We start from the raw sequence: 72,089 nt of genomic DNA on the forward strand, positions 1-72,089 counted from the left end.
AGGGGATGGGGAGATATTTTATGTAATTAGGGGTAAGTAAAAAAAGGGGGTGATTAACTGGTTTGATGGGATGATTGATATTTGTGAATTACTGTTTTTAGAAAATTGTATTGGTACTGTTTCCTGTATATTGATATATTGAATGTGAGTATTCCTACCTCTATTTTTGTATAAAAGTATGCTTATAACTTTGTCTATATTGTATTGATACATCTACCATATTACAATGTACATTTCTACCTCTGATACTATTTATATAATAACATTGTTTACATTTGATATGTAATGACATTGTTTACAGTTGAAGATCGTTGTCTTCATATATTGCACAGTTGTTTATTCTTTTGGTCTTCAAGATAGATAGTATAATCTTCAGCCTCTTCGAAGAGCTGTAGAAAATGGCCTTTAATATAACCTTGAATTCTGTGCCAACAAGACACTATTACTCCTGGCAATGCCACTCTACTCCCGAGAGAACGTTGAGCACCAAAGACACTCCACTGGAGCTTGTCTCCTTGGCAGAACTGGCCTTTGAGTTAAGAAAAGCCCATACCTCAACTTCTGACAATGAAACAGGATTGTCTTATCCTGCCAAGACAGGGTAGGAAAGTTCTAAGAAAGTTTCTTGCCTTTAATAATGGTATATCAGTTATGTTAGGCCTTAGCCAGAGTTGGTTGACTCAACATTGCAAGTGAGTCTTTGGGTGATTGTCCAGGTAGTCAGTTGTCTCTATCAATTGTTGCACATTTTGGATATATCTCATTTGTTAAGTAATATTTATTCCCTTCTCGGATCTTTGACGGAGTTGAAGATTATATAATTGTAGTTACTCTCTGCATTATTTAGACTCCTTGAGATAGAATGTTTAGCAAAACTTTTGTTCTCAATATTGTTTGTTATATAGTTGTATTTGGTTTAGTTCTGTCTTTTTTAGACAAAAAGGGGAGATGTAGGGATAAGTCCCACCCCTTAGGGGGCGTGTCCGCCTCGGGCTAATGTTTACCTATAAATCTGGTGAGCATGCTCGCAGTGCTCGCTTCTGCTTTCCTGGTCTCTGCAGGAATGGTGGTTCTGTAAGTCTATTTCTCCATTAATGCTGTATATATTTTTACAATCTGTCGGCATTCATTTACGCCATTACATTACACTGATGAATAATATCTCAAATAACACCATAGAACCTTATTCCAGTAATGGATAGAGATAGAGACAGTGATCCACATTGGAGCACTGGACAGAGCTCCCAAGGTCCAGTTGAAGAGCAGAAGGAGGGAGATGATGAGCAAGGAAGTCAGAATCATGAGGGGTTGGTCCACCTACTGAGACAATGTGCCTGATCTAATGGGAGCTCTCCAAAGACAGCTGGACTGGGTCTGAATGAGCATGTGATCAAACTGGACCCTCTGAATATGGTTGACAATGGGTCTAACTGAGAAGGCATTGATAATGGCACTGGGATTTGTTTCTACTGCATGTACTGGTTTTTTGGGATCCTAGTCTGTTCGGATGCATACCTTTCTAGGCCTGGATGGGTTGGGGGGGCTGTGACTTTCCACAGGGCAGGGTACCTTGCCCTCTTGTAGGACTGGAGGGAGTGGGGAGGAGGGTGAGTGGTGGAAGGGGAGGGAAAGGGAGGAGGGGAGAAAGTGAGAATTTTGAATGGTAATATTTATAAAACAATAAAAAAAGGAATAAAAAATAGCAATCTTGAAAAAAATGAGTTCTTTTTCTTTTCAATATGAAGCTCCAGCTTCCCTTATAATCATTTAGTTTTCATTCTAGAAATTGTTAACTCCATTCTTCAAGTATGAAGTTAATGAAAAATCTTTTTGTTTTTTCCTCATTGGATGGCTTTTTGGTTTTATCTTCACAGTTAAAGAGTATTTACCAGTTGGTATGTTGTCATAGCCATGAGAGACCTTGTCTCAAGGCAATGATAAGGAGAGTGACAGTTGAATACCCTCAACATTTGCTTGGATCTTAGCATGGACTGGCATGCATGCATACATGCAACACACACACACACAGTCTTTCTTTTGTTCTCTTATATACTCACATTCTCTCTCTCTCTTTCTCTCTCTCTCTCTCTATCGCTCTCTCTCTCTCTCTCTCTCTCTCTCTCTCTCTCTCTCTCTCTCTCTCTCACACACACACACACACACACACACACACATACACTTACTAACTCACAAAGATATGGTTTGATAACAGGGCTAAGAATGAGGCATTTTTAGAAATGGTACAGTATTTACAGACTGATTCCATGCTTCTCAAGAAAGAATGTGGAAATCTGAAGAAGGATATGACCACTTTAACTAACAAAACTCAGTCAATTGAGGTACTTTTAGAAATGGTACAGACTGGTACCAAGCTTCTCAAAGAAGAAGTAAGAAATCTGAAGGATGATACAATCAATTTAACTAACAAAACTCAGTCAACAGACTGATAGTAATTTATTTAAAGGAAGATTCAGCACTCTGGAGAAGGAAACAGCCACTTTGGCACATAAAACCCAATCAATGACAGTGGGTGCTGAAACATTATTTGAGAGAATTTGCTCTGTTGAATGTGTTAATTGCACTCTGTCAAATGTATATGATAGAATGTCTCTCCAGGAAGGTAATATGTGTACTATAAAGATTATGTCCAAGGATGAAACATTATCTCTACTGGACAGACTACATATCTTGGAATTCTTAATGAGGGCAGATCATTGGACAGGAGATCCAGATATAACAAAAGGCAGTGATAAACAGATTTGGAAAGACTGAGGAAATTATCAAATTTGATGACCAGGAACAAAAGATAAAAGGGAAAAATTTAACCTCCATATAAAAAATCTATAAAATAGCTTCCCCAGAGTTCTGCCTGCCTTTCCAGTAATAACATTGGAAAAAATATCTGGCCCCAAGTAACCTAAGGCTGCCAAAGAATATACATGGGAGCCCATACATATGATTGATTTAAAGGAAATTAAACAAGCAATTGTAGCTTACGGAATACATTCATCCTTTGTTTTGGAAATAGTCAAAATGTGGGTTTCAGTAGCAAAGCAATGCCTCAAGATTGGACTCAGTTATTATCAGCAATCCTAGAAAGTGGACAGCAATTACTTTATAGGTGCTTTTTTAAAGAAGAGGCAAAAATTTTAGAGCAACAAGAAAAAGCAAAAGGACTTGAGATTTCTCTAGATCAAATTTTAGGTGAAGGACTTTGCTCTGATCCTCAGGGTCAAGCTCTTTATGATGAACACACTTTATCCCTATGTATCACAGCAGTTTTAAAAGCTTGGGACAGGATTCAGGAATTAGAAAAGAGAGTTGAATCATACCTTAGGGTTAAAGAGGGTCAGAGAGAAACATTCAGTGACTTTTTGCAAAGACTAACTAGGGCTGCACAAATAGGGGTAACTGACCCAGAAGCTAGACATATAATAATTGAATCTTTGGCTTATGAAAATGCCAACATAGAATGCAAATGGATTCTTGGGCCTTTAAAGATCAGGTCAGCACCCATGGATAAAATGGGTCTTGGTATTATGAATGTTGAGACACTTGACTATGGTACTGAAAATTGGATATGAGAACCAATTTCCAATGGTAAGAGAAGAATCAAAATACCAAATGTTTTAATTGTGGTAGAATGGGACATCTAAGAAGGGACTGCAGACAATGGATTTCTGAGAATAATGCTTCCTCATGGACTGGCAAAAATAGGAGGACTCAGCCTTCAGGAATGTGTAGGAGGTCTGGCAAAGGCTGTAATTGGACCAATGAATGTAGGTAAATGAAAGATAGACAAGGCAACCAGACACCATTGGAAAACACCATGGGGGGCCTCTTGCAGGCCCTCAAGATGAATGTGTTCCAGTCATTTATAGTTACTGTAGAGAACATATCTCACCAGGAAAATTTAAATAATCCAATGCCTGCTGTTAACAATACTGGTCTGAATGATGTGTTAAATGTGGAGGATGAGTAAAAAACTTCAGTAGGACAGAGAAAAATGTATATTCTGGCATACTTCCATAAACGAGGTAATCACATATTTATTGGAAGTTATAACCATTATGGGTATACCTGCACAAATAAAGACAGACAATGGTCTGGCATATGTACCTAAGAAAATAAAACATTTTTTTTTTGCTTAATATAATATAAAGCACATGGCATGTATACCAAATAATCCTACAGGTCAGACAATTATAGAAAGGTCAAATAGTACTATAAAGGAAATGCTGCACAAACAGAAAATAATGGAAATACCCCCAGAAATACATTGCATAATGCTTTATGAACCTTAAATTTTCTTAACCCTAATAAGAAAGGAAAAACAGCAGCAAAGAGGCATTGGATAATGGAGTAAACTTTTGAATTGAATCAACCAGTATATTTCAAGGATGTGCTGACCTCACAATGGAAACCAGGAGATATGCTAGGTTGGGGAAAGGGTTTTGCTCTTGTTTCCACAGGAGAAGCAAAATTATGGATACCATCAAAATTAATAAAGATTAGCTTTGAAATGGAGAAAGCTCTTGAAAAAGAGGAATGACAGCTCATCCACAATGGTGACAATCATACAGGTGGTAAGAAAAGCTCATAAGAGTAAGGGCAGGGTTCTGTTCTTATCTTTACAGGAAAATACACATCACTAAAAATTCAAAGACCCTGAGATATTTGAATGTTGACAGTAGAAAAAATACCTAGCCACTAAGGAGCATCTGGAAAATGGAATGTGGTCTATGAATGCAAGTATGGGTCACACTTATATTTACACACAAGTACACACATACATGCTAATATATTCAGATGGTTTTGGAGTTGGACAATTGGTCTGTACTTCTCTAAATACAATCTTGTTAAAAGGAACATTCAGAGTTTCTGTCTCATGGGAGCCATCTGGTATGGTGCAGAAGGAAGACCTTAGGAAAATTTTTACTTTCTCCATGCCTATTTTGTCTGTATCGTATTCTTCATTGAATGTGTGTTTATATAAATTATTTTGATGTTTTCCACAATGAACAATAGAGTTTCCTACAGATCCTTTTCCTGCAGTAATCTTTGAAGTTTCCAGGAAGAAGATGGGGCCCCAGAGCAACAACTCCACCTAATTGAGATGACATTGTGATGTGGACAGCACTATTTTAAGACCATTTTTTTTGTGGGGGGCAGGTACCAGGTGCTTAAATTGTATACCTTCTTATGATGTTCTGGCAGAACTCCAAATAAGAACAACAACAAAACAAAAACAAACAAAACAAAACCCTATTGACTGCTCAAAAATTGTTTGCAAGTATACTAGACAGTAGTTTTGGAATTTAACCACTACTTAATTGTTGCAGGATCCTATTAAGAGAACATTGCCCCATGACAGCAGGAAGCAATTCTAGAGGACAATACACCCTATCCTCTAAAATTTGTCCTTAGGGTTGGGAACACTGTTTAGGGATTGTTGATTATTACATGTACTAGATAGAGGGTTGGAGTGAAAACTATGTTTAAAAAAGAGGGATAATAATAATAGGTAAAAGAGTGAATACTTGTGAGCTATTATTTATCTATAATTTACATCACATTGGTATAGTTATTGTATATAACAAAATTATATTTGTTATTTTGTTTACATTATTTGTACACTTATGAAAGTTATTCTGTCAGATTGTATATATGTATGTTCTTATCTCTGTTTAGGACATTTTGTATATAGTACAACGTTTAGGATATATTTTCATATTGCATTATATATTACTCCTACCTCTGATCAAGATACTTATAGATTGTTAACATTTTGAGGTCACTGTCCTCAGTTGTTGCACATTATTTACAGATTATTTAATATTCTGACATGAAATTTTAGTCTTTAAGTTATAAAGGTATTAATTATTATAGGACAATAGTTGTTCATGTTTGTTGTATATCCATACAGATCAATTAGGTTTCTTAGAAACATAGAGACTGTATTCTGTCTATAGACGTAATCTTCAACCACTTTAAGGATCTGTGGAACATGGCATTTAAATAACTTAGGGTTCTTTTGACATGAGACATGATTACTTCTGACAGCACCAATCTATTCCCAAAAGAATGTTGAGCACCAAGGACATTCCACTTGGAGCTTGTTTTCTTCTTGGCAAAACTGGCCTCTGGGCAAGAAACTGACACTATCTCAACCACTGACAGGGTACATGTTATCCAGAAATGGATAAGAAGGACTGACAAATCTTGTCAAGACAGGGTAAGATGGTTATGAAAATTTTCCTGCCTCTGAAAATGGTCTGTCAGTTATGCTAGGTTTTAGCCAAAGTTGGTTGCTTCAGTATTGCAAAATGAGACTTTGGGTGATTGCTCAGGTAGCTAATTGTCTCTGTCATATATTGCTCATTTTGGAAGCTACTTGATTGTACTTCCTGCCTGTTCAAGTAATATTATCTCCCTTCTCAGGCCTTCGATAGGGTTGAAGACTAGATAGTTGTAGTTACTGTATTCTTTTTTTAAAAATTTTATTAAAAATTTCCACCTCCTCCCCTCCTCCCATTTACCTCCCCCTCTCCCCACCTTCTTCCTCCCCCCCTCCAGTCCAAAGAGCAGTCAGGGTTCCCTGCTCTGTGGGAAGTCCAAGGTCCTCCTCCCTCCATCCAGGTCTAGGAAGGTGAGCATCCAAACAGACTAGGCTCCCACAAAGCCAGTATATGCAGTAGGATCAAAACCCAGTACCATTATCCTTGACTTCTCAGTCAGCACTCATGGACCACCATGTTCAGAGAGTCCAGTTTCATCACATGCTCCATCAGTCCCAGTCCAGCTGGGCTTGGTGAGCTCCCATTAGATCAGCCCCACCATCTCAGTGGGTAGGTGCACCCCTCGCGGTCCTGATTTTACTGCTCATGTTCTCCCTCCTTCTGCTCCTCATTTGGACCTTGGGAGCTCATTCCAGTGCTCCAATGTGGGTCACTGTCTCTATCTCCATCCATCACCAGATGAAGGTTCTATGGTGATATGTAAGATATTCATCAGTTTGGCTATAGGATAGAGCCATTTCATGCTCCCTCTCCTCAGCTGTCCAAGGAACTAACTGGGGACATCACCTTGGACACCTGGGAACCTCTCTAGAGTCAAGTCTCTTGCCAACCCTAAAATTGCTCCCTTAATTAAGATATATACTTCCCTGCTCCCATATCCACCCTTCTTCCATCCCAACCATCCCGTTCCCCCAAGCTCTCCCCATCCTCCCCTTCTCACCTTTCTCTCATCATCTCCCCTTATCCACCCCCCCACTCCTAAGCTCCCAATATTTGCCTGGCAATCTTGTCTACTTCCATTATCCAGGAGGAAAACTATATGTTTTTCTTTGGGTTCACCTTCTTCTTTAGCTTCTCTAGGATCATGAATTATAGGCTCAGATACCATATTCATCTTTTTGTGTCTGGGTTACCTCACTCAGGAGAGTGTTTTCTATTTCTATCTATTTGTATGCAAAATTCAAAATGTCATTGTATACTGCTGAGTAGTACTCTAATGTGTATATATTCCACACCACTTTCTTTATCCATTCTTCCATTGAGGGGCATCTAGGTTGTTTCCATGTTCTGGCTATTATAAATAATGCTGCTATGAACATGGTTGAACAAATGCTTTTGTAGCACGATAGGGCATGTCTTGGGTATATTCCCAAGAGTGGTATTACTGGGTCCTAGTATAGGGTAATCCCAAATTTCTTGAGAAACCGCCACACCAATTTCCAAAGTGGTTGCACAAGTTTGCATTCCCACCAGCAATGAATGAGTGTTCCCCTTACTCCACATCCTCTCCAGCAAAGGCTATCATTGATGTTTTTGATTTTAGCCATTCTGTCAGATGTAAGATGGTATCTCAAAGTTGTTTTGATTTGCATTTCCCTGATCTCTAAGGAGGTTTGAGCACGACCTTAAGTGTCTTTTGGCCATTTGAACTTCTTTTGTTGAGAATTCTCTGTTCAGATCAGTGCCCCATTTTTAATTGGGTTAATTAGCATTTTAAAGTCTAGTTTCTTGAGTTCTTTATATATTTTGGAGATCAGACCTTTCTTTGTTGTGGAGTTGGTGAAGATCTTCTCCCAGTCAGTCAACGCAATCACCATTAAAATTCCAACAAAATTCTTTACAGACCTTGAGAGAACAATGATCAACTTTATATGAAAAAACAAAAACCCAGGATATCCCAAACAATCTTATACAATAAAGGATGTTTTGTGATGAGAATTTGTTGGATTTGCTGTTTTCTTTGATCAGTGCATTTATTTTCTCTATGGTGTCTTCAGAATCTGAGATACTTTTTTCTATCTTGTATTCTGTTGGTTATGCTTGTCTCTGTCATCTTTATTCATTTACCTAGATTTTCCATATCCAGCAGGTTCTTAGTTTGTGTTTTTTTCATTGCCTCCATTTCAGTTTTCAAGTCTTGAACTGTTTCCACTATCTGTTTGATTGTTTTTTCTTGGTTTCCTAGGGTATCTTTTACTGATTTACTCATATCTTCAAACTTTCTATCATTCTTCTCATCCATTTCTTTAAGGGAGTTTTTCATATCCTGTTTAAGGGACTCTATCACTTTCATAATGTCAATGTTTTCTACTTCTTCTGGATTAGGGTGTTCAAGTCTTCATATCATATGTTCGCTGGGTTCTGGTGTTACCATGTTGATTTTCAGATTGTTGGAGGAATTCTTGTATTGGCGCCTGCCCATCTCTTCCTTCAAATGCTCTCGGATGGATCATCTGATAAAGGATCAGGACCACTTGTTGTCCAGGGACCTCACAGACAAAAGGCCTAGCTTGGTGCCTGCAAGCTTAGTGAAACAAAGGAACACCAGCCCGATTGCACTCACCACCCGGTCCCGGCCCAAATACAGACTGAGCTGGGGGGGGGTTCTTATGTCCCCGAAGAAGGGACAGGGTGCCTGGGCAGAAGCTGGGATGGGATAGGAAGAGAGGCAGTAGCCGGGGAGAGAAGCCCCTACAGACTGACCAAAAAGATTCAGTTACTGTATTCTTATTATCTGACCAAGCCATTTCCTATACAAGACTCCATAGGTTAGAATATTTATTAAAACATTTAGCATATGTTCCTTGCTTAATATTTGTTTATGCTGATTGTAATTCTAATTATACTTGGTATCTCTTCCTAGTGTGTATAGTTTTGAATTGGGTTTGGAAGTCTCTTATTTAAACATAAGGGGAGGTGCTATGGGAGCATATTCTGCTCCTTCTGCCAATAGCCTTTAAGATACCAGTCCACTTGGGCATGGTCTCTTATATGGTAAAAGCAGTGGTACATTTGTCCCTGCTTTCTTGCTTCTGGCTCCTGCTTCTGGCTGCTAGACTCTATTCCTGTTCTGCAGAAGACTGCTATCTAGGACAGTAATCTCTAAGTTTTCCCCTTAAATAAATAACCCTTTTATTATTCATAATTCTGAACTGGTGTGGGATTGTTTTGTACATCATCACGCTGTATGTTTAGTGTTTTGATTATTATGTGGTGAGGGGACTTTTTTTTTGATCCAGTCTATTTGGTGTTCTGTAAGCTTCTTGTATCTTCATAGGCATATCTTTCTTTAGGTTGGAAAAGTTTTCTTCTATGATTTTATTAAATATATTTTCTGTGCTTTTGAATTGAACTTAACTTTCTTCTTAGGTTTGGCCTTTTTATGGTGTCCCAAATTTCCTGGATATTTTGGGTTAAGCTTGTGTTAAATTTAATGTTTTGAGTGATGAGTTTACTTCCTCTATTGTACCTTCAGTGCTTAAGATTCTTTCTTCCTTCTTTTGGAGGTTCTATCATGCCACAAGGACATGTGCTCAACTATGTTCATAGCATTGTTTGTCATAGCAAGAACCTGGAAACAATCTAAATGCCCCTCAACCAAAAATGGATAATGAAAATGTGGTACATTTATACAATGGAATACTACACAGCAGAAAAAATAATGACATATTGAATTTTGCAGGAAAATGGATGGAGCTAGAAAACATTGTTTTGATTGAGGTAACCCAGACCCAGAAAGACAATCATCACATATACTTACTCATAAGTGTTTTTTAAAGATAAAGCAAAAAAAAAAAAACCAGCCTACAAATCACAATCCCAGAGATCTTAGACAACAATGAGGACCCTAAGAGAAAAATACATAGATCTAATCTACATGGGAAATAGAAAAAGACAAGATCTCCTGTGTAAAATGGGAAAATGGAGACCTTAGGGGAGGTTTGAAGGGGAGGGGAGAGGCAGGGAGGGGAGCAGGGAAAAGTGTAGAGCTCAATAAAAATTAATAAAATAATGATAACAGCAAGGAAAACAAGAATCTCAAAGTTGTTTTTATTTTACTAATTGCTATTTAGAATTAACATAAATTGAGAAATTTCTTATCCATTTTTATTTCTTCTTATGAGAACTCTCTTTAGAACCCAAGCCCAGTTTTTACATTGTTTTGTTTTTGTTTTGGCCATTTTAAAATTATTTATATATTGTATATATTGATGTGTTCCCCTGTGTATGCTGTGAATATTTTTTAATACCATTGGTTAATAAATAAGCTGATTTTGGCAGGGCATAAGAGACATAGGTGGGAAAATTAAACTGCGTGCAGGGAGAAAGAATGCAGAGTCTGAGACACCATGTTGCTGATAATTCAGAAAGATGCTGGAACCTTACCAGTTGGCCACAGTCTTATGGTGATACATAGATTAATAGAAATGAGTTAATTTAAGATATGAGATCTAGCTAGAAAGATGCCTGAGCCATAGGCCAGTGTTATAATTAATGTAGTTTCTGTGTGATTATTTGGGTCTGGGCGGCCAGGAAACCAGTGTACTGTCTCTTTTAACAACATATTAATCCTCTATAAGATGGGCAGCTAGCAAACGTTCTTTTTCATTCTTTGTGCTTCTTCATGCAGTGATTGTTTCTTTAGCTATATAGAATCTTCTTGGTTTCATGAAGTCTCACTTAGCGATTGCTGGTCTCAATTCCTGGGTACCTGGGGTACTATTCAGAAACTCCATTCTTATACCCATATTATATAGAGTACGGCCTATATTTTCTTCTAATACTGTCAGGTTTCACATTTAGGTCTTTGAGACACTTGAAATTTGTGCCAGGTAATAGAAGCAGGTCTAACTTCGTTCTACATGTGGGCATCCGGTTTCCCAGAACTGTTTGTTGAAGAGGCTATCTTGTCTTTAGTGTATGTTTTTGGCAGCTTGGTTGAATCGGATGGCTATAGAATATATATGTGTAGTCATGTTTGGGTCTTTGATTCTGTCCTATTGACCTTCATGTCTATTTTTGGATCTGCATCATATTTGCTTTTCTGACTCTGCCTCTAATATGTCTGGAAGCCTATCATGTTAGTATCTCTAACATTGTTCTTTTTGTTAAGGGCTCTTTTAGGTATTTGGAGTCCACTGTTCCTTGTGAATTTTAGGATAATTTTTGTATTACTGTAAAGAATGTCAGATTTTCACTGGAATTGCAGTGAATCTGTAAAGGGATTTTGATAGAATAGTCGTTTCTGTAGATTTAGTTCTACCAACCAACAAGCATGGAATGTATTTTCATTTTCTAGTGTTTCCTCAAAATTCCTTCAAAAATTAAAAATTTTTATTGTGGAAATATTTCATATATTTGGTTAGGTTAATTACTAAACATTTCTTTTTTGAGAGTATTTTTAATTAGAGGTATCCATAATCTCTTTCTATGTATGTTTGTGGTATGTACATAGAAAATCTACCTGTGTATAGGTATAAAAACTCCAGGAAGAAAACATAGGCAATACCATATAGAATATGTGTGATGGAAAACACTTTCTGAACAGGACCCCATTTGACCAGGAATTGAGGTCAAATCCACAAATAGGACTTCATAAGCCTAAAACTTTTCTGCACAGCTAAAGAACACAATCAAATGAGTGAAGAGAAAGGCCATGTTGATTGCAAACTGGTCTAGCTGCTGCAGAAATCAGTTTGAGTAACTCCTGAAACTACAAATAATTCTTCTACCTGAACTAATTTTACGATTTCTCAGCATATGCCCAAAGGACTCTACAGAGCACTCCACTGTTATTGCTTAGTCATGTTCATTACTACACTATTCTCAACAGCCAGAAATGAAAACAGCCTAAATGACTTTCAACTGATATACAGATAATGAAAACTTATTTGTGTTTATTATTAAAACTATATATCTTCATAAAAGTTAAAATTACATAATTTGTAGATAAATAGGTGAAATTAGAAAGGATCATATTGAGTGAGATAACCCAGGCCCAGAAAGTCAAATATCATCTGTTGTTCCTACCTTCAAATTTTCATATACAAGTGTGGACCTCACCCTTGCCAAAGAAATATCTTTGCAACAGAGACTCTTGCAGAAAATTACAATCTATCAAAATGCAGGAATTAGTGATTATATGGTACACAGTCCCAACTGATACATCTACAAAACATTTCCTGATATGAGACTTTGAGATCATTACAGAAGATGAATAGAAATACTGTAAGTCCCAGAGGATCAAGAAGTTTGCTGTGTTATTGTGTCTTTTAGAGATGTCAGAAGATGCTTACATGAAGTCCTGTCAACATGGCTGTCCAAAAATATCTGAAAGGAAGGACACTAGTGGACATGCAAACATGAAAGGGAAAAATATCATGAGGGCACAGCCCTAGAAAAAGACTGTAGGCAACAAATTAATGTTGATTATGGTAGAAATAGGCTTCTCTGGGAAGTGCTTCCCAGCTGGCCATCCAATGCCAAAAGGTTGGACTTCATCTCATATATCTGCAAGTAACATTGTATAGACTGAGTAGATTGTATTATGTATTTTGGACACACACAAAACAACAACAATTAAAGAAAAAGAGGCCATGAGTTGAGAGACAGCCTGGTGACTAAATGTGCCATGGTACATGTGCCCAACTACCCTTCCTCCAAAATTAAAGAAAGAACTTTTTAGAAGTATTTTAGATATTTTACTGGAGTGGCTTTAGCACAATCAAGGTAAACACAGAGACACACACGAACCCTTGCTTTTCTATCCAATATCTGTACAACTAATTAATCCAGTAGTATTACATAATATTACCTATTACCTCTTGGGTACATTTTACATTTGGGTCTTTTCATTTAAAGGCAGTTTTAGGGCTTTACCTCAGCTTTACTGGGTTTGTTCAAGAGTCCAGGCAGTTTCCCTGAGAGTGGGCACATGCTGAGCACGGTAACAAACTTCAATTTTATAGGTTTCAGACTGATACTAAAGACAGTCATGAGCAGACTTTCCTGTGGTAGGAACTGGTTCACGACTAAAAGAAATCTACTCCAATGCAATGTTTTTCTTATTCCACCACATGCAATTTAATTAATTACCATTTGAGGGAGGGGTGCAAATCCAGGATTACATATTTTCAACAGTAGTTTATTTCTCAGAATAATTTTAAAGATACAAGAGAAATATGATTCTGTGGTTATGTTTCAGTGTCAATAACAGCACAGGTTCAAAAGTCTGTATCTGAGGTGACTGTAAAGAGAATTATAAGACATGTGAGTCCTTCCATTCTTTACTTATTTTAGTAGTCTTCCACATCACCAGCACATATAGCAAGCAGTGCTTTCTCATAGTGCCCTGAAGCAAAATTCTGAAAAGAAAAAAAAATACAGGCACTTGAAATCAAATCTCTAAATCCCTAAAAATATCAGCTGCAATTCTTCTAATTGCCATATGTTAAATTTGTGGATTGTTATTTTTCACAAAATGATTTATATTTTTGTCTAAAGATTTTCTGAGCCTTATTAAAGATAATATTCATTAAAATAATGCTGTGTTTATATTCAGTACAATATGATTTATGTAAAACTGATGGAATATTAATGTTTATTTGTGAGCACAATAACATGGTAAAATGAATCTTCTCTTCTGCTTTAGGAATTGGTACCCTAATATTAATATACTAATTGATGGTTTCTGGACATTGACAATGTGTTTCAAAAGATATGAAAATATTTATACTCTTTAATTCAGGAATCCCATATAAAGAAGTGCATTTTAAATATTTTTTCAATTATGGATGAGCACAGAGATCTATAAACACATATGCACCATAATATTACATATCAATGAAACATTATATGTATCAATGAGAACTTGAAAAGCAATGGGTAATCATGCAAGATAATTTTTCTACTTCATAGTATGTTTTATACAAGTGGATTTCCTGGTTTAATAAAATCATTTGTTTGACAACAAAATGTTATTCTTTATGCACTTTTGAGAAAGATCAACCACGGCTATCTTAGTCCCCTAGGGCTTCCATAAATGAGGTGGCTTAAGATGTTGTAAATCTATGTTCAATAGAAAATCTATGTGACAACACATTTTTTTTGTCACTTAGAGCATACTTCTTCATAGACTCCAGCTTGACATGGCGAAAGGGACAAAGTAATATTCTGGAGCTTTCTTCTTCCAGTAAGGAAAATAACTGCTCATGGGTTCCACCTTCATGACTTAACTCTCAAAGGTCACACTCTTAACACCTTCTCTGTAGGATTAGAGTTTCAATGTAGAGATCTGGGGAAGCACATGTTTTCCAGTCATAGCAGGGCTTACAAAAAATTTCATTACTGGAAATCTACCATAGAAAATTAGGGCAATTTTGTTCTCTTTTTATGTTCTTTCACCATTTCTAAATATTCTCGTACAGATGGTTGAGTGACTGTCATTATAGAAGTCAGCTTCATAAAAATCACTTAGCATATTACTGATCTTTTACACAGTGTTGTGCAATTTTACACGGTTCTGTGTAACTAAGGTTCACAAGTACATAGTAGCATTGTATTATTCCAACTTGTCATTGAGACAGCTGGGAATAATGACAAGTATGTATGTGCATTTGCTTATTCACTAATCTAGTTCTAACTATTTCTCAATGGTACGTGTGCATTGTCACTTGTAGCTCTGGATTTCCAAGGTAGCCAAAGGAACATTTTATCAAAGATTAAAAAAGAATAAGCTTAATTTTTACTGATTTGTCCATTTCTTAGAATCACTTTGGCTCCTACAAAGTCCTAGAAAACCTTCTGGCTTATGTGGCTGTAATATTTGAGATGCTGAATCATATCTTGAATAATTCATGGAGCTAAAATGTTCTTTCTTGTGACTTTCAAATTACATTAGAAAGCAACGTGAATGTACAAAGTATAAATTTAGACATAGTCAGGTACTGTGTGCATTCTTATGCTCCATTCTCTCCTTCCTGGAAATCTTTCTGATTTTTTTGGAGGAGAAACTAAGCATTTTTATTTTCATACTGAGCACTCAGATTACCTAGATAACTCATATCTTTCCATTTTTGCCAAGTTTTACAAAACAGTTAATGAAAGTTTTGAAATATCAGAATAAGACATTGATTTGGTTAGTTTTGAACTTTTATTTTCCTGCCCTCTGATTGGTGAAGTGGTTGGTCATGTACAGCTTAACACATTCACTAATAAAGTTCTTTATTATAGCAGCTGATGATATTTACTGACTCTCTGGCCTTTTATGATGCTATGAGGGGTGTGGAGTAGTAATTCTATTGTGAAGGTTGCAGCTATAAATACAGGGGAAGGGCCATACCCAGGTGGTCCTGTGTATTCATGTGAGAACTGAACCCTTGAAGGACAGTCATAGGGAGTGACTATTAAAAGCAAAGAAGGAAAGGTTTTACTTTCAAGGTGCAATGACTTCACAGGTTAAGATTTATTTGTTAAAGCATTTAACACTGTGACTTGACTCTTAGAGTCCACCATCCTTGACAGATATGTAATTTTCTAGATCCCAACATCAAGCTGATTAAATTAAAGCTTTTATTTATAATTCAGAAAGAACAAAATGCGAGTTTAAGTCAAACATGGAGAGAAGGCTTACTTTGATATCATGAAACAAGGATTTCCCAAATCTCTCTTTGTAACGTTTCCGTATGGTCATTAGGTCTATTTCACTTCTGGCGATTAGAATCCTGATGACAGTTTTATTATGGAAGCCAAAGTCCTAAAAGGTGAAGAAAGGTCGGTAGAGAAAACAGTACTTTAAAGGCCTGTTTAACATCTAAGACTTTCTTTTCTGTAGCAGTATGCTTGCAGATCTATATGCCTCCCAAACCACAGCGTGGGGATGTCTGAGGCCTAGCTGCATGGATGGTTCAAATATCTTGAAATGGAATAATGCTGACATCTGGTGGTCAGTCAGCATAATCTAGCTTTTTTCATTTTTAAAATTGATTTTTTATTGAGCTCTACATTATTCTCTGCTCTCCTCCCTGCCTCTCCCCTCCCTTCATTGAATCCTCCCACAAGGTACCCATGTTCCCAAATTACTCCGGAGATCTTGTCTTTCTGGGATTGTAGTTTGTCGGCTGGTTTTCTTTAATAATCTAGCTTTTATTCAAGAATGCTTTGAGTGTTGATGAAAAGAAACAAAAAAGAATTTATGATTTGAAGTGATTAAAACAAATTATCTGACCAAGTTTTTGTTTTTAAAATGTCAGTCATTTAGAGTTTTTTTTTTGTGACGAAGTTTCAGGGAAATAAAAACAGATTGCTAATACTTGATATTCCAGCTCTTTATATAAGAATTTTGTCCAAAATTGTGACCCTTTTAGAGGTTGTTTATGTCCTATTGTGAATCTGTAATTCTTTACTGCCCAGGAACACTTCTTATCATACTTAATGCTTCTTACAACTTAAGCTGCATCATTGGTAGGGGTAATATGGCATTGTCTGCTTGCCTTGCCCAGTCCAGCATGTCAGAGCTGATTGCAGCTCTGAGCCATGTGTACTGTCCTACTTCTGGGCATACAGCCAGTCCATGCCACCATCAAGCTAGCTGTAGCAGTCTGCTCACAAACTCCACTCAAATGCTCCATCTCACAAATTAAAGGGGGATATGATATAGATATGAATAATTTGCATTGGTATGAATCTTGTTTTATTGATACAAATTTAAGGTCAATTTCATTATATGTATATGTATTTCTGATTTTGGTTAAGGTGTTGTGTTTGTGTAGCTCCTTTAAAAATGTAATGTATAATTAAGAAATATAGGTTAATAGATAATCATCTATAATAGTCAAGCTTGAAGTCATGTTAGTTAGATTTTCTAGATGTTATAGAGATATGTTTCAGTTTCAGATAGGTATTCTTCAAATATTTCAGAGACCTTCAGAATATGGCATTTAAAAATGTTTAAGAACTTAGGACTTTTCATGACAGTGATACACGTCTGCTCTTGGCAGCACCAATCTACTTCAAGAGGAAAATGGGTATCAAAGAGGATCCTTGTGGAGTTGGTTAGCCATTTGGGCAAGAAACTGGACATTCAGGACCCACAGAAAAATGACTGTTGAAGTTATGTAAAGGTGAGATAATACTTAAGGGTTCCTGCTTCACGAAAGAGTCTGCAAGATATTTTGTAGCATACATAAGAAAGTGACTGAACTCTCTTTGAAATTTCCTTCTGCATGAGGAAGTTTGTTGAATACCATGGGCCTGATAGGCATGAAGATGAATACCCCAATTATACAGAAAAACTTTGGGTGACTATCCAGGCAGCGAGATATCTCTGTCAATTCTAGAGTTTTGAAAGTTGCTTACAATGCACCTCCTGTTAACTTAGATAATATTATATCCTTCTGGAGTCTTTGATAGAGTTGAAGAATTTATAGTTATAGTAATAGTTTTCCTTAGTTATGATAAAGATAAAGTAGATATAAATATTGTAACAGTAGTTCTTGTTTGATACCTGTTTTGTTATATATATATAGTTTTGCTATGTTAATATTAAAGCCTTGATTTTTGTTTAAACAGAAAAGGGGAAATCATATAGGAGATCCTCTGTCTATGTGTTGCTTTCATTGGTTAATAAAGAAGTTGCTATGGCCTGTTGATAGAGCAGAACTTAGGTAGGTGGGGATGATGGAACTGAATTCTGGAAAGAAGTGGTGTCAGTGAGATGCCATAGATCTTCCATTCGAGTAAGACATGCAGAAATTTTACCTAGTAAGCCACAGCCTTGTGGTGATACACAGATGAATAGAAATGGGTTAAATTAAGATGTAAGAGTTAGCAAATAAGAAGCTAGACCTAATGGGCCAAGCAGTGATTTAATTTTTTTTAAAAAATTATTTTGGATTATTTATATGTAATTGACTTTAACAGCAAACTATTTATCAATATAAGATTTTTTTCTACCTAGAACATATAGGCTTATGATTTAATTTATAAGTCATTAGAATGAATTTCACCTAATCAGGGTATAGCTGGAATAAAAAAAACCTGATTATTTGCCCAGGGTAAATCACAGGGGAAGCTTTATTCTGGCGGCACAGTCATGGCTCATTGGGGAGGAATTATTGAATTATTTTACAGCATCGCTCAAGATGCTATTTTGCACAATGCAAAGAAGCTACAAGGATTTTTCTCTTGCATTCTGAGGCTAAATACATTCTTATGCATAATGTATAAGTTAACTCCTATGTACAAGACACATAATAAAAATGTTGTTAACTATTAGCATAATTCCCCAGCATGCTGGGAAATATCAAGAAGTTGGCATGTGAAGTGTTTTTGGTAATACTTTACGTACATGCATGAAGATATCATAATGAATCCTGTTCTTTTGTACAAATAATATGTACTACTGAGAAATAAATTGCTTTACGAGTAACACATTCTGATCATAAAAATTTTATACACTGTTCAAATCACTATACTATTACATTTACTAAAAGTTTCTTTATTTCAAGGGTATGTGATATATGTATGTATTATATATTCTTTAGACTTTTATTATATTATTTGTGTGTTCATGTGCATCTGTGTGTGCTATATATGTTGCATGTGCATGTTTGTACATGTGTACATGTGTGTGTTTATATATATTGTGTGTGCATGTGTTCTTATATGTTTATGTATATGTATGTGCTTCTATGTGTGTATATATGTATTGGTTTGTGTGTGTATGTGTTTTTATGAGTATGTATGTGTAGGTGTGTTGGTTTGTGTGTGTACATATGTTGTGTGTTTGGGTGTGTGTACATGTGTGCATTGGTGTATGTGTGTGTGCGCGCACGCATGTGTGTGTATACCATAGTATACCTTTAGAGGTCAGAGGTCAACTAGTTGGAGTTGTTCCTTGAACCATGTGGGTGTCAGGGATTAAACTCAGGTTGTCAGGCTTGGAGGGAAGAGCCATCTCAGATGGAGGTACGGACCCATCTCAGTAGTCCATCCTTTTTCCTCTTTAAGACAATGTCAGAACATGATGAAGAACAGGTCCCTTATCTGATGAGCTTAAGTGTTTGTGTCTTTAAATTGGACTGGTACAGGGTGTGTAACTGAATCCCACACCAGAACATGAACAACCAGTGTGTGCTATTGAACATCACACCAAGACATGGATAACACTATTAGTTATTTACAAAAAATAGCTTTAGGCTTTATTGGTATTTAATGATTTTTATAGTACTTTTGACATAAAGTACTTGTACATTAAAATAAAGTACCAATATTTTGTTTTCAAGCTTCAAAAATTATAACTGGTCTTTTTTTGGCTGCGAGTTTACAATATTTGGAATTTTCTGTGTTTACTTATATGTGATGTAGGGTCTTTGAATATGTCTGAATGCATATGAATTATTGGTTTATATAAATGTTCAGACTCTAAACTACTTGAAGGATATGTACCCTGAAGTCTCTATGTTTTATGTGCCTATGCTGAATGACTCATTTCACATATGTCTTATGTGACTTATCTGTATTTGATAAATTTTGCTTTGTTATTTAACTCACTTCTTTTTACTTAAACACAATTTCGTTGAAATAAAAACAATATATATTAATTTTAGATGAATTTTAAGAAGTGTTATACTTACATTGATTGCTCTGTATAATTTATATGCAAAATAGCTTGCTTTGTCCTGGACACAGTGAACTAGAGAGGTAGAGAGCAAGGAAGATATTTCAATAAGCTGTAATTCTTCAGAAGTTGAGAAAAAGAATAAATAGAACACTTTTATAATCTTCCAGATTTATGGTACTGTATTGCAGTTTTAATACTTAGAATAATGTTAGCATGAGCCATACTTTACTAAAAAAAATAAACACTGTCAACACTGTATTTTAAAATGACAAATGATCTTAACTAAACATATGAACATTATTACTATTTTTTTTAAAATATGGTGCTAAACCGGTTGGTGGTGGCACATGCCTCTAAGGCCAGCACTTGGGAGGCAGAGGCAGGCAGATCTCTGCAAGTTCGAAGCCAGCCTGCTCTACAAGAGCTAGTTTCATTACAGTCTCCAAATCTGCAGAAAAATGCTGTCTCAAAAAAACAAACAAACAAAAAATGTTGTGTTAAATATTAAAACACTCACACATACAATCTATTTATGTTCCCAAATGTTGCCTATTCATATAGTCTTTAAAATTGATATAAACTAGGAGCTCGTTGAGTGGCATCAGATTCCTTAAAGATTTGTAACCAGATGAGAGGTCCTTTAAGGAGAAGCTGTAACAAATGTAAAGTGTTCTTCTCCAGTTTTAGATATTATTTGACTAAGCTTGCCATGGCTTTAAACAGCCTGGAGCCTTCCCAACAGTTGTTCCTGTGGTATCCGTTGAGACTGTAAACCATCAAATAGTCATGTTTGAAAAAGTACATAGATTCATCGCATACATAAGTAATAAATGAGGAGCTATATTGTTTCTTCAAAATAAAATCTTATTAACTTTTCTTTAGTTTAAGTAATTGTTTTGATAATGAGATCTTCATTTTTATCTAACTTTCATTACAGAAAGAAGTAGACCTAATAACTAATCTTAAGTCACTTCTAGAAGGCAAGTTCCCAGAGGGCTTGGGCATCTGTTGTTATTTTTATTTTGTTGCTTTGATATTCTACCTCAAGTATCCAATTAGAGACACAGTAAGCAATCATTCAATATTAATTGATGGAATGAACCAGCTAAGTCTTTCCTGGTGTTCCTGATGTCCACTCTGTTCCCGTCAGACTCACTGTTTGGACTGCTTTGAGATTTCAACAATTTGAGTTCTATTCTAACTTTGTTGCTAATTAGCTGGCATGTGATGAATGCCTATTAAATCTATTGGGAATATGATGGAATGTAAATGTATTTCTTTCTCAGACACATTCATACTAATAACCAACTCCATCACTCATCTTTAGGGGTTTCACAAAACCCACCAAATCATTTTCATACAATATTTGCTTACTGGTTAATTCATAAAAATGTTGTGACCTCTCTGCTCTGTGGCAAGACATTCTTGGTATGGAAAACTCACAGCAATGGTTTATTCAACACCAATCAAAGTGTTCATCTTTTGAACCTATTACAGAGCATTTCACAATGACTCTTTATATACCTTTCCTGAAGTGTGGGCGGCAAAGCCACAGACTACATGGTAAAAGATGAACACTGGAATAGTCATTATGAATAAGAGCAATGGACTTTTCTACAGTGCGCATATCATTTTAGATAACATTCAGGAAGAATGCCTGTGGAACTCACTGCTAATTAACTATTTAGGGTTTTTGATAATATGATTTGTTCCTAAAAGAAAAATTTATTAAAGATAATAAAATAATAAAATCAAAAGTAAAATTTGAAAATATCCTTTCTTCTGGGAGACAAGAACATAGTCACACTGTTAGCATTCATCTGTTCCTGACAAGGGGGTGGATGTCAATGATCCTATCATAGATTTAAACCTGTGACATGTTGCTTCCTGAGACAGGGCATTTGAAGATTCTCTCTGTCATACAAAAGTTGAGCCTATTTTAGGGAAATATGGTAGTTCATTAATGTCTCCAGCTTATTATCTCAATGCATCAAAGCCCTAGCTCATGAACTTTCCTGGAGCTTATAGAACTTTCCGAATAATTTCATGGAGAAAAATGCTTCATAAATCCTACTTATGCACAGTTAATCCAGTCAGAACCAGTCAGTATTGACTGTGGAATGAAAGGTCAGTTGTTCATTATAAAAAAATACAGCTTACCAATTGCAACCAGCAGCTCCTGGAAGTAGCCATCGTAACAGTCATTGATGGCATCCACCAGGCTTTGTCCAGAAATATTTTGAAATTCCTGGAAAACTACAAGAAATTTATGCAATTCAAAAGAGATTTTTATAAATATCATAAACTTAAACCTTAAACCATGGCTATTTTACTATACATATAATGGTTTAGAACTAAAGCATTTCCTAGTGCTGCTACCACTGTGGCAAAGAATCTACTCTTTTCAATAAGTATAGACCTTATGAGATGCAAAAACTTCCATGAACCCTGGACTCTAAGGACCTGCTATTGCTGAGCTGGGAAACAATGGTTACCCCCACTGGGACTCAATGACTCAAAATCTGATTTAGATGGAGGGAAGGCACAGAGTGAGCTATTGTTTATGATGCATTTCCATAAGACATATATAACAACAGTCTAAATTCATTTGCCAACAGGAAACTTTCTTTTAGATCTTAAATACAAAAGCTAAACACAAAAGTCCTCTGAGTGATGTTTAGGAATAGAGTTTGGAAGAGTGATTTTGAGGAACAGAAGATTACCATTCGCAGCTTCATTAACTAACATAAAATAACGTTCAATAAATTCCCTTTTTAAAGAGTTTACTCAGTTGGCCCTATCTTTGTCAATGTTCAGTCTTCAGTCATTTCAACTTAGATGTGAAGAAGTATTGTTATTGTTAGTATTAATTTTAACTCACATAAAGTAAAAGAGGCATATTTTAATTAGAGTAGGCCATTGCTAAAATTAATAGGACTTTACTTTTCATTTAAATGTATTTAATCTGTCTTATAATAATGGAAAAGAAAGGGGCAGAGTTTGGAGAAAGTCAAGTGTAGCTTAATGTGACCACTTCTCAAAGACCAGTAGGCAGTATAGATATTTCATAAAACAACAACTTTGACTGAGGGGCTGGCCACAGTAAGCTCACTGGAGATTATTCAAGACACAATATAAAGTCCCTGGTATAGGCAATTTTTAAGAGTCTGTATGTGAAAGCTGTGAGATTTATTTATTGGAACAAAATTTAGTGGTAAAGTTTTATTCTTTAACAATTCCATTAAATGAGGCATACTGTATAGACATAATTCTCTATTGCTGAGTGACAGTCCTTCTTTCATGCTAGTTACTTGTATGTCACTCAGTTGGTTAAAGAGCTGTAAAAAGCCTGTTTCTAGTTACCCAGCCAGAGCTGTGGGTAGCTCTTGTTGCATAGGATCATCTGCATCATGGTTTTATGCTCCCCAGTCTTCTGCTGGCAAGCTTCCCACAGGACCTGCAACATCACACAGATAGGAAGGAGTCAGAACCAGCTCCATTCACTCTATCAAAAGCTCTATTAGTCAGGGGGACGGCCACACTTAGTTACCATTGCATCCTGAGCAGCCATGGCAGGATCTGCATATCCTTCCTCTCTGTTTCCCTGGGAAATAAGCGAGATTGTCTTTTAGATGGTCTCAATATACAGAACATATAGTGAAGCATTTATCTAATTATTCTTTATTAATAAAAAATCGGGAGTCAGATATTGTGGTAAGAAGTGAGAGAGAAATCATCAGGAATCTATTATCACTTCAGCTCCTCAATCCAAAAGGTCCAAGACCCTCTCTAAGCCCCACCAAACTACTTCCTCTCTCTCTATCTGTCCCCTGTTTGTTTTTTTTCAAACCTCTATAATCAATTTTGGACAGTTAGCTCTTTCCTCTTACTCAAAACAAACTTTATTGTCAGTCTTCAGAGAATCAGAATACAATCAAAATGGCAAACAACAATATAGAACTCTTGGGGCAAAAATCCCAGAACTTGCAATCAATGGTGACTCCTTTGCAATCTCTGTTATTGATTTGGATACTTCAACACGTGAGGAATTAGTGTGTAGTTTTGTAAGGAGTTCCTTTTTGAGCTTTTCTTTGTAACAGAAGAACTTGGAACTTGGTGAAAAACGTTGAAGTGATTTTTGCCTTTCCTATCTCCATGAGGTACTTTGCTTCATCATGATGAGCATCTATGCCTTTGGCAGAGGAGGTAGTGATGGAGTTTAAGACTATTAATGCAATGGTGTAGATATAGTAGTATCTGGCTTGTAAACAGGATTGCAAATGAGAATTTTTTGTAAAATCTTTTAACCCCCATTCTATCATATAAACAACAGAAGGAAGGAGGACTAAACAATGTAAGACCCAGTCGTCTCCAGTGTCAAGCAAGACAGCAGAGAGAGGGGAGAAGTTTGTGATCAGAGTTAATTTCGTTTTTTTGAGTTAAAGTATGGAGAGGGAAATGACTAAGTATGAGAGAAAACTAAGGATACAATGCCTTTCCCTGCCATGTAAGTGCTCATGGCAGTGAAGTCAGTGAGATTGGAAGGTGTTTGTGTGTGTGTGTGTGTGCGTGTGCACATGCGCGTGTGTCTCTCTGAAGTGGATAACATTGGAATTAGTTCTGAATTAGTCTCAACTTCTAAATAACATGAATAGTACCTCAATTTTCTTATATGCTTCTTGTTAGATGAACTTACACTTTGGTTAAGGAACTGGTGGCGAAGCCTGAATAATGGTGTTGGTTATGATCATTACAAGGACAGTAATTCAAAGGTTGTACTGAGAAAACATTGATTAGAATTGCATAGAAGACAAGGCTGGACATTAGTCAGGACTCCTCAGATGCTAAGAAGATAAAGATGAGGCTAAATTAACTTTGACCTAACAAACAGAGAAAGCATCCTTAGCTAACTATCTGTATGTTTGTAGAGTTAGTACTAAGAAACCTCCACATATTTCATGGACAGTAAAACCTTACATCATCTATGCAGGGTTTTTCAGACCTGTAATTTCACAATCAAGATCATAAAGGATGCAGAAAATATCAGTGCTATTTGAGAAACCGTCCTTTGCCAAGTCATTTTATCCTATAAATCACATATACACACCTTTCTACCTAGTAGCTTCTTGGAAAGAAGAAGTGATGGAGAGAGAACATGGAATTGAGTAGCCAACTCAATAGAATTATCAAAGAGATTGAATATGTATCCATACAGTTTGACTGCTCAAAGTATTAGATGAATTAAATTTGCCATATTAAATTAAATATTAAGCATTCTTCTATTTTTTGCTAACACATATCTAGACACATCTAGAAAAGCATAATTATTCATAAATAAATAAATCTCACATTTTTTAATGACTAAATTTGTAGTTCTGAAAATTTATGAACAGGAGACAGCATCTAAAGAATGAAAGTGATTTTACTAGCCAGTGGGATTATGGGTATCATTTTATCTGTAAGTTATGAATATATGGCAGTGAAAGATCCCTTGCGGTCTTACATTTCTACCTTAATTTGGAGATAAAAATAAATAAATTTAGAATTATTAAATCAATTGTCTCTGGCCTAAGAGTTAGAGGACAATCATTAAATATCAATGGCTTTGTTTGCTCTGGTTTCTGGCTTATCATATGGATGTTCATTCCAAACAACCAGTATCCTTGGGCTCTATTTCAAATTTCCTCTAAAAATTTTAATTTACAAAAAAGTGGAAACAATTAAAACATTATATCTTCTGTAAATGTATACTATTTATTTGACAATGTTATCACAGTAACTGTTAGTTTTTATCTTATTTGAGTTTTGACAGGCTTTTGTGCAATTTTGTTTTTTTTTCCCTCAGTGCTTTCATTACTGGGTGTCATGCAATCTTTGTTTCTTTGCTTTGGCTTCATTAAAAATTATTCAGTTTAGCCTATACAACAATTCAACTTACCCACTCTGCCGAGCCCTACAATTTCTGTCTTCTACTTCCTGATTGGATACATTTTTCATCGCTTTCAAAGTCCTTTATAAAGTCCTTATTCATTATTGTCTAATAGTGTAATTTGCTTTGATAAATGTGAATTTCACAAGACCTAGAGACTTTGTCTCCTTTGTTTTCTGATGATTATGAATTGTCAGAAATCATATTTTGTCACATTGTAAGTAACAAGGAAATCCTCCTAGGTAAGTCAAAGAATGCTTTTGGATGGCAGACTTTTATATTTGCTTTCTGGATCTTTGAAGTGTAATCTTTAACTATGCAGCTAAACTCCTTCACTTACAAATAATGGGAGAACTAGCTAGAGATTTTCTGCAGTTCTGTTTATATGAGCTTTTGCTTAGAAAGGTGATCATCTTGAATATCTAACTTGCAGTGGTAACCATCTGTATATGAGAATAGTGTTTGAGTAAAGGAAAAGATAAAAAGGGAGAGACATTAGAAGCGGAAACCCGACTACACTGGAGAACAGAAGGAGAATGGTAGTAGTGCCATGGACGCATCAATGTACAGATTCCAGAAAGGGCACTCCAGAGAATCCTGTGAGTCAAGATGAGGAGTAAGCCTGGAGTATTTAATCAGCTTGCTTCCTATCTCTTTGAGAAAATACTTCTCACAATGTAATTTGCACATGTTGATTAATTAATCTCCAAGAGACTAATCCTTCTTTATTTGACAGATAATTAGACCTTCCATAAATAAAGAGTACTAAAAGCTTGCAGGAAGTGTGTGGGACAGCTTAATCACTGGCTTCAGTTTTTTCAAGATGAGTGTGTTTCCCTTCAGTTGTTTCTTGGAAGAAAACTCTGTGTAGACAAAGTACAAGATTTTCCTCCCAGAAACCATAGCAGTGTTGTTCACCCTTTGCAGCTCACAAATACCTTCAAGTTCTTATGTCCTAAGTCTATGTCTCCATTCATATGCTGAAAACGGGTATCTGAGTTTTAATGTTTGAAGAAGTAAATCTGCGAACAACCTTTCCATTAATGCTGAAAATGAGGGTGCACACAGGATGTGATGTTGTGATTGCCACCACTGAAGAAAGATAAAAATATTTGTACTCTGCAAGAACTGAAAGAAGAATTAAGTCATATACACGAATTTGGTGAACAGCAGTCTAAGTCTCAAAATTTAAGTTAATTATAATAGAGAAAGAAGAAAAGATAACCTCTCTGTCTGTCTGTCTATCTATCTATCTATCTATCTATCTATCTATCTATCTATCTATCTATCTATCTATCTATCTAATCTCTCTATCCATCTCATTTGGTGTGTGTGTGTGTGTGTGTGTGTGTGTGTGCATGCATAATAGAGAGAAAGAAAAACAGAGGCAGAGAAAAATGAATATCTACTTGACTGTGTTAGAGAAAAGGGTAAGGGAGATCAATCTGAATTGCAGTGTTCTGCAGCTGTGAGGTTAGAGGCTATTAGCTCACAATGTAGTCTCTCAGCAGAAATATGCTCCACATACATTGGTCCAAATAGCTAACTGACTCTCAACTTCCCAAATCACTTTAAAGAATCATAAATTCTACATCAGGAACTCCAAGTAAAATCTTCACTAAGTGTAATCAAAGTCAGTAAAAATTTTTAAAATATCTAAAATCCTATTGAAAGTAATCCAGTAAGCATTCTGAATCTTCATAGAACTTCTGTGCTTCAAAAGCACTATAAATAAATGAGATAAATTAATTATATATTAGTGAAATTTGTTTTCTCTATTGTCTGAGTTTACTAATCCCCATGAAATATGCACTGCTTTTATTCTTTGTGTTTAGCATTTTAAGAATAGTACTATGAAACCATGGAAACATATAATATTAAATAAACATTGTTTTTACATGCAGACTGCTTAGGAAAAGAAACAAGTAAAATTAAAAAAAATAAAAAAGGGTAAGAACATTTTGATAAAGGAGTAAATTAAGTAAACTGTTTCTTGCTGCCTGAAAAGTCTAAGGCTCAATTCACCGTCATTTTCTTATGTTGAAAATTTTACTATAATTCATGCTACTTCTAGGGTGTGCGCACACACACACACACACAGAGAGAGAGAGACAGACAAACAGAGAGACAGAGATAGAGGAAGAAAGAGAACATATGTTCATGTTCATTCTCTAGATATCAAACTTAAGAATCAATAATTTATCTTATCAATCTAAAATTGTATTAAGTGGAATTCAGTGTCAAAGTAATCCCTTACACCACACACCCACGCAGCTCCCACCCCCACAGACACAGAAAAGCACAACACCAACACACAAACACACACACTCAGACAGACACACACATACATAGACACACGAGCAGACACACAGACACACAGACACAGGACACAAATACACACATAGACACACAGACACAGGACACAGACACAGGACACAGACACACAGACAGACATAGACACACACACAGATCCATACACAGACACATACACACACAGACACACGCAAATACACAGACACACATACACACACAGTCACACATATGGATACACGTACAGACACACACAGATACACAGACACAGACACACACACATACATAGATACACACACAGAGCCACATCCAGGCATCGAGACACAAACACACACAGATACACACACACATACAGACAGACACAAACACACAGACAGACAGACACCCACACCCACAACATAGATATATACACAGATAAATAGATCAATTATCTTTTCCTCTTGCTCAGTTATAATTCAGCTATATAGAAGAATCTCTGGAAACTGTTGTTTTAATTTTCATTACATAGCATCATTACCTTACAGTAAAAAAAAGTGATCTTCGTTCTAAATTTAGAGAATGTTTTAATTAAAATTAAGGGGAAAAACTCTACCCAATATAACAAAATTCCAAATGTCCCATGCAGAACCCTCCACTGTGTTGTTGATCCTGGAGGGTGAAGTGACTTAAAGAATGTGTAGATAAAATGAGCGAAGGGGCCAGAACTTGTGGGGGAGAAGCTCTCATCAGAAGAGACTGTTCAGGTCTTCACATGACCTTGAGAAATGGAATTTATTTCTCCTATGCTTTTAAGCAGGCGTTAAAAACAGGAGCTGAACACAGTAAGGAATTAGTTTTCTTGCAAACTGAAGTTAAAGAAGAGAGAGGAAGTTTAAAAATCTGATTCTTTTAAGAGTTAGAAGGTGGAAATCCTTGTAAATGCCAAACTATGTGAAGGTAGAGTTGCAGAGTACTTGAAAGGGAAGAACATGATATAACTTGACCTTACAGTAATAAATGGCTAATTTTATTGCTAAGAGACTTACAGTTATGAAATAAAGAGACATCATGGGGATGCAAGAATGCAAAAATAAATAATCTAAAACATACATCTCAAAAAGTTTGGAGTGTGGGTAATTGAGCATGAGTCTAATTGTGACCGGGTAGGTCATGATTCTTCAAAGTTTTCAGGATTGTTAATTTTCAAAGACTTTAGGAACTTATTTTTTTTAAAAAAATACTGGCTATTTAGTTTATGAGTAAGCTATTGGCCCTTGTAAATTTGTCAAAATTGAGCCTTCAAGGAGGGTAGACTCCATGGAAGATCACAGAAAGCCAAGAGTAATAAAGGACAAGAGGAAAAAGCCACAGAAATGTATAGGCTAAGCAATTCAGAGAGCTGGTGAAATGTCTTCATGGGTAAAAGCCTTGTAGAACCTGATGACCTGATTTTGATCCCTGGGACCCACATGGTGGAAGGAGATAACTGGCTCCCCACAAGTTACACACTGACTGACCTTCATACTGGTACCGTGGTATACAGGTGCTACTCTCATAAATACATCTTAATTGAAAAATGCAGGAAGGCATAGTAATCAGCAAAACCATCTGGCGATTCTCCAGAAAGGGTGTGTGTCTTGGTAGCCACCGGGTGTGCTCTTCTCAATTTCTCCAGTTCCAGTCTGAGCAGGTCATACATTAGGAACACACACACACATGCCCACACACCAACAATGAATAAAAAAGAAGTCATAGTTTTTAATATACAGAAGGAGGGTATATTGAAGGATTTGGAGAGAATAAAGGGAAAGTGGAAACATTGTAATTATATTAATCTAAAAATGTAAAAAAAATAATTAAAGAAAAAGAATGTATGTCTCGGGCACTTCTCTTCTTACTTTATTGTAAAGGACATTTATTTATGCTCTCTTCTTCAAAGGCAGTGGATTTTTTTCTCCAATGCACACTATCGTGAATGGAATTCTATAACTTTTAGTGCCTTCTTTGTTTCTATGGCTAATAAATTTGTTTTGCTAATTACTGGGCTGATATTTTTGATGTATAAAGGAAAAGCTTGCAGATTCACAAATTGTTGTTTTACTTTAGGCACACTATAACAGATACACACACCAGAACACAATCAGTATAACATACATACCAAAGCATCCACACCATAACACGCATTTCCTAAAATAAAAGAATAGTACATGGCCTTCAAGATGTCTTCTGAACCTGTAAGGTTTTGTGCTTTTTTATTACTGTTTAAGTAATAAACACTAACTCTACTTGAATTACTGAACACATATCTACTCGACAGGATGACATGAACATTCAAAGGCAGATATAAAACTAAAAGATGATTATACTTTAAAATATTACTATTATTACAATTAATTTGTGGAATGTTGCAGAGAAATGTTAATTGGATAGAAATAATTGCATATCATTTAGTCATAGTAAAGAAGATAAATGGCAAGATATAATTTTAATTTGAACTACGGTTCCTCTTTGGTAATGTATTGTATAATAGAATTTGTAAAGGGTACATTGAGATCTTTTGCTGGCAGTAAAATACAATAAGAGAAAATTCAATTCTGCATTTCATTGTACTGGCTTCTTGGATAATCGGTGCACATATACACATACATACATGCTCACATATGCTCACACACAAACATGCTCACACACATATACAAGCATGCACACACACTTTTGTGCTGCTGGACCTTAAACGTAAGTGCTTGTGCTGGTTAGGAAAGCATTTTGTTGCTAAACTGTATATATCTCAACTCCCATACCTTATTTTTTTATTCTTTGTTTTTTTATTTACAAAATATTTCTAAGAATATTGTATTAGACTATTCTACTGAATTAGATGAGAAGTTAATTCACTTGCCATACAACACTAATTACAGAGTATCATCCCAAGAAATTTAGTATGTCTTCAACTCATCTACTAGTTTTTTTTTTTAAGGGATACAGGATTGGACAGAGATAGTCCAAAGGTTACGAGCATTAGCTGTTCTTCTTGAGGACTTGGATTCACTTCTCAGCAGCTACATGTTGGCTCACATCCATTGTAACCCCAGTTTCTGGGAATCTTATGAGTTCTTCTGGCACCTGTGGGCACCAGGCATGTATGTGGTGCATAGATATACATGTAGATAAAACACCCATACACATAAAATATTTTAGTTGCAAAAAAAAAACTTGGACTTGATTTCTAATTCAAGTTATAAATAAAAAGTCAAATTTTAAGTTTTCTAAAGAATCATTTATACACATATATGTGTTTGTAATAATTTGGAACATAGTAGATTTGCAATGTTTTAAGACAGAATTGACACTCATACTTATGAAATGTGTGAGTCAAGTTTTAAATTAAGTGTTTTAAACTTTGCTGATAGCAAATGCTGTTACATAGAATGTATGAATGAACTGTAATAAACTGGATTTTCTGTCATATTTAGTGAGGATGAAATGTGCTCATTTTTAAAGAGTATAAAACGTTATGATTTTGCATTGTCATACCTGAACCAAATTCATGAGAGTATCTCTGAAGTGTCCCGAGGTCTCTGAATAAATGTCCTCTTGAAGGCTATTGCTGTATTCTGAGTAATAAAATATCCATGTTAAAAGGTTATTACAGAACCTCATATCATTGGGCTTTATAAAGCTAATGCTACTGAATGTTAAAGATGAGGACGCCATTAGTCAGTTTTCTAGTTTTTGTGTCATAAACTATGTCAAAAATACATACACCTGTTTTACTGAAGAGCTAATTTTGAGCCAACATTGAAAAGGAAGATTGGAAATCACTTGTTGGTTTCTCATTCTGTAGATTGGGGTTGTTTTTTTATCATGTTGTCAACTGTTGGATGGGCTAACCATTCTCCCCAAGTGCTCCATCTCATCTCAATGTTTCAAGTGAAAGTTATTTCATTCCCCTTAAGAAACTCTTGGGTTTCTATTCTTTTTTTGTTTTTTGGAAGTGTGATGGTTGACTGTAAGAAATTCTCAATGTTCACAATATACTATGGTGCAGAAATCAAGGCATTACATATTTTTTTAATATGAAAATTATCACCTTTTTAGTTTAAAATGTGAAGATGTTTAATTTTGAGGTAATTTGTAGGGATGGTGATATTAAGTAAGAAAGTGTATTTGTTGAGCAATGGTTATTGCTTGCTGTATTTTGTTTATACTCAGGATGTCTATTGGGTAAAGGATAATACACATGTGACTCAAGGTGTGGGGCACTTCCTGTCATACTAAAGCATCTACCTCATAGATATTTGTAATCACACTTAAGGAAAATTTGGTTGATTTCCTAGAGAATTATTCCATTTTCAGCACAATAATAATTATTTTTAATTAATGAACACATTGTTTTTTTGTGAATAGCATTCATTATATTTATTGGCTTCTGTATTTTAGTCTTTTGATTGATACATAATTGTTATATATATTTATATCGTACAATATAATGGTAAAACCCATGAGTACATTGTGTAATGCTGTCTATCAGTTATTATTATTTGATGCAACCACTCCTCTCTGTTGGCTACCTAGAGGTATAAAATACATTATTATTATTATTGTTCTTCACTGTCCTGTTCAATAGTCTATCAGAACTTATTCCTCCAGTATGTGACAATATACCTGTGGATCAACCTCCCCATCCTCCCTCCCACCTACTCCAGGGCTTCCAAAAAACCCATTCTATTCCAATGAGTCATGTTTCAATTGTCAGAGAACCTGTCTTGCCTAATCTTGGTTGTCATCTTGACTCATCTGGGAGGAGGGACCTTCATTTAAAGAAATGATTTCCTCAGACTGGTGTGTCGGCATGTCTGTAGTGGAATTTTTTCAATTGCTACTCAAGGTAGGAGGGCACAGCCTACTGTGGATGGTGCCATCTCTGCATAGATGGGTCAGGGCTAGACAAGATAAGTTACTGAGCAAGTCAGGAGAAGCAAGTCAGTGGGGAGTGCTCCTCCACAATCTCTGCTTCAGTTCCTTCCTTCAGATTCCTGTTTGAGTTACTGCACTGACTTTTATCAAAATGGACTTGGACCTGAAGGTCAAATAATCTGCCCCTGTCTACTTTTGGACAGTGTTTTATCACAGTAACAAAAATAAACCAGATGGGTGCCTTAAAAGGATTTAAAATATATAAAATTAAATACTTTCATGTGTTGCTTGAAAAGTGTAATTGTACATGTACATAATATATACTTATTCATGTATTTTCTTACGTAAAAGGTATGCTTCTCGCATCTGGAAAATCTCTCCATTTGTTCTTGAAGCTAATATTTCAATGAGGCAGTTCTCATCAGTGCCTGCACCCTAAAAGTCAGAGAAAAATATGAAGACACTTTTATTTGGAACAATAGATTACTTTCTGTACAATACAAGAACAAAGCATTCATCGTGTTCTTAGCGGTGGCAGAGAAGAAAGAAAGAGCATTCAGGATAAAACTCCGCTCACTCTCAGGTCTGTGTCAACTGTCCATTCTTAATGTCCCTGGAAAGATGATGTCATCTGTCTGCTGGAATTTCCTTTTTTGACCCAAATCAACACAGTAAAACCCACTAAGTGCTTCAGCTTTCCTCTGGAGTGGAATTTGAAACTCCATGTGTTGCTGGAATACCAGCTCTTAAGTATTTTGAAGTTAGAAAACACAGGTCTAATAATTCATTGAGTATATTTTGGTGACCTATGCTTGCATCCCTCTGGCTGGGAAACTGTGCTCAGATTTCCACAGCACTGAAACTGGCTGTGTTCTGCATACAAGATCATATCTTAGAGCATACAAGGTTCCATTCTGTGATCATGGTCTTAAAGGTGGCACATCTCTTGCAGAAAGTTCTTGGGACACCTTACCATTCTGTGAAGTATTGAGAAATCTTGCTAATTCCCTCCAAACAGTCACATATTATCTCATTCTTACAGTTTCCTAGCATATAGTTACACAAGAAATAGGATTGGCATGTAAAATTTGAAAAAATGTGATTGGCTGGAATTGACTGGAATTTTATAAAAATCACTGTTCTAATCAGTGAATATTATAATTAAAATTAATGTGTATTTAATTTTTTATCTCTTGCTTAAACCTCATCTCTGTCACATATTGTAGTGATCTGGTGTTTAGAAAACAGACTATGGAGCACTACACAGCAAAGAAAAATAACAACATCTTGAATTTTGCAGGAAAATGGATGTAGCTAGAAAACATCATTTTGAGTGAGGTAACTTACACACAGAAAGACAATTATCATATGTACTCACGCATAAATGGTTTTTAATCACAAAAGAGAGAAAACCAGCATACAAATCACAATCCCAGAGAACTCAGACAACAATGAGGACACTAAGAGAGACATACATAGATCTAATCTACATGGGAAGTAGAAAAAGACAAGGTCTCCTGGGTTGGGAGCATGGGGACCTTGGGGGAGGGCTGAAGGGGAGGGGAGCAGATAGAAATGTAGAGATCAATAAAAATCAATAAAATAAAAAAGAAAGCACACAATGAAGAATTTTAACTGTCTCCACGAGTCTAATGCCAGCATTTGAAAGAAGTCAAGGCCCCCCTTTCTCTTATATCCTCGTACAGTAAAATCTGTAACAAATCTGTAATTCATTTCATGAAAATGACTTTTCTGTAAGGTCATAATTCCTTAAGTTAAATTTTAATGCACCTCAGCAGTATTTCCCATATGTATTTAATTTAAGGACATAAAAATAACAATATCCTTGACACTTTGTTTCTGATTCACTATTTATTTTGATTCTTAGGTAAATGTTTATGAGTAAATTTAAATGATTCTTGTGATTTTAAGCACATTTTCCTCAACTTGAGAACACATATGGAAGAAAGACAAAAGTGAGCAGCTCTGAGGAGTAACTCATTCATATCTGTTGAAGCTGAGCTTGGAGATGACTATGTTTGAGTCACTACTACCAAGGAAAAGGCTGGCCCCAGCCTGTTATCTCAGAGATGCCATTTTCCCAGAAAGCTTCTCTTTACCACAGTTGCCATGGGTAAATATTAGATATTCTCTTTTGTCTTCTCTTTCCGTTCATAAACTACAGGACCATCCCAAGGAAGTCTCTGTTGAAATATGAGCCTGTCCCTGTCATAAATGTATTATTGGATCAGTCTGTGTCTGATGCAGATGTATTACTGGATCAATCACTACCTTCATGGCGTGCCAGAGTTCATGAGCATCATAAGCTGGTGGGGGGTACATCAGGCCCACCATCACTTCTTTGAAGTGAGATGAAAGTTGCTCCTTCAGATCTGCAATCAGGTCCTATGGAGGAAGAAGGAAACATAAAATTTATAACCCCAGTGTACAAGAGAAATATGACTGTGAGCAGTCTTCTATGAAAATGTCCTTTCTCTAGTATTAGAAGATAAGTGTGGTTTGGTTTTGACACATACCCTTGGGTTATGCCAGACAATGGACTGGAGGGTTGAAAATGAAATGATTACTACTATAATCCCGTCTGTGAATGAGAGAGCATGTGGAACTTTTAGTCACATCAGCACAGGAGTTACTTCTTTCTATACTCCCCAACCCTCATGCCTCTTCTGGTTTCCTTGTAAAAAGGAAACATCGAACCTGCAAGCATTTCAGTTTGGGGTCTTTAGTCTCCTGGATAGAACTAATGAATAGCCAATCCTTAAATAAAATATGTGTTTTACTTTAGTTTCTCATTATGTAAACAAGTAGGGTGTACTTGGTTATTTAGTGGACTAAAACCTTATAGAAATTGATTAATCATACAAATTTCTCCAATAACAGTCACATAATTTTAGATCTTGAATATTAAATACTTCAATAGCAAAACATACATGCTAGATTTTAGTTTTTGGAATACAGGTACAAAATATTAAACCAATACTTTAGCTTTTGCTTTCTATTTTGCTGGTATGTGAAGAAATTAAAAACTGCTAAATTATATTTCTGAATGTTGATCAGGACAATTGAGAGATGTTTAGCATTTATTCGGTTTTGCTAAAACCTGTAGAGTGTATCTAGATCTAATTAAAAGTGTGCAACAGTATTTAGTATTTTACACTATTACTGAGTCATAACAAACTCTACTAGAATAAATTCAAACATTTCAGACTTTATTTACAAGGCTAAGTCAATATCAGAAGAGATAAACTTGAAAGACAGAGAAGACATTGGCCAGGTAAAATAGGATGTCTGTATGGAGACCTCAAACTAACTTTAAGTCAGTATCAATTTGGTTTGAAATCTAAATGTTTCTGGAGACTCAGACATTGTTTATTCCAACCTGTTTTCAAGACACAGAGAAATGCTCCTTAAAAACGGGGATCTGAACAAAGTAGATGGGAAAGAATGTGAGGGTTTAAATAACCACGATTTATTGCTGCTATCTCCCAAAAGGGATTTTGATGTGAAAAGAATATTGATTCTCTGAATCAAATCTATAATTAAATATAAATAGTGCACTGTTCAGGAGAGAAATAAGAGACAGTACCTTAATGTGGTCTATTTGTAGTTTTTTGAAAATGTCTTACTGCTTAGCTAGGTTGGCTTTGAATTCTCTATCCTCCTGCCTAGGTCTCCTTAATGCTGTGATTACAGGTGTGTGCCACCAAGGCCAGGCAGTCTGTTTTGTACTGGAATGTAGGGTACCAGAAGCCTAGACAGTGAGTACGGCATATATTTTGTGAATGCGGAGTTTGTGTTCAATGAGGTGTAGTGCAGTGCATTGAAAATGTGAATACAGATGGACAGATTCACCATGCCATTCGGAAGAGATAAGCATGTTCAGGCAGTGGATGCAACCCTGAGACACATGGATTGGCTCCTGGCCTACCAGCCTTGCTTTAACCCTAAGCTGATTTCTTATTTGAAACCCATATAATTTTAAATTTATTTTATTATAATGATGTAGGTATATAATAAAACTTCATATACATATATATTTTTCAGTGTCTATTAACACACAAATTGTCTCAAAACATTTTAAACTCAGCATTTTTCTGTACAACAGGGTTGTGTACAAAACATAGATAGAACATGCGTAATATGTAAATGAATACGTAAAAATAAAAGAATAAACAAACACATGAATAAATAATGTAGAAAAAGAAATAGTTTTGGGTTATGTGCAGAGAATAAACGTACTATTGAAGCTAAAGGTAGTGTTAGCACACCAAGACTTTGGTTTAGTTTTGAAGCACATTTGTTTGATCACTTCTCTCAGTCCATAAGAAATAACAGCATTTTTATTTTCTAGACAAATATCGCTTATGCAAACCGAGGTTAGGATTGCCACTAGATGGCGATATATATCTATAGTTTGTAGTGGTGTGTGTGAGGAGAGAAAGAGAGAGCTAGAGCAAGTTCATTTTTAAAAATTCAGTTAAATAACAGTTTTATGAAAGAAGCCGTATATATTAGACACCCTTTACTGTCATTGTTATAACTATTAATCTAGTTTAAATTATTGTCATGAGATTGAAAGAATATTACTAAGTTTTTTTTTTGTTTGTTTTTTTTGTATTTTCATTACTGAGTAAAGAAAGCAGCAGCCCTCCTCACAGGATTGGTCTAAGCATTACAAGACTTGAATGAAATTGTTTAATAATATTTTAACACTTCAAAATATACTACCAGTATGTCATTCCCTCCAAACTATTGAACAATGCTTACAAATAAGCAGTCTTTCGCTATAAACGGTCACACTACAGTATAGTTTCCATCTCCCTGTCTTCCTAGTCTCGGTCTCTTTCTATCTCCACAGCTCAGAGTTCTGTCTGTTATCTTTCCTCTCTTCTGTTTTCACCAAGTCCCATTGTCAGCACAGTCTGTTGTCTCTAACTGGGAAACACTGTCGTACTCTGTGGGTTGCACATATGGTGATTCTATAAGAACACAGCGGGGATGAGATGGTTTTCACCACTGAGTGACTCTTGGTTTCATTATTTGAGAAGTCTGTGAGGTTCATGCGATGACATCACCCAATGCTTTGCTCAACCCCTGTGCTTGTTAAGCAGCGTGTTGATAAGCAACTGTTGCTGCTTCCACTTCTGGAAACCCTGGCCAGGCCATCTTCTTTCTTCTACAATAACAGAGCAGGCATCTAGGGAGTTTTTTTTCTGTGCTTATTCCCTACCTTCTCTTTAAAAATCTGATGATAATAATCTGTAGAAACACAAACCAGAAAAATCATTCTTCTGCCTTAAATGTTGCCCCACACCAAAATAAACACCGTCATCCTTCTATATTGTTTGTGGTTTATCTCTGAAGAAAGCAGACACAGGATACGTCATTGCATGTAACTACACATGCACATTCTTACCACGGTTGACATGATTCATGATGCATTCTAATCACCTCTTGGCCCTCATCGCTCTTGTCCTTGCTCCTGATTGGCCAACTCTAGGTATGGTGGTCATCCCCCTGCTTCTGGAACAGCAGATCTGCTCTGCTGTCTGACTTTGGACTTCACTCGACCTCTTTTGTTCTTCCCCTGTGTACCCTCACCCCTGCAGCCTTCTCTGAAAAACTCATATAGCCACTTAGTCCAGCAGACCTCACATTTCTCATCTGGCTTTCTCTGTACTCCACAATAGGTACTGTCTTCAAACTGACATGTTTTACTAGTAATGCTCCTTCTCACCCAGGCATGGAGTGGCTCCACCATGGCAGAGATTTGACTCCCTTTCTCCATAGTTCTTTCATTAGCCCCTGTAGCTGTGCCTGCTAACTGCTAAGTACAAAATAAGAACAAAGTGAGCAAGTGAATGGATAAGGCAGCATGTAATTCAACCATTGTTTGTTTGTAGTTATTCTCGGCAGTTTGAAAACAAACAAGGAAAGCAAGCTCTGCTCCCAGCAGCCTCCCATTATTGGAGGGTGCAGAAATCAGGGTAATAACCTGGGCACAGTGCACAGCAGGGCGAGGCCTATTAAGATAGGAATAGCATGCTATTATCAGGGCACCAGGAAGGAGACTGTGCCTTCAGCTGGGAAGATAAATATTGAATTGTATGTTTAAATAAGTATACTTTGAAAGGAACACTCAAATCGGCTTCCTAATTAGAGCCTTAAATTCTCACTTGGAGCTACATAAATAACTTCTCAGGTGCAACCTTTGCAGTGTGACTTTCCCCAGCCTCATTGCTTCTGATTTCCTCTTTACTGAAACCTTGGCCTGAAGCAGGCTCCATTGGAATCACAGCTTGGCCTTCCATTAAGCTAATAAGTACTTGCTTTTCAAATTGAGATGTTCTGTGCCACCACCAAACCCTTTCTGACCACTCTGATTAAATTAAAAATAAAACAACGCTTTCTCATCCATGGTTTCTTTTATTTGCATCTTCAAATGGGTCCAGTGGGGTCAAAGGTGGGAGTGTGACATCTTTGTTTGAATAGACTCGGGGGAACACTTTCATGCGTTTTTAACTTAGATTCTGTTTCCTAATTAATCACAAAATAGGCCTATTACTGACATACTCAAAAGGCAAGCTCATAGATGGAAGGTTAGAATCTCTCTTTATTCTACTCAGTGTGTGACCCCTGTGCAAACACACAATTGTGTTTCATTACAAAGACATTTGTGAGACTGGTGCTACTTTGCTGCAGGAAGAGAATGCTCCTTCACATAGCTACTCTGCACGGGCACTGTCGCATTTTATTTATTGCATCATTTCTAGTGGATACATGGGTTGTTGATTTTTGTCTTATGAGAATGATGACTATTTGGTCTTCTAGAGAAGTACAGCATATCAAAATTGTAACAGCTTGGATCTTGAATGTTCTTTGAAGGCTTACACATTAAATGCTTGGTCCTTAGGGTACTTATATTTGGAGGTGATGGAATTTTTGAGAGGTGGGACCTGTGGGAGTTTCTTAAATCATAGGGGCACGAGAGTGGTGAGATATCAGTTCCTTTCCTTCCTCCCATCCTCCTTCCCCCCCTTTCCTTCTCAGGTATGAGATGAGGGGTTCTGCTTTGTCACATTCTGTCATCATGATGATGTGGCAGCTCACCAAAGGTCCAAAACCACAGGGTCACTTGCTAATCGATTAGAACTTCCAAAAGTGTGAGTCATTGTAAATATTTTCTCTTTATAAATTGATTGTCTCAGATACCTTGTCTCATGACAGAAACCTGACTAATCCAAAAGGTGCCCATCTCAATACAAATTTAAACGATAACAGTCATTCTTTAGAAAACATTTGTCAGCGATGGAGATAGGAACTCTCAAAAAAAAAAAAAAACAACCTAGGGGGAAAATGGGAAATAGGATATAAGGAAATAGGTTGGCTTTCAAGGTGACCTTGAAAATGTCTGGGGAAACTAGGAAAATTATTTGGTTTTGGTTATTAATGTGAAATATTGTAGAGTATATGAAGATAAAAAAAGCATTTATTGCATCATTTGATACAGCTGTTTAAATTATTACCCAAGGGCATAACCAGACTGTTCTCAAAGCTCTGGTGATTGGATCCCTCCCTGGATGAATTTAAACTTGTCATACACGTTTGGGATGTAGGTCTGATTGATTTGCCTTAATGTTTGAAAATTATAAATCGTGTATTTCACTGGACATATTGTGACTTCTGCTAATACCTTTGATGTCATATTTGCAGTCATAGGAAGGTGTATTCTTTGATAAAACCATCTGGCATCTGTATTTCACACATTAGACTATTACCCCTGAGATCTGTCAGCAAACTGGACATCATAAGCACACCTCATTACAAACCAGGTATGTAGAGAGATCCTCAGTGGCTTACATGCCAAGGTTTCCAGTGCTTGCCAATCTTGTGACTTTTGTTACATTTAGCATGTTTTTTTTTTCTGCAGGAAGGAAGTCATCTCACAGAGAATGCCCTGCACTTCTGACAAACCCAATTTCTTTTTGAAGCTACCCATGGTTGAACCTTTCCAAGTCACAAAGTTGTTATTTCAGGTCTGTTTCCAGTCACACTTGACCCTGTTCCTCAAGACTAATTCATGCTATATTTTAGGTTTTCTGGACATACCATGTTACATGTTTGTTTATAGGATTTTTTTGTTGTTTTGTTTATACAAAAGCTTGTCAAAAATAGAGTAGAATCCAGTCATTTCATAGACCGCCAAGGTTCTCCATCAGCAGTATCTCTTAATTGATCAACCTAATAAGAGTTCCGCCTGCTTCCTCTCCTTCCTTTTGCTGTACTCAGCTCAGTTGGGCATTTGGTTCCCAGCTATGGCACTGTAAGGGAAAAGTGCCATCTGCCTCCAGCTTCCTCCTAGACAATACTCATAGCAAGGGGTACCAAAGTTATATAGATTCATGATTAATGTTTGATATTCTAACAGTACGGTTCCGAAGCCTGATGTTACTTTTTTTTTCTCCTGACTGACCTCTGGGTACAATGTTTGGTCTACACTCTTATTTTATCAATAGCCTAACCAGAAGTGGACATAGGGGTTCTAATGTGATTCTGCTTTACCTACTTGCACTGCCTCAGGATTCTTGCAGTTCTGGACTGTGTAAGAATAATTCCTATGCTGTTGAATATACTGTTTCAGTATGTAGGACATATATACTTCCTGGAATCTGCTAAAATGACCTTGTTCTTCCCACATTTAACAATTCCAAACATTAGTCTTTTTATGTGTTGGATATAATCCAACAAAAGCTAAAGTTAGAGCTATGGAAATGGGAGCTGACAGGTTTCTGTTGGTAAAGCAAGAACAATAGCCTTGCCACTTGGTGCAGGCTTGGACTCCTCAATCACATGATCTTGACCTTGGAAAGCATTCCTGGTGGCAACAGCCGAGATTATTGCAAATGATAGGCCCACCTTAGACTTCCTTCTTATGGCCAAGGTGAAAACAATTTCATATCTAGATTAAAATCTCAGGCCACATGGCGAGTCAGTATTGAATTTGAAAAGAAGGACACTTGGGATTTTTGGATTTATTCCTGATGACATGTAGTACTGTTTAGCTCATTGGATCTAGGATTCAGTGAAGGCACTCTTAGGTATAATATGCCATCTTCGTCCTGTTGATGGGAGTTTTAATGGAGATGACCTGGCAGATTTTCCTGTTCGGAGTAGTTAGAGTGGATTACAGTTGGTACAGTTGTGTAGAAGTCGGGGTTAAGTCAGGCAGGTGAGTCCTCTCAGGGTCTCATATTAATAAGCAGTATGCACAGTGAGACACTGACAGTCCTTCCTTTCATCTTGCTTCTCTCGGAATATTTGCATAATTCTATGGAGACTGAGGTAAGGTTTCCCTGAAGAGTGAAGGGAGGCCTGTTTTCTGCCCATTTTAAAGGCTTTGGTTTTTGGAATTTCTTGGTTCCTTGGTTACAAGGCAACCCCCTGTATGAGAGCATCTTCACATAGTTCGGGGAACGACTTCATAAAGCTCAGATGTGTTTGACTATTACTAATGAGATGACTCAAATTTCTTTTGTCTCTCATTCAAGAATCTTCTGTACCAACATCTATGTCATTCTGGTTGACTAATTTGCTATCTTGTAAACAAGTTAAAATCTTACAACTTTCTTAGTGCTTACTGCATATCTATATAATATATAGATACATAATTTAATATGCCTTACATAAAATAGAACTGTATTTAAATAAAGCAGTTTCAATATACATATAAAGAAATAACATATATAAATATTTAAATACTTATATCATATAAATATGAAAGTGCAAAATGCTGAAAGAAAAACACATAAAGGAGAGAGTGCTAACTGTAAGCAAGCAGCATCTTGTCTATGAAAGAAACATGGAAAGATAACCACCATTAGGCATGATCAGGAGCAAAGGTAAGGTAAAACTGCAGTGAGATTTCAGTTACGCCTGTGTTATAGAATGATTATAGCTGCAGCGAGACTTCAGTTAAACCTGTGTTATAGAATGATTATGGACGCAGTGAGATTTCAGTTAAACCTGTGTTATAGAATGATTATAGTTGCAGCAAGACTTCAGTTAAACCTGTGTTATAGAATGATTATGGATGCAGTGAGATTTCAGTTATGCCTGATTTATACAATGATTATAGCTACAATGAGATTTCAGTTATAGATGCAGTGAGACTCCAGTTACACCTGCATTATGGAATCATTATGGATGCAGTGAGATTTCAGTTATGTCTGATTTATACAATTATTATAGCTACAGTGAGATTTCAGTTATGCCTGCATTATGGAATGATTATAGATGCAGTGAGATTTCAGTTATGTCTGATTTATACAATGATTATAGCTACAGTGAGATTTCAGTTATAGATGCAGTGAGATTTCAGTTATGCCTGCATTATGGAATAATTATAGATGCAGTGAGATTTCAGTTATGTCTGATTTATACAATGATTATAGCTACAGTGAGATTTCAGTTATGCCTGCATTATGGAATGATTATAGATGCAGTGAGATTTCAGTTATGCCTGCATTATGGAATGATTATAGATGCAGTGAGATTTCAGTTATGTCTGCATTATGGAATGATTATAGATGCAGTGAGATTTCAGTTACACCTGCATTATAGAATGGTTAAAGCTGCAGTGAGATTTCACATGTGCCCATATGATGAACTGGCTATACTGAAGAAGCTTCATATCATGGGTGTTGCTGATGTCTCCCGAGGATCAGGAATCACAATGCAAGGGAGTAGAAGTGTGAATTTAGAGAATGCCTTATGTACAGAGAAACATGAAGCCCAGCAGGACCACCTTTAATGCAGGAGTGACAGCAGCCCCTCTCCTCTTATTCCTCCTTCCTGCCTTAGCACATACAGTGTGTATCATTCCAAAGAGCGGTATTTCAATAGAAAACTGCAGAGGTGATTTGCTGATTTTGATTATTTAAAATTTTTTTAGAAATCTGAAATTATTTTTCTTATCTGTTAACTTTCTAGTTTTATCAGAAGGTTTGTTTAACTCATTTTAATTAATATTAGTTATTTATAAAATATTTACCTGTAATAAATTATATAGTAAAGTTTAGTCTTTGGGCTAAAACTACATCTATTGCCCCCATCAAACTAGAAGTAAAGGCTGAAGGAGAAAGAACTCTTCTTATAGGAAGGAGAGCCACCTATAAAGTAGATCAGATAATTTCTAGAAAACTGCTTCCTAGTTATATTTTTCTTTAGGTATTGATATTTTTAACCATGAATCTCAGAGACAAGAAGGCAAAGTGTATCTGAGCACAAGGTGAGTTTGAAAAATGAACTCTTCATGATTCACATCTACCTATGCAGTCTTAATGGGATTAGACAAATTGATGAGACATAGCAGGGTACCAAAGGCCTAAATTTCTAAGTTTTTGTTTCAGGGTATAGAGCACAAAAAGTACAAAGTCTTGGTATGAAGGTTTGGGTTCTACTGAAGTCCATTTCCTTGGCATATACCCAGCTACCTCCTTTTCGTCATACACATGCCCTTGGTTTCTCTCCCCCACCCAAATTTTGAAAGACATCCTACTGGATTAAGGATCTACCCTTTCCTCCTCTACATCCTTAGAAGTCTATTTCCAGACATAATCACACCGGGAGGTGTGGCTCTGACATGTACATTTTAGGCATCACGACTCAGTCAATAGTGTCAGCCATCTCAATGGGACTGTGGTCGGTGCTCTGGACAGACTGGTGAATAGAACAACTATTCATTCCTCTCTGGAGCTTGTATTTCAGAGGGAGGTGATGCAACATGAGAAGAATAGGTTGATGTATTAAGATCACAAATGCTGTGGACAGACACAGTAACAGGAGAAGGAGTTACAGGTGTTAGTATATGCCTTGGGAGTGAGTGATACTGTCAAATATATTAAATTCTCTGGAATAGTTGACATTGAATGAAACCTTGAAGAATGTATGGGTAGTCACTGTCTTTGACAACTCTGGTGCATTCTAATTTGTAGAAGAAATAACATTAAGGAGAAGCTATGGAAGAAGGTACAATTTAGTCACATGATTTTATTCTGGCCATGCACGAAATTACACAGCCAATGTTGAGATTAAATGACTGCTAGAAATCAATATATTTCAGAGTTGACCACTCCTGTTATAGTTGAAAAATGGGGACATGTCTTGCTTAGTGCTTAAGTTGAAGCCCTTAAAGAGTGATTGTCTGGTTGTCAAGTTTGTCATGCATGGGTAACCTTCTCCCATTTGCTTGGTCCTATTGCTTTGTCAACAGCACAGTACTTGCTGTGGTAGGAAAGACCAGTGGGTAATCTAATCACTTACACATTTATACTAACAACTATGCCAAATCTAATTCACCAGGTTGGCTTATACTTTAAACGAAGAATATCCTCCATATTAGACCTTGGGCTGAGTTCTAGAGAGAAGGTACAAAATAACCCAGTCCTTATATTTTTTTTTTTAGGTGTTACAGTCAACTTGATAAGATAAAAACACAAAGCACTTAGTTAAGAGCCGAGAGCACATGGCTAGCTGGGTAGCTTTTCAGGAGCACCCTGATTGCACCTTACTGGAGGAGTTTCACTTAGCTTTGAGGCCACTGTCATCCAACAGACATCAAGCAAACAGTCTTGGTATTAGGCAAATGCTATACTAAGTTCTGGCAGAACAAAAGTTATTCCAAGTTTGCCCACTGTTAATGAGGAACAGACACAAACAACCTCATGAGTTAGGTTGTACTGGTTTTCAGGGGTGGGTTCCAGTGTCTGGTAGTTTTATGGGTAGAGTGATGGATACAGCCAATGTAATGAAAACTGAGACTCCCGAGGACAGAAGATGAGGAAGCAGACAGAAGTGCTGTGGGAAACTACAGATGCTTTCTGGAGGATTTATAAATGGTATGTAAGAGAGACCAAGAGTGAGAAAAAGAGAGGGAGAGGGAGGAAAAAAGGGAGAGAAGGTGAAGGATAGATACAGGAAGAGGGAAAGAGAAGAGAATAATGCAGATGCAAAATAAAAGCGAAGTAAAAGTGTTCCCATACCATGAGAAATGATTCAGGTTTGTGCCATGCACACATAGGTATTTATGATGGGGTAATAGAATAAATACTAAAGAAATTTTATGTTCTGCATTATTTTGGATTTAGATTGAATAGTGGACTGGTCTAGGCAAAGAAGGGAGGTGGGGGAGAGTTTTAGTAGAAGCCATTTAGAATTAGTATGGCCAGAAAGCCATGGTGATCTAAATCAAGAATCTATAATAGAGGGAAGGAAAAGAATGTGACGGGGAGATAAATGGCAGGGCTTGACAACTGCCTGAACGACAGTGGTTCTGAGGTGATGGGCAAGCCTGGTTCTGTGTTGTCCTGCTTCTTCAGTAATGCCGATTGTCCATCAAGAGCACAGAGTAATCAACTCTAAGACCTTAGTGAAAGGGTTTCACTCTGGCATAAGTTATTTTTTAATGGGTTTTAAATTCCTTGAGTCTAAGGAACTCAGTGTTGCATTTTAATCTGCTTTGTGATGATTTTGCAGTGTTTGATAATCAGAAGTTCTTTGACCTAAATTAACTTGCCATATGAAAAGCTAGGATATAGATACTCCTTTGGATTTAAAAAAAACATGTTCACAGGAAGTGACATCACTTATAGTTCTGTGCCCATTTATATCACATTATATTAGCACATGTGCTATTTTTATTACAGTTACATTTTGTTTGCAAGAACAAAATTCCTGGGAGCCTAAGTTGAGGTAACGTTTTTATGTGGACAAAAGGTATACTATCTCCTCCTTTGGCTTAATTCAATTTATCTCTCCACTTGCAGAGCTCTGGATCGTTAACTATTCTAAAACTAAGGGCTACTGTGTGTTGGATGTGTTATGGTTGTTCAAAGGCTGAGATGTAAAGTCAATTTATATGGACTAACTCTGCTGAGAAAGTTTTATGAGAGTGTTTTATCGATAATGTTCAGTTGACAAAGTAATTGCTATTTCAGGCCCTTTTGGCCTAAAGAATTTTTGTTCTGAATCTGTGGTTTAAATGCATAACAAAAGCAAAGACTCCTTAATGGCACTTGCTTTGAAATTAGAATGTGATTACTTTAAAACATGGATAGTTTTATTGCCTTAAACTATTTTTAAACTGCCATTCGCTTTTTAATGGTCTCCATCACTGCATGCTGTGGAGAAGAAAAGGGAGAAGAAAATTTGTATTGGCTCAGAGCTAGGTGTGGACCTGCAGAGAACTGGGGAAAAATATGTTATTTTCTGACCCTAGTAATCATTAGTTCTCTCTGTGATTCCCCTAAAGCTCCATATAGCTGTTCCCAGCTCAACACTTTCAGAGCCTAATTGGACCAAGTGGCATAAAAGGTTACCTAGCCTTTCATTTGAAAGAAGATGTATGAATTGGAAAAGCACAGGTAGACACAGTGAGTGTGAATATACCTCTTGCATATATAAATTTAGTAATATGTTCTTATTTCTTAAAACATGTAAGAACAAGACAGATCATTTTTAACTAATACAGAGTTCAGAAATGTGTTCAGTGAGAGTGAGGGAAGTTATAGGTTCATTTCTCCGAGAAGGGTTTTGATGCTTAGGCACTTGCCAAGGAAACAGGTCGAGATACAAAAGTCTTACCCTGCCATACATGCTCTGGTAGGCCCCGGCTATCATCTGCCTCTGTGCATTGCTGCGTTGTGTTAAGATGTCAATCAGCAAGTCTTTGTTACATTCTAGGAAGGAATTGTAACAGAAGATTAAGGAAGTTCTTGCTCAGTTTCTAGCATCCATCCTTTATGGACTAATCTTATCTAGCCAATGGGCAGGGGTATTCCTGTTAGCATCTTACTTTTAAATACAATTGGATATCACAATGGCAATGCTTGATGAATCCTAGGTATTCCCCCACGTCTGCCATTAGTGTCATTCATACACATTGCATTCCTTCCACCTAAAATTCCACAAGAAACATAGGAAGGTAGGAAAACATAGCTTTTCTTCAGCTATCTAGTCTATCTTCCTAAAAGAGAGCTGCCCCCCTTCCCTCAACTTTCAAACTCATGAGTAGTAATTGAGCACCACATCCTTCTTACAGCACAGTTACATACATGACCATAATGAACATGTATTCTAAAAATTGGGCTTCTTTCATAGTATCCACCAAAGAAAGGGGAATGACCCGGAAAGAAATAGTGGAATCTCAAGGTGTTTGCATACTTTTGTTGGGTGAAATGAGGCTCTCAAACCTTGGGTTGAACCTGGTCCTTTACCCATTATCAAGGTTTTTTTTCTGTGTTGTATATACTTATTCATACCAAAGTATTATATTATCACATCACAATATTCATAGCAGTAATATATCATAATTGCTTTTTATTGTGTTGTATTTCAGAGTAGAGTGACCAAGATAACTTTAACTTCTGCATTAGCTTGACTACAATATAAACAGATTAATTTTTTATCTAAAGCCTAATGACCTCCTTTTTCTTAGGGTATTTATCTTAAAAACCTCAGAAATGTAAATGCCTTCTTTGTTACCCATCGTCGATCTATCTATCTTTCATCTATCTATCTATTTGTCTGTCTGTCTGTCTATCTATCTATTTATCTATCCATCCATATTTTACACAAGAGAATAGACAGATAAATAATTTAAAGAGAGGAGACTGTAAGATACTTATGAATGATAAATAGATTATTCTTATAATCATAACATTTATTGAGTTACTGTTTTCATCTGTTTTTGTTGCTCTGTTGAGATTACACACAAACTTTCTCTCTGACTTATTTTGTGCTTATTAGTTTTTATAGTAGTTTTTGTTCAGTTACTCTTTAGGAGATATTGCATAATAATTTTAAATGGATCTCAAAAATTTTATTATAGTGTGCTAATTAAAATACAGAAACAAAATACTAATAAAGAAATGAAAGAGAACCCATTACTCATTGATTTCATTAAGAGGACAATAAAAAGATATTACAAATAACTCTATGTTACAAATTTTAATTGTCTAGATAAATGGATCAGTTTCTTCAAAAATAGTACGTAGTCAAACTTATACACGGAACATTGACAATTTCAATACATATATAACTATAAAAGAATTGAATCAGTAATTAATAGCCTATCAAAATAAACTTGCTAATATTAGATATTTTTTTAATTAATCCAACAGATTTTAAAAGAACTAACAGTTGTCTTCCATTTCTTTCACACTCCTGAAATGTTCTGATGTCCTCCAGCATTGCTTGAACATCCACACCAGAGACAGACATTACAAGGTAAATTATGGACCCAAATCTTTCATAAACAACGATGCAACCCTCCCTCCAAAACAAAACCCAGAAAATAGAATTGAATACAACAGTGTGTATGAAAAATTATATATAGGTCTAACATCAGACAATCAGTGTAACCTATGTAATTGACAATTTAAAGAAGCAAATTCATGTGAATATAAGGAAAGGTGTAGAAAGCACATTTGATAAAACGCAATATTGTGAGATATTTTGATCGCACTTCGACAGTGCCTAGACCGACAATAAAATTTACTTAGAATCAGAAGGTGGAGCTGGTTACTAGCTGACCAGATTAGTCATAGAGGCTTTGGAGGATCAAGGACATATATAGAGGCATATGAAGTAGTAGGGAGAGGCTTAGGAGATTCTCTGACCTTCGGGATTGTGGAGGGCAAGAGAGAGGTGGTCACTACTCTGCCTCTTCTCTGATCCGTCATCATCATCCAATATCTGACTCCCGAACTTTTATTGATAAAATAATAGTTAGATAAATGCTTCAATGTAACATTTGTTCAAGACAAAAGTTCTAACCAAAGTAGTAATCAAAAGGAATATCTTCAGTTTAATAAAATACCTCTGCAAAGTCTTGTGATTATTATCACGGCAAGAAAGGTCTTTCACATGGTAAAGGTGGCCACATTTATCAGAGTGGGAGTATTTAAAAACAGATTACTTTTGACTTGTGTATCCTGTTGTGAAGATTTAATGATAAAGGTTAAGAATGGATTCAGTTTTCCAGTGTCACATGGAGATTTCAAAAAATACATGCTTACAGATGATAAATACAAAAACCAAAAATAAACAACGACAATAACAAAAAAAGCTTTTCTGTAAATGTAGGTAAGCAGCTACTAATGGTGGTGAGTTGAGAATGTGAGGGTATTATTAGGAGATGCATGTCTAAGAAGTGTTCCATTTTAGGGTGAATAGATACCTATTTAAGCATACTTCTACAATTTTTCTAAGCTTTCTTGTTTTCATATTCTTTAGAATCCATTTTTCTTTATCTTCAGAGTTATATAATTAAGAATTTCTGGGCAAAATATTGATATTTATCTTTTCCAATTGAACTTGACCAAAGTCATTAAAATTGCAGACTACTAGTACATATAAAACTATATTCTTACCCTTGAATGCTTCCCCAGATACCATGCCTTCAAACTCCAAACAACTGAAATATGTCATCTTAAACCACATAAGCAAAGCATCACGACATTCAAAATAAATCCATACTTTCACTCCACTTATAATGGCAGGAAAGTTGAAACTGGAGAAAAGAATTTATTTATTATTATTTGTGTGTGTAAGTGACCAAATTGTTCTGTACTTCAATTTTAAAGAAAAAAAATTACAGTCATATTTCTGAAAAAAATTATTTATTCTCTGTAGTTTTTCTAGTGACTATTGATACTTTTAAAAGGCATGAAATGATTGTTAAGTCCTAAAACCAAAGTCAGAAAATATATTTAATACTATGTTATTTTCCTATGTGTGGTATGCTATTCATGGTTGAAACACAAAGGTGTGTAGGTATGTAGTGTACATTCATGTACAGGAAAGAGAAAGACAGACAGAAAGAGAAAGCAACAGAGAGACAGAAATGAAAATAGTGAGAAGAGAGACAGAGAGAGATAGAGGGAGAAAGAGATGGAGAGATTCTGTAAAGCAAGTAACCATGTCCTGAAGTTAATAGTTTGCTTTTTTAGGCATGGGTTTAATTTTCTTCTTTAATTACCTCTTTTATATTGTCTATGTTTATATTCCTGCCCATTTAGAAGTCTTTTAAAAATGGGTTTTGCTAAAAAAATGAATATTTAACAGTTTTACATTGAGCTTTTAAGAATAAAGAATTAAAAACGAACTAACTGTACTACCTCCTTTTTTGCACCTTTCTTTTCTAAACTCTGATCTTATCTGATGAACATCAATTTGTTAAGCCAAATACCACATTCTAGGAACTCACAGACAAGTCTGCAGGTGCAATGGACTGGGACAAAGCAAATGATTATCAAGGAGGAAGGGGCTAGGAAGAAAGTTGCCTTGGCTGGCACAGTTGGTAGAGCTGGGGTGCTCAGAGAAGGAATGTAAAGAGGATATTTAGGTTAAAAACAGTCCAGACAAAGAAACGCATCCCAGGCCAGCAGTATATTGGGCCAGTTTATGAGGTGTGAACAAACAGCCATCTGGGAGAGTAAGATGCTAGATTTGGCTGCAAGAGTAAGTAGCAACAGAAACAAGCTAAAATAACAACAAGTGCAGAGGTCAGGAAGATGCATTACTTCCGAATATGTTATTTGCTTTGGAATTTTACCCAAGAGTTCACAGTGAGATATTTGAGGGCATGAGGAATTCACTTTAGCATGCAAACTGCAATTTCTCTTCAGTATCATGGTCTTCTATTATTTTCTTCTACTTCTATGGTCTTGTGTCTGTCTTCTAATTATTCTACACTCATGCTATAATGTTACCACACAGTAAAGAAAGGCAATTCAATAAACAAAGCACGAAAGTCCCAGGCTTACCAAATCCTTGGAGTGCTCCCCCTAGGATTTGGGCATCCATCACAGGATTGAAATTTGGAGCTGGGAAGATGGTTCCTTGAACCTGGTGGCAAAAGTCAAAACATAAGAGACTGTATTAGTTTAATGAAAAGTTTCAACAAAATTTTCCATAAAACATCTGCAGAAATTCCTTCTATAAGTTTAAATTACTATACTACACTGACATTTATTTTTCATCATATTTGTGTGCCAAATATAGAAAGCTAATTTGGTTCAGTGTGTTTTATTTAGTGACTTACACTATGTTGGTATCCATAATCCAAATAAGACATTGAGATTTTAGACCCACCAATAAAAAGATATAAGTACAAAATTTACAATATGTATTTTCTTAGGAACTGAAGACTACTTTATAGAAGCTGAAAAGAAAACCATATGAAAAGATTTAGGCCATTCATCTGAATTATAAATATAATTCACTATTATAATGCAACAAAAGAGAAGCTAAATTCATATGAGAAAAATTAAAATACTTGAATGTAGATTATGGTATTACTAAAAATTTGAAGAACCTAGATAAAATTGAAGTACTTGGTGCAAAGAAAAAAAGATTGACCCTTTCCTCTCTTTATGATAATAAAATAGCAGAATATTTAGGAAAAATTTCTGATTTCAGGCTCTGTATCCTGTGTTCACCCTCAACATGAGAGAGCTGTAAATCAGACATTATCAAGAACAAGAATCAGATTTCTAGATTTGTTGTCAGTGTGTCTAGAACTCTGGAAAATAAAAATGCTATCTAGCACTGGGCTGAGTTTTTGGAACTTAGTTGAAGAGAGGGAGGAGGGATCATATGAACAGGGTGGGGAAGTCAAGATCATGATTTGGAAAACCACAGACACAACTGACCAGAACCAGTGGGAGCTTACAGACTCTGGACTGAGAGCTGGGATCCTTCAGGGTACCTCACTAAACTCTCTGAATGTGGGAGACAGTAATGTGACTTGATCTGTTGGGGGAAGGTGCTGGCAGTGGGACCAGAACTTACCCTGGGTGCATACACCAATTTTTTTGAGCCCATTCCTTATGGTGGGATACCTTGCTTAGCCTTGATACAGGATGGAGGGACTCGGTTACACCTCAAGTTGGTATGCCATACCTTGTTGACTACTCAAGGAAGGCCTTACTCCCTCTAAGAAGTGGATGGAGGTGAAATGGAGGGATGTAAGAAAGTGGGAGGAGGAGAGGGATGTTGAACTGGGCTTAGTATGTAAAATCAAAAGCTTTTTTTAAAAATAAAAAAATATAAAATTTAAATAAATGCAATCTCATAGTGAATGAGCCTATGAGGGTTGCAGAATTTGAATGAGCTAGTACTTTGGGAATAAAATGTTAGACGAATTAACTACAGCGTTGTAGTACTCATTGTCTAATGGAAGGTTAGTCAGTTAAACAGAACAAGGCTGACCTAGTTAATTGTTAGATAAGTATCAGTCTATTGATACCAAAGTATTTATTAAATGATTAATTTTGGAAAAAATAAAGGCTCTTTTTTTTGAATTACAAATAGATTTAATTTTAAATGATATTGATACATGTGTAGCTATTAATTTGAAGTAGACCACCATATAGTAACAGCAGTGTGAAATTTTTATGCTTGGAAGTACATCAGTGATGGTAGGCTGTCCTCCTTCAGCATTTACGTGGACAGGTAGATGTCATTAAAGAGAACTGCCAGAGTTTTTGTGTTTGTAATTCCACCACTTGGGAAGCTGAGGCAAGAGGAATATGTGAGTTCAAGGCCAGGCTTATCTAAACAGGAAATTACATATAGCCTGAGTTGCAGAGTGAAACTCTGAAGAAACAAAACATCTACCACTACAAACCCATTCTTCATCTTCATTGCTCCCGTGTATTCAATTACAAATGAATTTCCAGTTAGCATCCAAAGTCTCGTTTGTTGAACATGAACTCAAGAACATTCTCTTGAGTTAGTGCCACTTATTGAGGGTGTTTAGTAGGTGAAAACAAAATTTTAACACATTTGTCCACCAAACTGTCATAGGGTGGAATTCTGTAAAAAGACAGACAAACATGTCTTCCAATTATTAAACTAAGTTTGGGCATCAGATTTTAATGTAAATGCTTAGATCTACATATCTCAAACATTTTTGTCTTATTTATTTTATTTGTATGTGTATGTGATTTGAATGTATGGATGTGCACCATGTGTGTATAGGTGACTTCAAAGGTTAGAAAAGGTTATTGTATCCTGAAGCTGGAGGGGGAGTTATAGATACCTGAAATGCGTGCTAGAAAGAGAAATCAAGTTCTTTGCAAGATCAGTAAGTTTTTTTATTAGTTGCTGATCCATCTCTCTAAACCCCCAAATTTCTTTATAATGTTTCAATTATGAGTTTAAGATTTAAATATTGGAAGTAAGCTGAATGGTGGTGGTGCACGCCTTTAATCCCAGCACTCGGGAGGCAGAGGCAGGCAGATCTCTGTGAGTTCGAGGCCAGCCTGGTCTAGAAGAGCTAGTTCCAGGACAGGAATCAAAAAAAAAAAAGCTACAGAGAAACCCTGTCTCGAAAATTCAAAAAAATAAAAATAAATAAATATTGGAAGTAATAATCACTTATCTTTAACTATGAATTTATGTTACTATCATTGCATTTTGTAAAGTACGCACACACACACACACACACACATATGTATTTCTTTTGCCAAGAAACGAATTTTTAGCAATCAATTGTTTCAGAGTAATATGAACTTCAGAATGTATTTAGCAAGATTGATATTGACTTCCCATAATGCACTCTGCCCCTCCTCATATGCACATCCTCTCTCATTATCAACATCTATCAGAGTGGCATATTTGCTACATGGACCTGATAATAACAATCTTCAGTCAATATTTTATATTATGGTCACTTTTGGTGGTATACCTTATTTGAACTGAAACAAATTTATAGGGGCATGTGCTTATCATTATAAACCCACACAGATGCTTATAATACCACACAGATGCTTCAGTGTCGTAAGAATCTTCTACATTTTCAAACTGCCATATTAAAAGAATTTTGAGGAGTAAGAAAATTCTTATTTTCTGCAATCATAGAAATTAGAAGTGAATTTACCACTACAACATTACTACTTGAAACTTAATGGCCTTAATCTTGTTAAGTGTAATCAGCCAACTGAAAACTTCTTTTAAGATTTAAAAAGTGAAAAACTCAAATCATTTTAAAAAATCAGACACAAAGAATTTCAAGTGTATTCGTTTATAGTCAGTAAAGTCAAGTCTTAGCTGGAAAAATATGACAAGTGAAGGCTATAAAGGAGAATAATATGAGAGCGAGAAGTCAAAGTAGTCTAATTTGCAGATAGCATGGTTCTATACGTTAAACATCATTAATCTGGCACCATAAAGCTTCTATAGTTGATAAACACACTCAACAAAAGAACAAGATGAGGAATATATATATATATATATATATATATATATATATATATATATAGTTTCAGTACACTGGTAATATATCAAGAAAGAAATCAGAGAAACAATACTGGCTTATTTATATTTCTTTTGCTGTGGAGACATCTTGACCAAAGCAACTTATAGAAGAAAGAGTTTTCAGAGGCTTATGGTTTCAGGAGTAAGTTCACGACTTATCATGGTGGGGACATGATAGCCGGAAGACAGGCATGGCACTGGAGCAGTAACTGAAGCTCATATTTTGACATAACCACTGCTAGCAGAGAGAGTTAGCTGGGAGTAGCACTTTCTTTTGGAGTATCGAAGCTTATCCCCAGCAACAAACCTTTTCCAACCAGCTCCTATCTCCTAATCCTTCCTAAATTGCTTCATAGCTGGGGACCAAACATTCAAATATATGAATCTATAGGGCTATTCTGATTCAAACTACCACAAACACTACCACTGATAGTTTAAAAAAAGTGTCTAAGGAAATGAAAGACTTGCATAATGGAAATTTTAAAACAACAAGGAAAGAGACTAAAGAAAATATCAAAAGATAGAAACTCCTCCCATGATCATGGATTGGTAGGATTCATATATGAAAGTGCTTGTCCTACAAAAACAATCCGACAGAGTGGTGGTGGCATGCGCCTTTAATCCTAGCATCCCGGAGGCAGAGGCAGGCAGATGTCTTTGTGTTCGAAGCCAGCCTGGTCTACAAAGCAAGTTCCAGGACAGACTCCAAAGCTACACAGAGAAACCCTGTCTTGAAAAACAAAACAAACTAACGCACAAACAAGCAGACAAATACAAATCTGCAGATTCGGTCTGAACCCCATCACTCTCCCAATATAATTGTTACAGAAATTGAAAAGCATGATATTCAATTTCATTTGGAATCACAAAGACACATCATAGACAAAACGATCTTGAATAACAACAACGACAATGATAATAATAGAGCTGCTGGAGCTGCTTTACTCCAGATTTCAAGTTTTATTACAGATTTATTTTGGTGCTTATTTCTATTTCTGATGAGAAAATACTGCTGGAAAGGATATCGTACTGGGGTGAAGGAGTTTATAGCATCAGCCCTACCTCAGGAAATAAGGTGCTCTTTCACCAGGAACTGGAGAAAGAGTTTAAAAATATGCACCACACATTGACATAATTGCAAGTTGGCTATGAGAGTGAACCAGTGTGAAGTTTCCTTTAGCATTATTTTCCATGTAGTGAGTTCTGACATACAGCTGTAGTGAAGTAGTTGTCATGGGATTGCAGAATTACAGAATTTTCTGGAGATTTAATAGTTCTAAACACATTTGTACTTCACAGAGTACAACATCTGCAAGTATCTAGGTTCAAAGGTAAACTTTATACTTTGTTTTGAAATGAGTATTACATATGTTTTGTTCTGAAGATCTGTTAGAACTTTGGATAAGGAATGAGCTAAAGTTTGAAAGCATTACAGATGTCAAAAATTCCCTGTGGCATACAAAGCATGATTTCTAATAAGGAAAACATACCGTGTTTGTCATGTCCCATAACAAATTTCTTACGTGGTAAAATGTGGCTACAGTAAAACTTATTCAAATCAAAATAATCACTGCAAGCTATTAGGAGAGTGTGTAGATGTTTTTTCTTAGAAACCAAAGAGATTTGGATTTAAATTACTTCTTTGTCAGTAAACAATTGTACAGACACAGAAAGAAGTTCCTTAAATTCAGTGTGTTTCATTTTATTATTCAGTTACAAATATGGATAATATGGCCTTAATATCAAAGAGTTCTATAGCAAAGAAATATGAAATTGTGCACTAGAACTTGGGGAGGTGCTTAACAATCTGAAATGGCAGTTATCACAGGAATTACAGAAATCCATGGAAAATGAAAATGTACTTAGAAGTGAGAACAACAAAAGAACTGTGAGACAGACAAACACTTTGTGGAAGAATGTCTCCACAGAAAAAAGTTCAGTAAAAGTATTCTACTACTAATAAAATATGCAAACAAGCATCAAAAGTATAAAATGTGTTCAAATGTTACAATTTCTACCACTTTAATCTTTATACAGATACATTCTTATTACTCAGATATTGAATATTATGTTATAAAATACACAAGATAGAAAATTGGAATAGCAATTTTTACTCCAGGATATTATCTATTTTTCACATATAGAATAACCACTACTCAATATCTCTTCATATTAAGGGTCCAAATGAAACTCTGCATTGAAGGAACACATCTCAACACAATAAAGATTATACACAAAAAAAAATCTACATTTGCTTTTGTATGAAATTGGAAAAAAATCTCAAAGCATTTCCTTGCAATCAGAAACAGGTAAGGTGACAGGGAAGTTGGGGCATGCCATAAACATGAGAAGGTTTTCAGTATGATGATCAGCAAATGCATATAGAAGACCAGGTTTGGCTGGGACACTGGAGTATACATTTCTCTATCTCTCTATCTATCTATCTATCTATCTATCTATCTATCTATCTATCTATCTATCTATCATCTATCTATCATCTATCTATCTATCTATCTATCTATCTATCTATCTATCTATCTATCTATCTATCTATCTATCTATCTATCATCTATCTATCTATCTTTATTTAAACAATATTTTTTTCATTTATGAACTGCAAATTTTAATACACAAAATTCACAGGGGAATCAAGATATGAAGGTCGAAGAACAAACTAATTAAGTAAAATTAAATAATATAAATTGGTTGGTGGTAGGTGGTGGTGCACACCTTTAATCCCAACACTCAGGGAGGCAGAGGCAGGTGGATCTCCATGAGTTGGAGGACAGCCTCGTCTATAAAGTGAGATCCAGGAAAGCCAGAGATACACAGAGAAATCCTCTCCTATAAAACCAAAAAAGACTATATAGTACTTTTACTAATTCTTTATGAATTTATTACTATATATGTCTTAGCTTGACTGAGGTTCTATAAAAAGCAGTGATTAACTTGGGGAGGGAAGGGTTTATTTGATTTACAGGTTATAATCCATTGTTGAATAAGCAAGGCAAATGCTCAAGGTGGGAGTTTGATGCAGAAAACAAAGAAGAGCATTGGTCATCAACTTGCTTTCCCTAGTCTATTAATTTTTTCTATAGCTTAGGTGCAATTGCCCAGGAAAGTATTATCCAAGAGGGATTTGCCCCTCTCACATAAATTACTAATTAACAAAATGCCCCATTGACATATCCACTGGCCAATTTGATGAGGCAGTTCCTCAAATGAGATTCCCTTTTCTGATGGCTCAGTGGCAAAATCTAACCTACATAATACATCTTGATAATATCCACTGACTGCTCATCTACCTAATTCCTCTCAGATCCACTCTACTTCCCCAAATCCCAACTTGGTGCTGTTTTTTATTCCCAGTGAGTATAATTTGTGATGGTCATATACTCGAGGGTATGGGGATATTCACTGAGGCATCATAAATCGGGGACTACATTTTTAAAGAAAACTGACTCCTTTTGTGCCAGAAGTCAACTGTCTAGGTTTCTCACTTAGTTGTGGGTATTTGAAGCCTCTTTCTATTCCATGTTATAATATTAACTGGCTTGATCTTGTGCAGACAATCATGGATGTCATGTCCTCATGAGTATGATCATATTAGTCCTGTCATGTCAAGAAGAGACTGCTTCACTACAGTCTTCCCTGACTTGTGGTTTTTACAATCTTTCTGATCCCTGATCCCTGGATCTTGGGAAACGAATGAGATACAGGTGTCCAGCTTGTCCCTGTGTATCCACAGAGAGCTTTTTCTGAACTTTGTCAGTTGTGACTTCCTGCATTAGTCACTGTCCACTCATATAAAATTTCTCTGATTAGTATAAAGTTCACACTCGTCTGTAGGTCCAGTGTTATGAATTTAGAAGGCATTCTGATATTATGCCCTATCTGCCGAGTAACAGTAGTGGGTTTACACCCAGGAACTCCAAACCCCTTAGCCATAGATTCTCAGTCATATTTTTATGGATTTCCTCACATGGAGTAGACCTTAAATCCAATGAGAAAGTACTTGATTATTCCCAGAACATCCATGCCACTGTTGTCCCCAACAGCGGACATATCCTGGATGTAGTTCTTAGGGTTCATAGCTGAGTGTTAATGACTACCCCCACCTACCAGCATTCTAAACAAGACCTTCTGGTACTAGACAATCTAACCCATTTGATTTCTTTACGTCCTGTGTCAAATATGTGTAGCATCTTCACCCACAGAGTCTTACCAGTTTTGGTAGGCAAACAAGAGCAAAGGCAATAAATTGTTTTGCTTTGGAAGCTTAATTAAAATTTTTGAAAAATCACCAAAGAAACAACAAAGATATTCTTACATACTTCAGCATATCCAGACACATTTTAAATTTTCATTAAAAATACATGCATAATCACATTCTTTAGAAATCTCTGATATAATTAAACAGCTAGCAAGGAGAAATGGTCTTCAGTACTAAATATATTCTGCAAGGTTTCAAAGCTCTCCTTTGGGTAAAATACAAGCCAGATTCTTAGTAATGTCGGAATTGTTGGAAAACTGTTCTTAGTATGAGTTATTAGAGCAGACAGGACACTAGTCCAATTGTAGAGTCTCCCTGTTCCTGGAGAGCAATCACATTACAATCATGTCTCCTGCAGATTGGCCCTAAGGGGGTTTTCAGGAGCTAAAATCTCAGCATAAATATAGGTGATGGAGAACCTGAAGAGTTACAATAGCTTCTGCCCCAGTATAGAAAACACACGCACTGCGAGAATGAAGTAAGACATTATGCTCACTTCGGCTGAAAGGGAAGGAAGGCTTATGCTTTTATTTAATCTTCATGAAATCTTGCTGTGTAATATCTGTTCTTTGCTGTTGCTACAATAAAGTACCATAAACAATGAATTTACAAAAGGAAGAATTCACTTTTGATTGTGCTTCTAAAGGGACAGAGTCCATCATAGTGGGGAAAGCCTGACAACAGGCTGCAGGAACAGGAAAGTGGCTAGTTGCCTTTTCCTCCGCAAATTGGAAGTAGAAGGAATAGGAAGTCGGGATAGATTAAACCCTCAACACCTGTCCCCAGTGATGCTTATACATTCCTCAGCAAGGCACTACCTCCTGAAGTGTGCCACCAATTGGGGACTAGCTGTTCAAATACATGAGCTTATGTGGGTAGCTAAGTGTGTTCCATATTAATAAGGCCCAGAACACATTGCTTTCCTTCCCTCCATAGCTACACCAGAGTCTCTCATCCTTGTACCATCGGATAGCTACATAGATTCATTGGAAGTCTGATATGTATCTGAATAATAGCAAGTGAGTAACATAAAACCATGAAATTATGTGATTTATTTCTGCTAAAATGAAAAGACCCTAATACATATTTATGTATTTAATTATAAATGCATTTTAAATGTGGTTATTTTGGAAGATACAGGATTCCAATTGTTCAATATTCTAGGATATATATTTCAATTGACTTTAGAGGCACTTAAATGTGTGTTAACAATGGATTGGTTATTTACAGTTACCCAAAGGTTGAATCTTTGTTCTATCTATCTATCTATCTATCTGTCTGTCTGTCTGTCTGTCTGTCTATCTATCTAGAAGCTTATTTAACACCTTTTAATTTGTGTGTTAAAAGTACATTTTGATGTTAGTGTACTTGGAAGCAATTTTTAATTTGAAAAAATTGATGATAAACTGCATGTGTTATTATCCAGTGGATTCAAACAACCAACCTTTATGAAGAATGTAGGTTTGTAAATGCAGATCAATTTGTTTTCATCTACTCTATTTTTGGAAAATCATGTGCTTCTTTGAGCTCTGAGTAAGTTATTTTTATGGAGGATGGTCCTGACTTCAATATACTCTGCAAATCACTGGGAATTTATTTATTATCTTTTTAGAACATCCGATAGTTACATATCATAGAATTTCCTCTATAGCATAAATACATATATGCTAAAGTTGTACCTTTTGATAAGGTTAAGAAAAAGTTCCATACATGAATTATTTAGCAGTGTGGGTACTTTGGAAAATAGGTGACTTTTAAAGGAAAGATCTAGAGACATTAATTTCCTTCTTATTATTGTGGTGATGAGGAAGATGTAGCAAAGGTTGTATGTTTAGTGTTTGTGCCCTGTGTAGCATAATTAGCTAGGAAAGAAACTGTAAATTGTTTTTTTCTATGCAAGAAGCATAGATCCTGATCTACTTTTCAGTCTTTAAACTTTATTCATGCTTGTCAAGAGGTCACTTAACAGTGACTCCTCAGACATAGTTTTGAAAAGTATTTTTTCTTTTTGGTACTTGTCCCATCTATGCGGATTATATTGTTCCCAAACTCAAAACTCAGTTCAAGCTCCACCAATTACAAGGAACCTTTAGATTTTATCATCCGGTGTTTCCATCTGCACCTCTATTACATATGACTCTTTGCTGCATTTCATTATCTTCAAATTCTAAACTCCCAGTGGGCAAATGCCTTCCTTTTTTGCCTCTGAAGCTGCTAATGTAGTACATGAAATGTTATGTGATCTCAAAGAATTTTTATACATCATAAGAATCCCCGAGTTCAAGAAGGACATTAAGGTTTGATTGATGCGCTAAACACCATGACCAAAAGTAATTTGGGAAGGAAACGGTTTATTTTATCACAGTCCATCATGAAGGGAAGTCAGGCAGGAGCTCCAGGCAGCAACTGGAGGGAGAACCTGAAGCACAGTGCATGGAGGAAAGCTACTCACTGCCTTGCTTTTCAGGGCTAGCCAGCCTGTTTTTTATACAAGCCAGGACCACCTCCCTACATGCGATACTACTCACATCAGTCATTCATTAATCAAGAAAATAGCCACAGACTTGCCTATAGGCCAATATAATAGAGGCATTTTCTCAATTGAAGTTCCCTCTTCTCAGATGTTTGTGGCTTATCTCACACTGACAAAAACATCTAACCAGGACAGAGTTCATCAGGTTACCCAGCAATCGTTTCTAAAATTAGTTCCTCATATAAACAAGCTTTATTTTATGTGTTTTCACCTGCATTCCACTGAGCAGTCTTAGGGGACTGACTCTACTCATTGTCTTCATATATGAGGAGTTTATGATGCTAAATTATTTAAGAGCACACTGATAGGGTGTCACGAGGAAAATACTCCAATTCAAATTTGACTCCACAGTTAGTATTATATCTATTCAGCAGTAATTGTTGTAAAATGAAATAAATAAAAATGGGGAATCTTTCTCATCTAGGTAGAGAAAATATATTCTCTTCCCAAAGGTCCCTACAGGGATAAAACAAAATTACATAAGCAAATTATTATGTTTATGTTATCTCATATTGTTAAGTCAGTTAAAGTGGAAGAAGACAACAATATGTGTTATATGTGTCTGTGTGAATTTCTATGTGTGTGCATACTTCTGTGTGTGCGTGTGCGTTTTAGAGAGAAGACTGAAAAAAAAGAAAGGTAAACAAAAGTAAATTTCCAATAGTTGGGTTCTCAACATTTTAAAATAGCTAATATTTAATTTTAAGTAATCTATAGAATCCCAATGTGAACTTATCTGTTATCATGAGTGTTACTGTTTACAAACATATGGTGATGGGGGACCAGTCCCACAAGGGGCAGTGGTCTCACGAGGGGCAGTGGCCAACCAGAGAGGGAGTTTGAGTATAGAGTTTATTTAGCGTATTATGGGAGAAGGGGAGAAAGGAGAGAATGAGGGAAAGGAGAGAAGGGGTCAAGAAAGGAGCGGAGCTACCTTTTCAAAAGAATGAATGAAGACTGCTCCATAGCAGGATTAGATGGCATTAAGGAGGCATGGCATGCATGGTTCTTTCCTTTGAGGAGGACATGCCAGTGTTCTATCTGTGCCTTAGTTTTTTCTGACTACTTTTCTTTCTCTCAACCCTTGAGGTTAAAATCTATATTGAATCCTCTTAGTAAACACCAGCTCTGCTTCAAGGGCAAATCAAAAAAGTAAAGCATGTCTATGCTGATTGAATATTCCCTAAACCAATCAATCTCAGGAAACAGTAACACAACGTCAAGTGAGAGAACAATTAACCTTATTTTCTTCATAGCAAAATGGTCACTAAGATGTGATTTTTATGATCTAAGTTCTGACTAAAAAGACAACATGACTTCAGTTTATATCTTGCAAATAATAAATACTTTTATTTTCTAATAAAAATAAAGTTTGATCAAGAGATGCTTAGTTAATTAGTACCAACACTGATAGTGGTACTACAATGGGATATTCATGTATTTTTTTCCAAACTTCATAAACAAGATCCCATTAATAAATTAGTGGATATAAAGTCTTTGTAAGTTAACAGTTAGATGTTCATAAAACTAATCTACACAGCCTCTTTACAGATAAAATGCAAAAAATCTTAGCTAATTCATAGGAAACAATTTTCTGGAAGATGTAATTGCAAATAATGTGACCTCAGTAGAAGACTACTAAACTTCAGCTAATTATAGTGAAATAGGAAACTTTAAATGTCGCTTACTTTTAAAAGCACCTGATACTTACTTTCTAATGCCTGGAACCTGTGACTGTTTCTTTACCCAAAGTGGATGTTTCTAATATTATAAACTTGTCTTTCGATAGAACAGTGTCCTCAGATTATCTGAATAAGTCATAAATATGACTAGCTTTGTAAGGTGGAGACAAGGTGAGAAATGACTTTTTTTGCTATGAAAATGTTACGATGTACAGTAAAATATATTGCTAGAAGACTTAACTATAGAATTCTCATTAAGTCTTACTTTTCTCTATCTTTCATCCATAGCCGGATGAAGGTTCTATGCTGATATGCAAGATATTCATCAGTGTGGCTATGGGAGAAGGCCAGTTCAGGCACCCTCTCCTCTGATGCCCAAGGACCTAGCTGGGGACATCTCCTTGGACACCGGGGAACCCATCTAGAGCCAAGTCTCTTGCCAACCCTAAAATGGCTCCCTTAATTAAGATATCTTCTTCCCTGCTCTCATATCTACCCTTCCTCCATCTCAACCATCCTATTCCCCCAAGTTATCCCCAATCCTCCCTTTCTCCCTTCTCTCTCCCCATCTCCCCTTCCCCCCACCCTATCCCCACCACCATGCTCCCAACTTTTTCCTGGTGATCTTGTCTACTTCCAATATCCAGGAGGATAAACATATGTTTTTCTTTGGGTTTACCTTCTGATTTAGTTTCTCTAGGAACACAAACTATAGGCTCAATGTTCTTTGTTTATGGCTAGAATCCACTTATGAGTGAGTACATACCATATTCCTCTTTTTGGGTCTGGCTTATCTCACTCAGTAAAGTGTTTTCTATTTCCATCCATTTGCATGCAAAATTCAAGATGTTATTGTTTTTTACCACTGAGTAGAACTCTAAAGTGTATATGTGCCACACCTTCTTTATTCATTTGTTTATTGAGGGGCACCTACGTTGTTTCCAGGTTCTGGCTATTACAAATAGTACTGCTATGAACATAGTTGAACAAATGCTTTTGTAGTATGATTGGGCAGCACTGGACTGAGCTCCCAAGGTCCAGATGAAGAGCAGAAAAAGGGAGAACATGAGCAAGGAAGTCAGGATCGCAAGGGGTGCGTCCACCCACAGAGACAGTGGTACTGATCTAATGGGAGCTCACAAAGGCCAGCAGGACTGGGACTGAATGAGCATGTGATCAAACTGGACTCTCTGGTTGTGGCTGACAATGAAGGCTTACTGAGAAGCCAATGATAATGACACTGGGTTTTGATTCTACTGCATGTACTGGCTTTTTGGTAGCCTAGTCTGTTTGGATGCACACCTTCCTAGACCTGGATGGAGTGGGGAGAGACTTGGACTTCCTATAGGGCAGAGCACCCTGACTTCTCTTAGGACTGGAGAGGGAGGGGGAGTGGGGGAGTGGGAGGGAAATGGGAGAAGAGGAGGAGGTGGAAATTTTTAATAAATAAATATATTTAAAAAAATAAAGCTAAATAAATAAAAAATAACCCTTACTTTTCTGCATGTGGTTTTCGGCAAGCTTTGCAGAGATTTAACTTTTAAAAAAGGCAACAGGATCATAGAAGCAATAACTTGTGCTGCTAACTTTGAACGCAGAAAGGATTATGACCCAGAAATGTAGGTGTCTTTAGAAGCTGGGAAAAACAAGGAAATTTCTTCCATAGGCTCTCCAGCAGAAACCAGTCTTGCTGATGCCTTAAATTCAGGCTACTGAAATTGATTACAGATTTTTGTGCCCCTGGAACTCAAGGGACATTAAATGACGTGGGTCTGAGCTATGAAGTTTATTCTTTATCATTTGTTACAGGAGCTTATAAAATTAAACAATTTGCTTGAAATCCTTGTCTCTGTGTCCACAATTCTAAACTTTCACTTCAGAAGTTTACCCAGTCCCAAACAGACTTCTTGCATCCACAACAAATGATACCTACATACTATATAAATGACAGAGCCACGAAAAAAAAGGGGGGGGGGGAAATACAGATAATAAAAAGTCACACCATTAGATATGAACAAATTTCTATTGTGAATATTAATGAAAAGACTAAAGCTAGCATTTGAAACATTACATTTAGACACATTTAGGCCATGTACAAAGGAGAAAAATTGGCACCAAAACTCTTGTTTCTTAACATTAAATGTGAGAATGAACCTGATTCCTTCTAGAATCAAGAAGAAAAGATTTAGGTCTCAAAAGTCTTGTACCTAGAAAAATGACAACTTAAATCTACCAGTTCTTTTACTTTATAAAATTATTTTTAATGCCGTTATTTTCTAATTGTTGAAGTAAACACCATAAAATGGCTCAAAATATGCTCCTCAATTTTTTAAGAGTGGTTTAATAAATCATATGTACAAGGCAGTATAAAATAAGGTGTGTGTTATCATTCTGAAGTATTATATACGTGAAATGATGCTTCACTACTTACACATAGCCACTGATTTAGTAATTGGTAACTGAAAACAAGAGAGTAATGACTTTACATCCAGAATTTTACAGTATATTGTACTTGTATCCCTTTGTTGATGATGATTCTCATATTAAAAAGAAATATTATTGAGTTCCTAAAGAGGACACTTTAGCTTTCATTCCAGTCTGACTTTTCAGCTTGTATATCTTTTTTTTTTACCAGAGATAAGAAAATTGGTGTTTCTTAAGTTTATTGAGAATTTTGAGCAGCAATAGGGTTAAACTTGTCAAATTCTATTCTTGCATCTTGTAATTTGGAGACCCAAGGCTCTTCTGTTTTGTTATATTAATAAGGTGAGATATACTCATTAGTCTTTGAATGTTGGAACAGCCTTGCTCTATTAAGACAACCCTCAGCTGGCCTTTCTGGGTCATTCTTTTTATATTGTCACATTGGATTTTTTTAATGGATGTGCTTGCAGCTATATTCACAAAGATTTCTGTTCCTCAATTTTCTTTTCTTGTAATGTTGACTTGCTTTCGTATATTCACCTCCTCAAGATGAGTCAGAAACTCTGCTCACTGCTACATAGTAGACAACCTGAATAGCGTGATAGTTCCAAGAAAATGGAACTATTAGTTGAAAATCTGTCAGCAAGAAAATGCCAGGCCTACACTCGAGATTGATTTTTCAAAGAATAAACAATATTGTGGCTATGGACTTTTCTCTAGAAAAATAAAGGGGGGTTATTCTCCCACATGTTCTGGTCTACTTTGGAAAATGGTCTTTTTGACTTAAGATGATAAACTAATAGTGAAAATAAACTGTTGTTCTCAGGAAAATGACTTAAAAGTTTTAAACTACATGTATAGCTGGGTTGATAATATAAACAAATTGGTTTCAAATACTTATGGTTTTTGTTACCTAAGAAAGAAGTTAAAATGACTGGGAAGACTGAATTAGTGACATTGATTAGATCAGAGACATTAGAATGAAAATACATGATGAGTAGATAGCAAAAGAATGGTGTATAGACGGGCAGATGCATGCAGATGTATTTGTATGCTTGAACAGGAGTGAATGTAGTTATATGTAGATGAAACGGTACATTGTTCTTTGCCTTACTCAGTAAAAGGTAAACCAACAGTTATTCCAGTAGCAATGCATATTTTTAACATTCAGATTTTCAGATATCAGTGTTAAGTTCAATGAATCAGAAAACTTCAGGAAACCAGTGAATTCTATGCCAAATACAAAAAAAAGATAAGATTATTACATCTTTCACTAGTAGCAACAGAATGCTTAGGAAATAAAAATAAAAGACATCTCATCTAAAGACATAAAGCCACTTGCTAATAAGTCTGTGAAGCTGGATTCAGTCTCTAGTACTCACATGGTGGACGGAGAGAAGCAGTTTCTGTCAGCTGATCCTAGCATCCACAGTCCTATGCATGCATGTATACACACAACAGATGTAACAAGATGTAAGAGTTGACTTCATTTGTGGAAGCGAGCAAATGCTTGTAGGAGTTTGTCATTACTCAATGATGCAGATGGACGCTTTTCCACCTTTAATCTACTGATGTATTAATAAACAGTATGCTTATATCTCTTCTTCAAAAAGATTTACAATTAATAAGTGGAGGAGAGAACAAGAAAATAAACTCCAATAAGGATGCTGAAATTAGGCAAAAAGGGAATTGAGAAAGGAAGAAGATCATTCAATTGTCAAAAAGCTTTTATTACCTAATACATGAGAGACTCATTCTACTTTTGAGAGAAATCTGTACACCATCATCTTACCAAGTTCACCATCACTAAATGATCCTATCTGGGATAGGTGGGTTGGCACTGTGATCCCCCATGGGATGCACTGGAAAGGGTACAAGATGGATTGGCACTGTGATCTCCAGAAGGGATGCACTGGAAAGGGTACTAGTCTAAATATATTCTATATGCTGTTATATTCTGGTTTTGATGACGTCTGTATATATTGAGACCTGGAGAAAGGATAACTGGTAATCCAAATCATTTAAAAAATTAGATTTATTTATTTTACATTCATGAGTGTTTAACAAGCATGTCTTTGCACTGTGTGTATGCCCAGTGCCCAAGGTAGTCAGACAGGCTGTCAGGTCCCTAGGAGCTGGAGTTACTGATAGTTGTACAAAGTCATATGTGTGTTAGGAATCAAACACAGGTCTTCTGCAAGAGTGATGAGCATTTTCAACCACTAACCTATCTCTTCAGCTCTAAATTATTTGTATGATTACTGTATAAATCTAAAATTTCTCCAAACAAAAGGTTAAAAAATGACCTGGTTTTAGCTTCAAGTTCATTATCATAAATCCATAAATGGGAGAAAATTAGTCAGATATTAGTATATTGGCCTGAATTTAGCTGTCAACAGTAATGTGTTAATATGATGCTAGAAGAGTAAAATACAGCTTGCAAGGGAGGAACAATGAATAATGAGGTGTAGTACGAATGAGGAATCTCCTAACTGCCTTTAAATGGCAAGCAATAGCAGAATACAGATAGAGTGAACAAGGCTGTGAGCTGACAGGTGACAATAATACCATAGCCATAACTCTCTGAAATATCCTTCCTCATAGGTTACCATAGGGAAGAAACAGATAATTTCATACATGGGTGTACTTAATCAGTAGTGGATTTATTTTTATCTCAGGCTGAGGTGTGAACATTTTTCATAGATCCAAATGGACTGAGGGAAGAACTCGTTACATTGCCAGTGAGAGTTATCCTGAATGCATGCTTGTATAGGCAGGTCAGAGGGAGCGTTGGGAGACGACTCAAAAAAAAAATGCGACAAACTATTGAAGAAGCAAGCCAGATTTCTTTAACTATATCATCTGACCTGCCAAATTTAACGCACACACTCAGTTAATTCCAATAGCAAATTTGAAAGACGTGAGTTTTCCTGTGAATATTTTCGTGCTAGGATATAGAGCTATTAAGCAAAGCAGAAGGTGGGAAAATAAATTTATGGGTAAAGTGCTTGCAATCGCAAGCATGGGGACCCAAATTCTTTCCCCAGACCCTATCTGAAAATTAGGGGATGGCCAGCGTCTTGAACTTCTAATCCTAGAATATCGTAGGAGTTTTGGAGAGTGTAGAGACAGGGGTTGGCCAGCCAGCACAATACACTAGGTGAGCTCCAGGCCAAAGAGAGATCCTTTATCAAATACAAGATGGATAACATCTGAGGAATAATCAGAGGTTGGCCTTTGACCTCTGCACATACGTGTACATGTTTGTATGTGTGCATGTACACACACATCAACATAAAGAAAGAAAACAAAATGAGTCCTAAATTTGTGTTCCTGTATCTGTTATGAGAAAGGAATACTGCCTAACAGCTAAGAAGGGGCAATCCTACCTGTTTCTTTATTACTGACAGATAGGTGATATGTCATCCTGCTCACTAACCTCAAATTAGGAAATCACTGAAGAAAGATCTGGAGTATCCACAGATATTAATTCTAGAATTTGCAATGGGAGGAAAAAGAATCGGCATTGTAGTGGAGTAGAAGAGTGAGGGGCCCTGTTTGCTGAGAGAGGTTCCGTTGTGACTTTTGTTACACATTCACAATATCACATGTCCAACTACCTAGTTCCTCTAACACTGATGGTTCATGAATCTGAGCCTGGCTGCTATAAATAGACCACTGTATACACGGCGAATATTTGCTTTCCTACATTCTAGTTGATTGCCTCATTAAACAACCAGAAGTCAGCACAGCAGCAACTGAAAGATGCACAGAGGGACCCTGTGCCCAGGTATGAGTGCCTCTGTCTTCCCCCACCTTTGTCATTTTTCTTGCTTCCTTTAAAACAGAGACATTTTGAGACTGGCAGTTAAATGAATACCCGGGATCCATTTAATGTACTGTACATATGTATATACTGTACACAATTTACATATATTTTCAATATCTGCAAGGATTTTAACAATTATTTGGAAAGATTAATTTTGTAATGATGACAGTAAGTAAAGGAATGACCCAGTTTTAAAATACAATATGATTTGCTTATTTATCTAAAACTCTAGCAGCACACAGTATGGCACAGGGAGTCTGCTGGGGTTAAAGGGCTTTCCTTTTTCACAACCTGCAAAATCTAATCATAGGCTATCTTTCCAGCTTCTTTTAAATAAAATAGCACCAATGTTCAGTGAAGATGCAGCATGATAAAATGCACAGCGATACCCTGTTACTTCTTGTCAGATTGACATAAAGATGAAATGGAGATCAGAAGCAGCTCATGAATAAAACTGTTTCTCACTTTATTCATATAGCAGTACAATAAACACAATCATGTGTACAAATTACATTTATATTTTGTACATGATACATGTCATGGTCTGAGAATTTTTATTCCCTCCTAGCATCATTAACAAAAAGTCTGAAGTACTAGAGTGAAATCATAACTTAGGAAGATGTGTGGATAGTAATACATGTGACATTGGACCAAGAAAATGAACCCTAGAATTTTCAAACATTTATTCCTCTTTAGATAAGATGCCTATTTGCAAACGGTAAACAAATGTTCCTGAGTTATTGAGCTCTAAGGAAACTAGATTTTTAGATTGACAGCATGGACTCCAAATTCGTTTTTTTTTAAAATTCCTGTCATCGCTTTCTTTTTGGTGAGTCAGCCTGAGCTGCTCCCGATTATAGGGCACTTCTTCTGATATAATTCTATAGTACATAGAAGGTTGGGTGTTGATCTCTGCGATTAAGCTATAAAATGAAAAAAAAATCAATGAGCAATTGTCCTGTAACAGATTCTTTCTGGCTTTACCACTTCACCTAATTGCAGAAATGCATGACTCATTAAAGTAACCATGACTCTTACTAGCCAAACACAGTTTTTCAAGACTTTTATCTTACAGTTTAAGAGTTTTTAAAAGTTCGTGATTTGCGATAACCCAATTATTTCTTTCCTGTACTGTTTGTTAACTGGGTAGATTAATTAAGAAGAAAGAAATAAAAATGTGTTTACATGTACTTTCTCCATTCAAATTGAGAACATTAAATATATTAATGCTAATAGCAAACATATAAATTTCTGGTCCAACATGGTGGCCCATACCTTTAACCCCAGCAGTTGGGAGTCAGAGGCTAGCCAGTCTCTGAGTGTGAGACCTTTCTGAGCTATATAATAATTTCCAAGACAAAGGTAAATCACTAGTAACCTACTGCCTAGTAAGAATCTACCTAAAAAAAAAACCAAAAAAAAAAAAACCAAAAAAAAAAAAAAACAAATCAACAAATGGTTTCACTTGGAAACTTCAACATTCTTAAACAAAATATGGTGTACCTGGTTTATTTGAAAATACTAGAATTTCAGGAGACAAAATGAATTTAGAGATGTGAGTACCAATTTTCTAAAGAGATCTGAAGAGATCCCAAGTAACCAACACCTAGGAAAATAAGTCTATAAATTTAACTCTTATTTTTTTCTTATTTGCGCAGGTGTTCTAAAGAATTGCATTCCTGAACTAACTGCTTGCAGAAGGCAGACTTTGGCAATCTTATTCACTAAAGACCCGGTAGGTAGTTATGCATAACACTTGTAAGGAATGGTTTGAGAGTAGGTCATAAAAGAGAGACAAATGCTAACCCTGACTTCAAGGCCTTCTCTCTTATATTCATTTATTCTTGCTTGCAATAACAAGAGAGTGGAGCCAAATCACCAAGTAGATACATGGTTATTTGTTAGGGACTCAAGCATAGATGCTAGGTCAAGGTGTAAACTGAAGAAGGAACTTT

General features: G+C 36.1%; 1 protein-coding gene across 1 annotated transcript; it reads right to left on the reverse strand.

Annotated features, from left to right (window-relative positions):
- Window positions 1-13,594: 13,594 nt before the first annotated feature.
- Window positions 13,595-59,485, reverse strand: LOC142857050 (annexin A10). The gene is made up of 12 exons (XM_075984658.1): window positions 59,376-59,485; window positions 51,898-52,007; window positions 47,714-47,808; window positions 35,345-35,458; window positions 33,397-33,487; window positions 31,670-31,749; window positions 23,471-23,524; window positions 23,284-23,377; window positions 22,081-22,176; window positions 19,934-19,992; window positions 15,931-16,053; window positions 13,595-13,663 (listed from the first exon to the last, which is right to left on the reverse strand). Exons 1-12 carry the CDS (start codon window positions 59,483-59,485, stop codon window positions 13,595-13,597), a joined length of 1,095 nt encoding a protein of 364 aa, XP_075840773.1.
- Window positions 59,486-72,089: the final 12,604 nt, after the last annotated feature.

This window comes from Microtus pennsylvanicus, chromosome 9 (assembly GCF_037038515.1).
Source record: "Microtus pennsylvanicus isolate mMicPen1 chromosome 9, mMicPen1.hap1, whole genome shotgun sequence".
Classification (NCBI taxonomy): domain Eukaryota; kingdom Metazoa; phylum Chordata; class Mammalia; order Rodentia; family Cricetidae; genus Microtus; species Microtus pennsylvanicus.

Coding starts and splice junctions, on each gene's coding strand:
- LOC142857050 (XM_075984658.1), bottom strand. CDS start 59,485: ATGAACCCTAAGAACTACATCCAGGATATGTCCGCTGTTGGGGACAAC. Junction 33,488..35,344: donor AACTCTGGCACGCCATGAAG/GTAGTGATTGAT, acceptor TCTGACTTTTAG/GGTGCAGGCACTGATGAGAA. Junction 16,054..19,933: donor AATTATACAGAGCAATCAAT/GTAAGTATAACA, acceptor TTCACCTTTTAG/GACTTTGGCTTCCATAATAA.